The sequence below is a fragment of the Pinus tabuliformis genome, chromosome 5_2 (genome assembly GCF_031772625.1).
Source record: "Pinus tabuliformis cultivar Carrire ecotype Pingquan chromosome 5_2, CPIR1, whole genome shotgun sequence".
Taxonomy (NCBI): domain Eukaryota; kingdom Viridiplantae; phylum Streptophyta; class Pinopsida; order Pinales; family Pinaceae; genus Pinus; species Pinus tabuliformis.
The window spans coordinates 432,178,982-432,251,070 of record NC_142306.1 but is presented as its reverse complement, the minus strand read 5'-3'; the positions used below and the strand labels follow the sequence as shown (position 1 = coordinate 432,251,070).

The 72,089-nt window shown below is 35.8% G+C and overlaps 2 protein-coding genes and 1 pseudogene across 2 annotated transcripts; all 3 read right to left on the bottom strand.

The window, feature by feature from the left end:
- Positions 1-19,368: 19,368 nt before the first annotated feature.
- Positions 19,369-23,828, bottom strand: LOC149159491 (uncharacterized). The gene is made up of 4 exons (XM_089434330.1): positions 23,073-23,828; positions 22,259-22,949; positions 21,397-22,028; positions 19,369-21,279 (listed from the first exon to the last, which is right to left on the bottom strand). The coding sequence occupies exons 1-4, from the start codon at positions 23,826-23,828 to the stop codon at positions 19,369-19,371; spliced, it is 3,990 nt and encodes a 1,329-aa protein (XP_089290456.1).
- A 6,290-nt stretch (positions 23,829-30,118) lies between these two features.
- On the bottom strand, positions 30,119-31,171 carry LOC149159490 (putative pectate lyase 18 pseudogene; annotated as a pseudogene).
- A 9,848-nt stretch (positions 31,172-41,019) lies between these two features.
- On the bottom strand, positions 41,020-42,585 carry LOC149159489 (putative pectate lyase 18). The gene is made up of 4 exons (XM_089434329.1): positions 42,383-42,585; positions 41,681-42,296; positions 41,471-41,574; positions 41,020-41,377 (listed from the first exon to the last, which is right to left on the bottom strand). The coding sequence occupies exons 1-4, from the start codon at positions 42,583-42,585 to the stop codon at positions 41,020-41,022; spliced, it is 1,281 nt and encodes a 426-aa protein (XP_089290455.1).
- Between the last annotated feature and the right edge of the window lie 29,504 nt (positions 42,586-72,089).

Below are 72,089 nucleotides of genomic sequence, written 5' to 3'. Positions count from 1 at the left end.
ACTAGGTATTCCTTTATGTTTTCGAATGATTATACATATCTCTTGTTTGTTGAAATGGAATAAGGATTTAGCCTTTATCATCTTTGTTTGTATTTAAGAGGAGGCTTCAAACCTTTGTTCTAATATTCAAATGGTATCTAAGTTTACACTAGCAACCCTGGAAAACTCGTGGGAAGGCTCGAATCCTTCTTTGTGATGCTTCCATGTGTACTGATGCCTTTTGGACTTGTCATGTTTACAACATAGTAATGGCATGATTTTTGATGATTGGGTATATAATGTTTTTAGCTATGACTAAAATCTATCTTTAGTTTTATTTGGTGTCTTCGATGAATAACCCTCTGTTCCGGCATCTCTCCAGTTTTGGAGCATGATGCATGCGAACTACTGGGCAATGACTCGAACTCTATTATTTCTACATATGTGAAATTTGGGGTTTTTAAAACATTTTCTTGACTTATAAGCACAGTTCTTGTTCTGAGATGCACATCTACTTTCGATGATTATTAACATCTTTCTATGGTTAAGCTATTAATATATTTATATGGCTATTTTTGTCATGCTTATTCTGTCTATTTTCCCTAAATGACTTTGGGATACTACTGGTCAGTGCTACCATATAAGTTTTCAGATTTTATTGCGAGTATTAGAAAATGTAGAGAAAAGAAAAGGGTTATCGTGATTTTTCAAATTTAATAATTTATATAGGTTTCACCCGTTATTTTTATCTATAAATATTTTTCTTCTTGGTTTTAGCAAGTAAATTGTTCGTACATTCTTCTCGTGGGTAATTGAACTTAGTTCTTTTCTATTAATACTATGCATGCACAATTCAAACAATAATCATAATATCTAGATTTGTTTTACTGCAATAAAATAAAATATTTACAGTCTTCTGGGGACATTACATATCCCCCCTGAAATCAAACAACGTCCCGATGTTTTTCTACCACAAATAGTGTTGGAAAAGTTTCTCTCATGAGTTGTTCATCCTCTCATGTGGCCTCATCTGGCCCAAAGTGCTGCCATTACACTTTAACCTAAGTTATAGCTCGTCTCCACAACATTACTTCTCTCCGATCGAGTATAACGAGAGGCTTGACCAAGAATTCTCCTTCTAGTTCGACTTGTAAAAGCAATAAATTGAATCAGTTCCTACTATCATTAATGTATTATTTGGATTACTTAAATAAACTCTCTTAACTGTATATCTTTCGAACTGATTATGTGTTTAGGATCATAAACATATCTTTTTAGTATAGACACATGGAAAACATTGTGGACTCGAATATGGCTGAGTAAGGCGAGTTGGAATGCCACTAGCCCGACCCTTTCCAGAATTTGAAATGGGCCCCAAAACATGGGTGCTAACTTAGCACACCCACTCAATTGTAAAGTACTCTTCTTGGCGTGTACGCTTACATATACATGATCTCCTACTTGGAATTCTCCGAAATTCCTTTTTCAATCGACGAATTTCTTTTGTCGATCTTAGGCAGCCCTTAAGTTAGAACGTACCTTCTTAACCATTTCTTCCATTTCCTTTAACATCTCGAGTCCCAACATCAACTTTTCCTTCAGTCCTCCCTAACTAGATGGTGTGCGGCACTTACATCCGTAAAAAACTTCAAATGGACTCATTTGTAAGGAGGTATGATAGCCGTTGTTGTAAGGAAATTGGACCAAATGTAAGTAATACTCCCATTTGGAAGGTTTCTGCATGACATACATTCTTAACATATCTTCCAGCACCTGAGTCACCCATTATGTCTATCCATCTGTCTGAGGGTGATAAGCAGTACTGAAGTTTAACTGAGTACCTAACCCTATTCTCCTTTCCCTTCAGATGTTTGATCTCGAAATCAAATCCACTTAAAAAGTCTACCCACTGGGCTTTCCTAGTATTCAAAGTGGGGTGCTTAAAATAATTAGTCAATTTGTGATGGTCAGTCATTAAAAGAAACTTCTTACCCATCAAATAGTGCTCCAACATTTTTTATGCATGAATAACGAATGTCAATTCTAAGTCATAGGTAGAGTATTTCTACTCATATTCCTTCATCTTTCTAGACTCATAGGTAATTACTCTTCCATATTGCATTAAAACACTACCTACCCCTTCCTTATTGGCATCTGTACACACCACATAGTCCTTACCTAGATCTGCTATGCTTAAGATTGGTGCAGTGGTGAGCAAATGCTTGAGTTGTTCAAAGCCCTGTTGACACTCAGTTGTCCATTTAAAAGTTTTTCCCTTTTTCTATAGGGAGGTAATGGGATAGGCCACCACGGAGAATCCTTCAACAAATCATCTATAATATCCTGCCAGTCCCATAAAAGATCTTATATCTGCTACGTCTTTTGGTACTAGCCATTCCATTATGGTCTTTATCTTTTCTAGGTCTACAGTGATTCCATCCTTGGTAATAATGTGGCCCAAATAATGAATCTGTTCGTTAAAAAAGCCACACTTGCTGAATTTTGCATACAATTGATGTTCTCAGAGAGTCTACAACACTATCCTGAGGTGCTCCTTATGTTCTTCAAAATATCAGGAATAAATCAGTATATCATCAATAAATATTAATACAAATTTATCTCAATACTGATGAAATATACTATTCATTAGACACATAAATATCGTGGGGGCATTGGTTAGCCCTAAGTTTAACACCACAAACACATAGTGTCCACAGCGGGTCCTAAAGGTTGTTTTAGCTATGTTTTCCTCCTTGATTTTGATCTAGTGGTATCCTGACCGCAAGTCAATCTTTGAAAACACCACCACACCTTTCACTCGATCAAATAGTTCATCTATGCGAGGTAAAGGGTACTTATTCAATCGACGATAATCCATACACATACATAGGGTCCCATCCTTCCTTTTGGCGAATAGTACAGGGGCTCCCCAAGGTGACACACTTGGGTGGATATAATTTCTATCCAACGGCTCTTGTAATTGCATTTTTAGTTCCGTCAGCTCTAGTATGTGTTATACTCCTATACCAATAGGTGTCATATTCATGATTGACTGGTTGAGCTCTGTAATATGTTCATCTCTTTTCTTGTTGTAAAGGTTTCCATATTATCAAAAAACCAAAAAATGTAAAAAATGTAAAGAGGGTATACCCTAAAAGAAAAATCAAAGAGTAAAAAGAGTAAAATAGTCAAAAGAGTGAAAGAAATGAACCCCAAACAAAGAAAGACCAGGAAAGTGTGCAAATCCAAAATGCCAATACTTTTTCATTTTCTGTAATAGGCATTGTGTGTAGCTTGTTGAACTTTATGCCACAATTGATGAATGGCCAAACAACTTAATCTTGGCCAGTTCATGTTTGAATTTCATGTTTTAGAGATAGAGAATAAAATCTGACCAAACTGTTTAATCTTGACAGATAAGTAGATAGGTAGAGAAGCAAAGGAGCTCAATTGTTTAATCTGAGCCCTTGGATGTAATAAGGGCAGAATTAGGTAGGCTTCCCATGTAAAAGAAAAGAAAAGTTGATAGTTTGCTAATCTAAGTGCACCCAAGTAAAGAGAAGAAAAAATGCTAGGAAAAGGAGGCAGGGTAGGTAGATTGGTGTTGTAGAATGATACTTGTGAAGGATTATGTTTCTAAAAATGTGTTAGCTTTCACTTCATCACAGGTGCAGGGAAAATATTTTTGATGCAGCTCAAGCGAGACAGCTTACATAACTAAATCCCCTTCATACTTTTCCCTAATCATTCACTAATTTTCCCCGTAAAATATTAAGAATCTATTCTTAATATCACTAAAAGCCACTCCATCTCATTTCATAAAGTGCCTAAGTAAAACCCTATTTTACTTAGGAAAAATGGCAAAAAAGTCCTCATGAAAATCCTTGTTCATCCTGAGCCTAAGTTTAAATTACAAAAGCGAATTGTTTTATACTTAGCGTGCATTCATTCTATTTTCTATATTAACTCTAATTTTTATTATATAAATCCCATGTAAAATGTTACGCTTCCCGTAATATGCATATATAATAAAAATCCCGATATCATTACATATGCCCGCCTGTGGTCGAAATATAACCATAAACGTTTTGTCCGGGATTAATAGATTTATTTGAAATTTATTAATAACCTAAACCTCCTCACCACACAACAACAAGATTAATTAATCCCTGATTAATTAATAACCAAACCTCCCATGAACCAATTAAACTACACCAGATATGATTTATTAATGTTAATTATATTGGGCCGCATAGTGAACTCCCTGCCAAGTTCATGTTTCGTCCACCATCCGATCAGTGCCCTCACATCCAACAGTCTATGATCAATATCACAACCGCCTTTCCATCGAACGTTAACGGGCGATCGGCCAGCGGTTTTCCACTCGTACTCTACCACACGTCACGTTCCCGGTATGCTCTCTCGCCCTCCACCCAAAACCACTTGACCCCAAAAGCGGTGTGGGCAAAACCGCTTACCACCTGCTCGCGTCATCTGCTGACATCCTCCATCCTGTGCTAACATCACCCACCATGTCACCTGCCCCATACTTCTGCTGATGTCATCCATCCTTCAAATCATAAAATCCCACCAAAACTTCATTTTGTCGAATAAAAAGGGAAAAAGGGTAATTTTTGCTATATTTCTCTACGTATCACGCTCCAGAAATAAAATCAATTGAGGTCGCATTTCGGTTTCCGACCAGAAAGGCTCCATTGATGAGCTCGCAGCTATTCAAGTTGCAGCATGCGGTTTTCCTATGTAAAAACAGGTACCTATTTTAGCTATCTCCAACAATCGGCTATCAGCACATCAATTGCCAAGATTTCTCTGCAATCTCTGCGGGAAATTTGTGTACCAGCCACAGAAATTCTAAAGGAAAGGAATTGGAAGGTGTGGAACAACCTCCAGCGTCCCAACAACAGGTGTTTATTCATAGTTGCGCTGTTACCATTGGGAAAAGGGAAATTTTGGGCTAAATACCAGAAAACGGTGAGAAGGGGTCAGTCTAGCATTAAAGAGTATCAGTCCATCATTAAAGTGTATCAGATCAACGATAAAGATGTCAATGCAGAATTAAAAGCAGCAGAAAATAAGTAAAGAGGGGTTAGATCAGAAGTAGAGAGCACAGTTAAGATAGGAATTCGGCGCAGAGTTATTGCAAAGGATAGCTTCAAGTCGAACATTAAAGAGCCTGCCTCTAGCACAACACCAGTTTACCGTTTTCCTATCATAGAGACTAGCTATTTCTATTTTTGTAAACTCTTATTAGTTAAACCTAGATGTTATCTCACAACTGTTATGAGATATTTGTTGTACATATTTGTTGTATAAATACCCCCTCCATTTGAGTATGGGGGTGGGGTGTGGATTCCTAGACTTTGCTGTAAATTTGAACTGTTTGGAACCAACTATTGTCTGGCCTACTGGATGAAGAATTGAAGTAGAGGACTTGTTACAGAATTCTTGAAACAAACTTCAGATCAATAAGTCCTCTATATCTTGTGTTTTATAGTTTTCCTAGTTTATTATATCATCTGTGTTTCATAATCTGAATGGTAAAGAAAAGGTTAATTTCATAATTTGCTTGACTGCACTCTGTTTCTAGTCTTTATTGTTCTCTGTGCTTTTCTTCAGAATTAGAATAAGCAGTGAAATCTTAATTGCTCCTGTTTCCTGATTCTTTAATGTTGATTATTTGCTAAAGAATTATTAACTGCTCCTTATCAGTAATCATCCATTTTCCATATTTCAATGGGTTGAAGGATTCTTAACTGCCCTTCACCCATTTGAGCCCATTCCATCTGTTTTCAGTCTCTATTTGTCCCCTATTTGACTACCTTGCTCTGTGAAGCCATCCTCTGTCAAGAAATCAAATCCAGAAAGCCTTTTCTTAAACTCCATCATGCCCAATGGATTGAATTATTCTATCTTACTTCTCTGTTTTATGGAATCTCACCACCCAAACTCAAAACAAAACCCTTGAGCTTCATAACTAGCCTAACACCTTTAAAAAACAAGCTAAGTCATAAAGAGAGAGCCCTCTCTGGATACAGATTGGCTAGATTCTGTATCTAAAAGATTGGTCTATGGTTACCTCGGCATGCTTCCCTTTATTACAACTTTGGGGAAAACCTGAGTGACAACATCATTGGTGACTCCACTGGGGACCTGAATAATTGTTTATTATTACTATTTTTTGTATAAGCTACAGATGGAGCGTGAAGTTAGCCAGGTAGCCTTTGAAATTATTTTTCTTTGCAATTGCAGAAGTAAATAAATGCTACTTCAGTCTATCTCTGGTTTAACTTATAGATTGAACATCTAGCTTCAAATACTTGATCAGTTCCTCTTTTCAAAAAAGTCTCTGGGAAAGTTCAAAACTCCCACATCTAAAACCTCCTAGAAGAGACTGCTAAAGTTGTATTGTCAAATCTATTTCAAGAAAAAACCAAAAACATACCTAGAAACTGGCTTCAGAAAGGACTCATTACACCAGATCAGATCCTGATCCTAATCCCCCACCTGTGTTTGAAAATCCTAATCTCATTCCTAGAATTCTTAGAAGACAAGAGAGCCCAGAAAATTCTGCTAATTCTCGGCCTCTATACAGATCAACATCCTATCCTGTGAAGTGGACCTACCCTGAGGATGAACCTTTTGATAAATGTTTTGAAAACCCTTTATTTGAGACCTTTTCAGAATCTGGGTTAGCCCACACAGTTCAAAATCCAATATTCATTGAAAATTTGCAGACTGAAGTTGTTACTTCACACCTTGACAAAAATCTGCAAAACTCCATTCAATCTGAGCTTACCTCTGAGAGAACACCAAACCTTTCTGTGATTACTACAGCTTCTCCAAGTTCACCATCATCACCTCTAACTACCCTTTCCACTCCTCCATCTACAACACACATTCCCATTGTTATCGCTACTCTTCCAGTTGTCACATCTATTTCTGCAACCATGGTAAACCAATATACTCCACTAAACTTACCTGCCAATCCAAGGGCTCTGCCCCAAGACTATCAAAGTAAAATCCCTTCTTTTGAAGGTATTGGCACTTACACAGCTCAAAAACATACCAATAAAATGACTGACTATTTTGAAAGTTATGAGATTGATGCTGATGATGTTAGAATTAAAGTATTTGTTCAAAGTTTAACTGGAGATGTTAGAACCTGGTTTAGAGCCCTCCCTGCAAACAATATCAATAACCCACAAGCTCTTTATCAGACCTTCTTGAATAGATGGGAAAAGAAGAAAGTTCCTCTCCACATTTTATCAGAGTATGAAAACCTAAGAAGAGGCACACAACAAACTATCCAAGATTACTGTACCAGATTCAATAATGTCTACAATGCTATTCCTAAAAATCTCAGACCTCCTCCAGATTTGGCTTTGATCAAATTCCCTAATGCATTTGATTCTGATATGGCATACCAACTTAGGGAAAGAGCTCCTCGAAACTTAGAAGAGATGCAGAGTATAGCTGTCAGCGTTGAGGCCAACCTGATATCTAAACGATCTAGAGCCAGAGTTGAAAGAAGGACACCTTTCAAAGAAGAACCTTCTGCCTTTGAACAGAAATTAGATGTTATTATTAAAGGAATGGACAGACTTGGAGATAGAGTAGAAACAATTGAGGGAAAATCCCCTTGGGATGGTCAACCAAGCAATACTGGGAGAAATCCAAAGTTCAAGAAGAACCAAAATCCTAACATTCGAAAGACAGGGCCTGTCCAAAATATTAGGCCCCCATTGCAAGAAAATTATGCTGAAGCCTCAAATTCTGATGACCCAATAGAAGACATTCAAATTAATTTTATGGGATTCAACAATGAACAACAAGTTTTCTTGACCCAAGAGGATCAAGAAGCTCACATCCTTAAACAATTCCAAACTCAGTCAGGTGAAACATTTGACTTCAGGGAGGGATATGACACAGCGATTTATGAAGTCCATAAACAATAAAATCTGAGGTGTAGAAGAATAGATGTCCGTAAAACTAGTAAACAGACAGATACCAAGCAGCCTGACAAAGGTAAGATCAGTACCCTCCTGTACATATTCTTTCTAAAACAAATCCTAACTCTAATAACCCAATTGTTGAAGATGTATCAGATAATCAACCACCTAACAGACAACCTTCCACTTCTATTCCTTCTAAAGGAAAAGTAGGGGAGCCTCTAATACTTGACTTGGAAGCAATTTCAGCCTATAATCCCACTCCTGAAGAGGAGAAAAACGTAGAAAAACCAACTGTCTGAAATACCAAAACTTAGACCAAAAAACGTTTTAATCTTGAGACAAAAGTAGCCAAACTAAAGGTAGCTATTCCATTGTCAAAATTAGCTAAACATGATGTCTACAAAAGTGAAATCAGTAGATCACTCAAAATTTCTATGAACAAAGATTCAGTAAATGTTTTTGATGACCAGCCTGAATTGATATTTGGCCCTGGAGTAAATGGAAAAACAATAGAGGGAGAAGTTCCTCCTTTCTATGTAGGTTTAAACATACATAATAAAATACTTCATAATGCCATGTTTGATTCAAGTGCTTCTCATAACTTGATGCCTAAATCTGTAATGGAGAGGTTAGAGCTTGACATCACCAGGCCATATAAAGACCTTTTCTCTTTTGATTCAAGTTAGGTCAAATGTTTGGGTTTAATCAGAGACTTATGTGTGTCACTAGTGCAATATCCTACCCAAACCATCTTAATGGACATAGTAGTAGCTGATATTCCACCAAAGTATGGCATGTTATTATCTATATATTGGGGTGCAAAGCTTCAAGGATCTCTACAGTTAGACATGTATTATGCTACTATTTCAGTGTTTGGTCAACCCAAGAGACTATACAGAGAAATTTTAATGAAGTATGTACTAAGTAGTCAAGAGAAACCTCAAAATTTCCCTATCTACTCAGTACATTCAGACCTGGATTCTTTTATCCTTTACAATGTTGAAATTGATCCCCCACATGCAATAAAAGTTTTAACAGATGAAATAGAAAAAATTGTGAATGAAAGGTCTGATGTCCAAATCTAAGAAATTTTTGAAAATCGTGAAAGATTAGATAAACTAGAAGAAACTAAAAAACCAGATCTCCCTATTAAACAGATCCCAGAAACTCCAGATACTAATTATGAAAATGAAATCCTTTGGTACTTAGAATTTGATCGTTCTGTGAACAAATTAGGAGCAGGAGCAAGAGTCTAGGTGCACAATCTTGAAAACAATCATGTTGAAGGTCATGCCTACAGTTTAAAATTTAGATGCACTAATAATATGGCTGAATATGAAGCTCTATTGCTAGGTCTTAAACAGGTCAAGAAATTAGGAGCAACTATGGTGTTAGTCCTAGGAAATTCTGATTTAATCATCCAACAGATCAAAAGGGAAGTTATCAACAAATGATCCTAGATTAAGAGAGTGTAGAGGAACAACTGTAGAGATCCTCAATACATTTCTAGAAACTCAAGTTGCCAAAATCCTGAGAAAACATAACTTGCAAGCTCATAGCTTGGCCATGTTTGGTAGCACCTGTAAATTACCATTTTAACCAAATCATCAATTCATAGCTGAAATTAGGCACAGGCCAACCATACCTTATAATGTAAATAACTAGCAATTGTTTGAAAGTGATAACCAGATCAACAATTTTTTAACCCTAGAAGAAGAATTTTCTAGTACTAACATAGATGGAGATATAGTTAGTAAGTTTGATCCAACAAATCAGATAGAAATAGACATTTCAGTAGAAAATGCAACTCAAATGCTTCATCCGACGAAATTTACCAAAGAGGAAATACAAGATCTTAAAGAAACAGATGTTGATGAGATTATTGAAGGAGAATCTAAAATTATCAATTTGAAAGACAATCATTTGCCCGAAGGATTAACTCCTTTGGAAGATCTCTTTCATTTCAACGATATTCCAAAGAAACTCTAGATGGAACCTCTAAAAGCAGACATTGAAGACTACAACATAGGAACTGAAGAGGATCCAAAAATGGTAAAATTGTCCAAATCTTTGCCCCTAGATCAAAAAATTAATTATGTAGAACTGATCAAAGAATTCTAGGATGTTTTTCTGTGGAGCTATGAAGACCTGGAGTCTTATGAAACCTCTATAATTCAACATACGATACCCCTCAAGGAAAATCAAAAACCATTTAAACAATTGCTCAGAAGAATCAACCCTGTACTACTTCCTTTAATAGAAAAAGAAATCAAACAAATGCATGATGCAAGGATAATTGCTCCAATCAGATTTCCAGAGCGGGTATCTAATTTAGTGCCTACCAGGAAGAAAATAGGAGAAATCAGATTAATTGTTGACTTAAGAAATCTAAACAAGGTTTCTTTAAAGGACAATTACCCTTTACCTAAGATGGATCATATTTTACAAAGAGTAGTAGGTGCTTCCAGGATTTCACTTTTGGATGGGTTTTCAAGTTTTAGTCAGATTTTGGTTCATCCTGATGACCAAGAAAAGACTGCATTTACAACACCATGGGGTACATTCAAATATGTTAAAATGCCATTTAGACTTAAGAATGCAAGGGCAACCTTTCAACGAGCAATGGACATAGCTTTTGCAAAAGAAATTCATGATTTTCTGGTTATATATCTAGATGACCTCACTATGTTTTCTAGATCAGATCAACAACATTTAGATCATTTAAGACAAGTGTTTTTAAAATGCAGAAAGTATGGTATTTCATTGAATCCTAAAAAGTCTTTGTTTGGCCTAGAAGAAGGCAAACTGTTAAGCCATATCATCTACAAATATGGCATCATAATTGATCTTGCTAGAATAGAAGCTATTCTGCGAATACCCCACCCCAGAAATATCAAAGAACTTCAAGCTTTCTTAGGAAACATTAACTTTTTGAGAATATTCATATCTAATTTGGATGAATTAATTAGATTGCTGAACAATATGTTAAAAAAGGATTCAAAGGTTAAATGGACAATAGAAGCCAAACAAGCATTTAAGGAAATTAAAATGGCTTTGACCAAAACACCAGTCCTTACAAGTCCTAAGTTCGATAGAGACTTCATAATTTTCTCATTTGCATCAAAACACACTATAGCAGTTGTTTTACTATAAAAAGATGATCAAAGATGTGAAAAACCCATAGCCTTTTTCAGTAAAGCACTCAGAGATGCACCTCTGAATTACAAAATCATGGAAAAACAGGCTTTTTCACTTGTGAAATCTATTCAAGATTTCTTGTACTCCCATGTAATAGCTTATATACCAAATGTTGTTGTCATAGACATCCTGACTCAAGATGGAATTGAGGGCAAACAAGGTAAACGGATAGCTAATATATTGGAGTATGATATTGAGATAAAACCTACAAAGCTTATAAAAGGATAGGGATTGGCTAAACTCATGACTGAAACAAAATTTCAAGCCCTTGATATTAATGAACTGGATAACGAACAGGAGATGGCGACTCCACAAATCAGCCATGTCTTCTTAGAATCACCTTGGCATGCTGATATAAGTCATGTATTATTAAACCTGCAGGCTCCTCTAGGGCTATCCAGAAAAAAGAAAAGGTTTTTAAAGATGAAAGCTTCAAAATTTTGTATTTTAGATAATGCTATTTTTTGGAAAAATCATGAATGTATTCTATTGAATTGTTTAATAAAAGAAGAAGCTGACAAAGTTCTCAAAGAATTTCATGTAGGGGACTGTGGTGGACACCTTTACTGGAAATCAACTGCAAACAAAATCTTAAGGGCGGGATTTCACTGGCCAACCTTGTTCGCTGATGTAAATAAGTTTGTCACTGCTTGCCACAAATGCTAAATTTTTTAAGGAAAAAATAAACTGTCACCCTTACCCTTGAGACCAATTTCCACTGAAAAACCCTTTCAACAATCGGTTTTGGACTTCATTGGAGAAATGCACCCTCCCTCTTCTGGCCAACATAAATGGATACTTACTGCCACAGACTATTTCACCAAATGGATAGAAGCCATTCCTTCTAGACAAGCCAATAATACGGTAATTATAGGATTCTTAGAAACCAACATCTTGTCTAGATTTGGCTGTCCTGAAAATATCATAATCGATAATGCTGCTGCCTTCAAATCCAAGAAAATGATAAATTTCTGTAACCATATCACTTTAGGCCATTCCATAGCCTATTACCCTCAAGGTAATGGTCTAGCTGAGTCCTCCAATAAAATCGTGATTAATATTATTAAGTAATTGTCGGAAGAGAGTAAGAAAAACTGGCACAAGAAACTTATAAATGCACTGTGGGTAGACAGACTTACTACAAAGAGATCTATTGGAACTAGCCCTTATGAGTTAGTCTATGGCATGGAGGTTGTGTTCCCTTCATCTCTAGGAGTTCCTGTAATGAAATTGCTACAAGAAGCTCGGGTGGAACAAAGTGACATTCAAAGGAGAATAAATTAGACCATCCATTTGTAGCAGACCAGAGAAGAAGTGCACTAAATATCCCAAGTGTTACAAGAAAAACTTGGGAAAATATTTGACAAAAGGACCAAAGCAGAAGACTTCTACATTGGAGGCAAATTTCTAAGGTGGGATTCCAGGAGAGAAGATAAAGGAAAGAATGGGAAGTTTGACTTCCTGTGGAAAGGGCCATTTATCATCCAGGCATTGCAAGGGAACAATACTTACTTTCTGAAGAGCCTAGATGGTACATAGACAGAAGAAGCACCAGTGAATGGTCGAATGCTGAAACATTACTTTGTTCCAGTTTTCTAATGTATTCTAACTCTAACATGTACATACTATATCCTTGATAGTGTCACAGTTTGGATTGGATAGTAACTTACTGCAATTGAAGCCCAAAGAGAAAGCCCTAAGCTTCACAAAATGTGTTGTCATATATACAGATAAAGCAGCCAATGAAGGGAGATTTCATAGCACAATAAAAGTTATTCAGAAGGCCATCTGACCTGCTATTCTTGACTCTTTGCCAGGGAAAGCCATCGCCAAGTGGAGCCACTGTTATACTCATATACCAATAGGTGTCATATTTCATGATTGACTAGTTGAGCTATGTAATATGTTCATCCCTTTCCTTGCTATAAAGGTTTCCATATTATCAAAAAACCAAAAAATGTAAAAAATTTAAAGAGGGTGTACCCTAAAAGAAAAATCAAAGGGTAAAAAGAATAATCTTGGCCAGTTCATGTTTGAATTTCATGTAATTAACCCCGTACTTCCACTGATGTCATCTATCCTTCAAATCAGAAAATCCCACCAAAACTTCATTTTGTCGAATAAAAAGGGAAAAAGGGTCATTTTTGCTATATTTCTCTGTGTATCGCGCTCCAAAAATAAAATCGAATGAGGTTGCATTTCAGTTTCTGACCAGAAAGGCTCCATCGACGAGCTCGCGGCTATTCAAGCAGCAGCATGTGGTTTTCCTATGTAAAAACAGGTACCTATTTTAGCTATCTCCAACAATCAACTATTAGCGCATCAATTGCTAGGATTCTCAGCAATCTCCGTGGGAAATTTGCGTACCAGCCACAGAAAGTCTAAAGGAAAGGATTTGGAAGGCGCAGAACAACCTATAGCATCCCACCAATAGGTGTTTATTCATAGTTGCGCTGTTACCATTGGGAAAAGGGAAATTTTGGGCTAAATACTAGACAACAATGAGCAAGGGTCAGTCTAGCATTAAAGAGTATCAGTCCAGCATTAAAGTGTATTGAATCAGCGATAAAGATGTCAGAACAGAATTAAAAGCAGCAGAAAAGAAGTAAAGAGGGGTTAGATCAAAAGTAAAGAGCACAGCTAAGACAGGCAGTCGACGGAGAGTTATTGCAGAGGATAGCTGCAAGCTGAATATTAAAGAGCCTGCCTCCAGCACAACACCATTTTACCCTTTTCTTATCATAGACACTAGATGTTTCTATTTTTGTAAACTATTATTAGTTAAACCTAGATGTTATCTCACAACTATTATGAGATATTTGTTGTACATATTTTTTGTATAAATACCCGCTCCATTTGAGTATGGGGGTGGGGTGTGGATTCCTAGACTCTGCTATAAATTTGAACTGTTGGAATAAAGAGCTGTTTGGAACCAACTGTTGTCTGGCCTACTGGATGAAGAATTGAAGCAGAGGACTTGTCATAGAATTCTTGAAATGAACTTTAGATCAATAAGTCCTCTATGTCCTGTGTTTTATAGTTTTCCTATTTTATTATATCATCTGTGTTTCATAATCTGAATAGTAAGGAAAAGGTTAATTTCAGAATTTGCTTGACTGCACTCTGTTTCCAGTCCTTTATTGTTCTCTGTGTTTTTCTTCAGAATTAGAATAAGCAGTGAAATCTTAATTTCTCTTGTTTCCTAATCCTTTCATATTGATTATTTGCTAAATAATTATTAACTGCTCCTTATCAGTAATCATCCATTTTCCCTCTTTCAATAGGTTGAAGGATTCTTAACTACCCTTCACCCATTTGAGCCCATTCCATCTGTTTTCAATCTCTATTTGTCCCCTGTTTGAATACCTTGCTCTGTGAAGCCATCCTCTGTCAAGAAACCAAATCTAGAAAGCCTTTTCTTTGAATCCATCACGCCCAATGGACTGAACTATTTTGTCTTACCTCTCTATTCTATGGAATCTCACCACCAAAACTCAAAACAAAACCCTTGAGCTTCATAACTAGCCCAACACCTTTAAAAAACAAAGCTAAATCATAAAGAGAGAGCCCTCTCTGGATACAGATTGGCTATATTCTGTATCTAAAATATTGGTCAGTGGTTAACTCGGCATCCTTCCCTTTCTTACAACTTTGGGGAAAACCTGAGTGATAACAGTATGCTCATACGATAAGGAGCTCGGGACACCGGGGCTACTCTTGGCATTAGTTCAATGGTAAAATCTATGTCTCTTTTCGGAGGTAGCCTTGGAATTTCTTCAGGGAATACATTTGTAAAATTTTGTATCACAAGGATACTTTCCGGGGAAACAGACTTGTCCTTTGAGTTTGCATAACCAACCTGAATACTATAAATCTAGCGTCCTTTCTTGATGCACTTTTCTAGTTGAGAGGCAATTATTGGTCATAATTTTAGTGGTCTCAAAATTCCTTGTATTTCTTGTTTGCTTCCTTGCTCATCCATATAACAGATAGCTTTCATTTTATAGTTTATAAGGGACCGATGCTTCTCTAGCTAGTCCATGCTTATCAGGACATTATAAGATCCTAGGGGTAGGGAAAATTTTAAGAACCCCCCCAAATTTACATGTATAATAAATGGGCGAATCTCCATGGTATATAGGAAAAATGGAAGGTGATTTTATCAAAAATATCATATGTATATATAATTTTTTGGCAAATCTCTCACCAGCCATGGCGAATATTTTACTCAATTATAAAATATTATGTTTATTGAATACAAAAATGAAATCATTGCATTTCTTTAAAATATCTTTTGAAATCAAAATTACCGAAATTACATATCGATAACCTAGTGGGTGTAGGATAAAATTCACCCGTGCCATTCACAGAAAGCATGAGAAAAATCCTAATACTATATATAAAACCAAGAAAAATTCAAATTCATCACTTCTAGGGACCTCGTAACCACCCTGCCAATACACAAGTATGTTCCTGTTTGCAATTAGAAAAAATTACCCAAATTAAAATCTGTTTACTCCAACATATGTTGGAAAGTTATAGAAGGATGACTAGTGCAATCAATCCATTCCTTTTAGCCCTGGATTTGTTTCAGATTAAAACAAAAGTATACAAATATACTTGTCCAATTTCTATGCTTTAACCATTCACCTTAAGATATTTTTACAATATAATTTCCTAAGTCTATTTAATATCTTCATTATCATAAAAACCAACCTATATCCATCTTAACTCCACATCTACCACTGTTAGGGGGATGAAATCTATTTATCCCTCTGAGCACTTGGTAGACCCAGAATTAAGATGGATCTAAGATGATAGAATTTCCCCTTTAGATAGTCTATGCTCACATGAATACCATGGTATTACCATGGGTCAATACCATGGGTTATCATAAACCTGGAGCTTAAAGTTATTATTAGTAATTTATAAAAATTAATAAAATTAATAGTTGATTTTTATTTTCTTTCTTATTTTAACCAAGCTAAAATGTTTAACATACATTAAATTACAACATCCATTTTTACTCTTGATCGATCAACTATTTTTTCACTCTATGCTAGTTTGCATATCACGATATTTGATACCTCTCTGGGGTTAGTAGATCCAAAGTAAAGATGGATGTATGCTAGTTTAATTCCCCCATTTGAGTAGGCTACATTCCAGGTGAATACCATGGGTCAATACCATGTGACATTTTTTTTATTAATACTAATATTAGGGTTAATAATGTTTTTTTGCATGGTATTAATAACAATCTAGTCCATGGTATTTGTCCCATAGTATTTTGCCGATAGGTTTCACACATTTTTTGAGTGTTCATAAATATAAGGTGAATTATGGAGTAAATATAAAAAAATGTTTTATTTTTTTACCATACCTCTCGTTTATTTATATTTTTATTAATTTACCATACCTCTTTTACAAATATGGTCTTTGGCCCACAGGATTCACTTAAATAAAACCTCTTTCTTGAGCCTTCATAAATAGAACGAGGGTTATGGACTAAATATTTAAAGAGGTTTTATTTATTTACCATGCGTCTAGTTTATTTATATTTTTATTTATATTTTTTTTTCTGAATCAGGCTATTCTATTATATTACAAAAAGTCAAAAATTACATCAGTATTACAATAGGGCCTTAGCCCTGTAACTCCTGCCGAGAGATTGACAGTTTGCCCAAGTTTAGACATATCCGAAATTGAACAGGTACAAAAATTGGATGCTATGACAGACTAACATTACGACACATGACATTGCTTATGGCCGACACATAGAACATATGGATAGCCAACACATAGATTTTGAAATCTAGACTGAAACCGAACACATACAGATAACGATGAGCGAAAACAGAGAAAAGCTTTCCCTTCCCGGCTACTGAGAGCGAACTGTTGGTTGAATTATTCATCGTCGGTGGTATACGGCTCGTCCTCCACCTTGCCCCTGAATTGCTGGGGGTCATCCGAGTCGGAGAGCTGGATCCTCTGAGCCGGTTCGCTGGGGCCCGCAAGGGCAGCCTGAGAGTCTGGGGAAGAGCTTTCCTTGATAGGGCGTTGCAGATCAATAGTAGGCACCTGCATATCAATTGTGGGTACAATCCCTTGAACCGGAGGAGGGTTTCCCTGCGGTGCTTCCACTTGACCTCTAGAATTACCGCAATGCTCAACAGAAACTGATACGATGAATGTGGAATTTGCCAGAGTGCAAGGTATTCTATACCTGACAGTGGGATGCGTTGTGTGTCCGCATTCCATGATTTCTCCATACCCGGGTGCCCTGCCACGGCCTGCTGCTCGACCCTGGGAGCAGTGATGGTCAGAAGTTACCTCAACTGAGGAAGAGGGAGAAATTGCGGACCTCTGAGCTGAAGCTCGACCCCTTGAGCTTCCTCGACGACTGCTCATTCTCAGACGCTCGTGCTACATTGCCAAGTTTACCAAAGAGCAGGAATGTCCCTGCGCAATCCCCCACAGAACCAGAGGATGTTCCAACGCTGCCGCCAAGTGCCCATACGCTACGAAAGAATGCGGGAATGTGACAGAGGTTCCGGGCATTTGTAGCGCCATCTCACCAATTCGCAGGAGGACAATAAAGACTGAAAGGACTGGTATTAACTCTCGCAGAGGATCAACTTCAGGCACCCTTATGAAACCATCTGTCAGGTACTGGGTGGCTTGTCCCGGCTGACACATGCCCATGTGACAAGCCTCTGGGCTGCTACGCGTGTAAGGCACCCGCATCCAGGAGGGAGAGGTATTTTTGCACCAAACAGATGCAGTCCTTTTTGAGTTGGTCATCATCTACCATGCCCAATGAGCCTGAGAAGTATGGTAATAGTTGAGATACACCTTGGTTAGCCATTCTATCTGCTACCTGGTTTGCTGTTCTTCTTACATGCTGGAAGGTTATGCTTTGGGGATTTTTTAGCTTTTCCTCCAGGGATTCCAATCTACTGAGCAGTCTCCAACTTGTTGCGATCTTGACTGCAGTAGCCCCAGCCTGTATTCTTTTAGCCGCGGCTATAAGGATGAGAGAATCTCCTTCGACCTCAAGAGGGAAGAAGTGCTTTTGTTCTGCTAGACAGATCCCTTCCCAGAGTCCTTCCAGTTTTGCTGCATTGTTAGTGTCTTTGCCTATTGATCCATAGTAAATGTGCAATAATGCTCCTGTCTGGCTTCTGAAGATTCCTTCAAATCCGGTAGGTCCAGGATTTCATTTAGTCGCCCCATCGAAGTTCAGCTTGTATGAGTTTGTTACTGGTGGGGACCAGGATGACGGGGAGGTGGAGTTGATTGGGGGACGGGTGATGACCTTGGCTAAGGCGGAAAGGTCTAGATTCCATTCTTTCAATATATTACGCTCCTGCTGAGATTCTGGCATGTTTGTATCATACCAGGTTCTTATGGCTAAGGTTTCTTGTATGTTTTTTTTGAAGATGAGCCACAGAGCGTCTATTGACGGGTATGTGTTCTTAAAGATTCTGTAGTTTCACTCCTTCTATAGAATCCAATACAAAAAGCCTGGTATAAGACTCCATAGAGATTTGAGAAGCTGGCTTTTGAACGGGTTCTTGGTCCAATTCCTGATATTTTCCGTTACATCCTCCATCCTTGGTTCCGTTCTCATGTTGCATTTCTCAACTTTCTCCCAAAGTTGCTTAGCTAGCGGACATGTTTCCATTAAATGACTAATGGTTTCAGAGTTGAGATTGCAATTTGGGCATCTTGATGGCCCAATGAATCCCCGTTTTATCAAATTGTCCCATGTGAGAATATGTCTTTTACTTAGCAGCCATAAGAAAGTTGAGATCTTGGGCCATAGCCCTGGTAGCCAAACTTGTCCCCATATTTGATCTTTGTCCGCTTGGAGGTCTGAATAGCGCAGTTGATGGGCTTCTTTAGTGGTAAATGTGCCTTTGGGTGTGTGACCCAATCTGAGTTTTTCCTGTTGGTTGGAGTAACGAATTCTTCGGTATGTGAGTTCCTGATCGATATCAGAATACGTTTCTCCCTGCCAATCCCTCTGCCAGATGCTCGCTATTTTCCATGTTTGGAAGTCATGATGCGTGGATTGTTGCCAGAATTGGTGAACATGGGTGAGGTTCGCTTGCTACATATGAGTTTGCCAGAGAGGCTTTTGAAATAAATTTGCGAGTTTAGGGAGTTGCTGCCACGAATCCTCCCAAAACCTTGCTGTCGTGCCTGAGTGAATTTCCTAGAAGCTGTGTTCTTGAATGAAGTTGCTGTGAATCTTTGCAGTGTTCCAGATGGGTGATCCTTGGGTAGTGGAGTTGATTCTTATGAGATTGCTCCATTGACTTCCCGGGGTATATTTTGCTTGCCATAATCTAGCCCATGGTGAATGAGGTTTGGAGATCCAGTTCCACCACATTCGTGCTCCCATTGTATTGTTGCTTTGAAGCGGATCCCGTAATCCTAGTCCTCCTTCTGATTTGATTTTGCAAACTTCTTTCCAATTAACAAGAGCCCATTTGTGATTCAGTCCAGTGGAGCCCCATAGGAAGTTGCGCTGAAGGTTGCGTATGGCTTTAAGGACCCATTTTGGAGCTGCCATGATGGAAAAGAGATACAATGGCATTGCTTGTAAGACCGATTTGATTAAGACGAGTCTGCCTGCCATATTTAGAGCACGGAAAGTCCAAGATGAAAGCTTTGATTCTAATTTATCAAGGAGAGACCTCCAAGAAGCATGTTTGATGGCCGAATCAGAAAGGGGAGCCCCAAGGTATTTGGACGGCAAATGGGATATGGTGAACCCCAAAATTCTGGCAATATTCCTTTGCGTAGTGGGGGGGGTATTGAAGAAGAAGAGCTGAGATTTCGTGGCGTTAATGGTAGTGCCAGAGGCATCGGAGAAGAGGGAAAGTAAAGATTTGAATACAGAGGCTTCTCTCGAGGAAGGATGACCGAATAACATGGTGTCATCAACGAATTGCTGATGGGACTGAGGATTGAGGCCATGGATGGAGATACCTTTGAGAGCTTGGGAGGAAACAGCGGATTTGAGAAGCCTGCTGAGTCCTTCTGCCATTAAAACAAAGAGAAAAGGTGAAAGTGGATCCCCCTGCCTGATGCCACAAGAGGGACGAAAGGGAGATGAGGGAGAACCATTCAGCAAGACAGAGAAGCTGGGAGAGGTGATAAGGTTCATGATCCATCTGGTCCAAGTTGCACTAAAGCCAAAAGCCAAAAGCATTTTGTGAATGAAATTCCAACTGAGCTTATCGAAAGCTTTAGAAAGGTCTAGTTTTAGAATCATACCTGGTTTTTTGAGAATCTTTAATGAGTGAATTACCTCATTTGATAGGATTATTCCATCCATGATCTGCCGGCCTTCTACATATCCCATCTGTTCTGGAGAGATGAGTAGGGGAAGGAGTGGTTTGAGCCTGTTCGCGATGACCTTTGAGATAAGCTTGTAGATCACATTGCATAACGCTATTGGTCTGTATTTTTCCGGCCTGTTTGGCTCTTCTCCCTTGGGTACCAATGCTATGAAGGTGGTATTAAGGGCCGGGAGGATCCAGTGCATGATTCTGGATTCCTCAACGAGTTCCCAAACCTCAACTTTGATGAGCTCCCAAAATTCATGAAAGAAATTGGCTGTAAAGCCATCAGGCCCAGGAGCCTTTCCATCTTTGAGCTGAGCCATGGCTTCTTCAACTTCCTGTAGTGACGTGGGCTGAAGCAGTTTATTATTGTGATCCTCAGTTATGATGCGAGGAATGTGTTGCGTGATGGCTCTGATTGCTTCATCCCTGTTGTCTATGGGTTCCTTAAGAATATCCTTAAAATATCCTGTGAATTCCTTCTCCATGTCTTCATGTGCTTCGATTATTTCACCTTGTTGATTAGTGATGAAGGTAACGTTATTGTGCATTCGCCTTTGGATTGTGGTTTTATGGAAGAATTTTGTATTCTTCTCCCCCTCTTTTAGCCAACTGATTCGGGACTTTTTCTGCCAGAGAATTTCCTCTTGTTTTCGACGCTCTTCAATTTGGTTCCAGAGTATCTGCTCCTGTTGTGTTTGTTCATCTATTCTGCCTTCTAGAATGAAAGTTTGTTGAAGTACTTTCATTTGCTGCTCCAGTTTTTGGCGATTTGCCTGTATATTACCAAAATGTGTGCGATTCCATATTTTGAGAACTTGTTTCAAGTTTTTCAACTTTTGTTGGAATTGATACATCTTGGCTCCCTCTGGCAGAATATAAGATGTCCATGCCTCATTGACCACTGCCTTAAAATTGGTATTTGTGAGCCAGAAGGCTTCGAATCGAAAAGGTCTATTGCAACAGTTACCTGGCCTGGACCATTGTAGCAAAATTGGCCAGTGATCTGATCCTCCTTGGGGAATAATGGAAGCATTGAAGTCCCCTCCCAGGTGGATTGCATTATCCGAGATGAAGAATCTATCGAGCCTGGAGGCAATATGGTGAATACCTCGACGCTTATTAGTCCAAGTGAAAATTCCATTGGAGGTTGGAATATCCATAAGTTGATTGGTCTGTATGAATTGTCTGAGGCCATCGCTGTCACTGTCGAGCCTGATTCTGCCTCCTTGTTTCTCTTCCATGGATGTTATTATGTTGAAGTCGTCGCCGCCGATCCAGAGGGGAAATTGCCTATTTTCATTGAGGATGGAGATCGTTTCCAGAAGATCCAGTTTTTGTTGTATTGTCTGCGGAAAATAAACATTTGTGAGATGCCCATGGATACTGGTGCCTATAAGGTGGAAGGAAGCTTGGATAAGATGAAGGGTGGCATGGAAGTCATATAATGAAATAATCTGCGGGTTCCACAGAATGGCCAGACCGCCTGAGGCTCCAGAGGCGTCTACTGAAATAGAGCTGCTTCCTGCCCAGATCTTGTTTCGAATTCTTTCAATAGCTGCGTTGCTGCTTTTTGTTTCTTGAAGAAAAACTATGGATGGTTTTTCTTGTTGAATCAGGTTTTTGATCATTCTATGTTTTGAGGGACTGTTGAGTCCTCTCACATTCCAGGAGATGAGCTTCATGTAAACTGAGGTTTAGGTTTATAGAACTTTGTCAACTTAGGGAATCGCCCCGATTCCATAAGTATTTCACCTACTATTATGGTCCTCTGAAGGTCTGTCTTTCTTCCCCTTTTCTTGGTTTCTTTGAGCACCTTTTTTCCGTCCCAGGGGCTGCCTCCTTGTATGCCAAGACTTTTATTGTGCTGCACCTTGGTCAGGACTCCTTCAAGTCTGTCTATTTGCCAGGGGGGAATTGAATTGTATTCCTTTTGCTTGCATGCCGTTTCAAGTTTGAAGATGTCAAGACCATCTAAGCTGACATCCACCTGATCTTCCTCCATGACAATAGGAGAGCTCTGTTCTTCCTCATCTGCTTCTTCATGTAGACTGAGAGCTAGAGCTGCATCTAGCTCCATGGCTGAGTCTTGCTGTTTATTATCCAACATAGATTTCCCCTGGGAGGAGGTGAAGGGACTAAGATCTGAAACCAATTTTGCATTCTCCAAAGAAGGGTTAGGAGTGAGGTGAGAAGAGGCGGGATCTGAGGACTGCATGGGGGCTGAGGGGTTGTGGGAGGATGAAGGCATAAAGGGCTTCTTCAGGGGGTCAGAGCTGGGTTGGTCTTGCATATCTTGCGAAGCGAGAACAGAAAATTTGTTCTGGGAGTCGGCTTTGAAGGCATTGTCCGAGACTACCTGGCTTTTCTTGGCATGCCTGCGGCGGTTGGGAATTTTGGTGTAACCTTCCGAGTCTTTATCAGAGACATTAGATGTGGCTTTGGACTGCGAATTTAATGGACAGTCTCGGAAGAGGTGGCCATGCTCATGACATTTGCGACAGCGGAAGGGGATATGCTCATAATCTAAAGGCTGTATCCATTCAAAGTCATCGTGAAAGAGACTTACCGAATCAGCTAAAGCTTTGGTTAGGTGCATCTGGACGCAGATCCTGGCATACGAGGTGTATTTGCGGGTTTTTGTTTCAGCCGCAACTTTGATGAAGGTCCCAAGTTTGTTGCCAATATCTGCCAGCGTTTCTTCTTTCCAATATTCCACTGGGAGGGAATACATTCTTATCCAGACCGGAGCCCAGCTGAAATCTTCTTTATCAGGGTTAAATCTTGGTTTCCATTCCGTGAGATAGAGACCTGAAGAGTTGAAGAAGTATGGGCCGCCTTCGAATATCCACGCTTTATCCTCCACACAATGAAAGATGGCTGTGAAGAAGCCTTTCGGTCTAAGCTGCAGGGTAACTTGTCCTTTGGGCTTCCATTTTGAGGCTATCCAGCCTTGTAAGGCCTTTTCAGTAGGCCAGAATCCCAGAAACTTTCGTATTAGTGCGTGATCCTGCATGTATTGGATCTCACCGTTGATGCAGTGGCTTGGCAAATCGACCTTGATACGCTCTGCAGCCTTCGGGATACAGGTGGCCGAGGTCGCCTTTGGCTGTGACGACGAAGCGTTGTTGTGCGCCTCTTTTTCTGTGTTTTCCTCTTCAGTCTGGGCTGTGGGTATCTCTTCTTCATTCGTCCTTTGTCCTTCCTGCCCAGCTTCAGGGACTGCGCCAGAGGGGTTCAGAGGCTTTGCATGCTGTTCCTTGTCAGAGATTGGAGTATCCAATGGAGGGGAGGCGGAGCTCTCCCCTCCTGCAGTCTTTGCCATTGCAGGCTTCCAGCAGGAGTCCGGCGGCGGCGAGAGCGTAAGCCGTCAGAGGCGGCTAGTGGTTAGGGTTCTGAAGCGATTTGCAGTCGGGGTGCATGTATCGAGAGCCGAAGCGCTCAGTTCATCCATTCGAAACCAAGGTCGCATCCATATTTTTATTTATTTACCATACCTTTTGAGTAAGTATATAAAGTCGTTTTATTTATTTACCATAACTCCACTTTACTTATATTTTTATTTGTTTACACCCTTGCATGTATATAAGGTGACTTATGGATTAAATATAAAAAATGTTTTATTTATTTACCACACCTCTCATTTATTTATATTTTTATTAATTTACCATACCTCTTTTATAAGTATGGTATTTGGGCCTTTGGCCCATAGGATTCACTTAAATAAAACCTATTCTTGAAAATGGGCGAATGGAAGGTTGTAACTCCTAATTTCAAGGGCTAAATTTACCTTTTTTACCCTCTCCCTTAAAATAAGGTGGGCTATTTGAGGTGATTTGTAAAAATGTACTATGATACAAAATAATCACCCACTAAAAATTTAAAACCCCTTAATTTTGCCAAAGGGTGAACACTCACCCCTAAAATTTTCTATGCCTAGGCATAATATGTTTAGATCTGCAACCAAAGGATAACCTGATATTTCTAAGGGACAGTTACTGACCTTGGCCAACACACACCTCTTTGTCCCTATTGTTAGCTGTACTAACTAGGGGTTCTTAAACTTGACAGCTTGTAAACCACATTGATCAACTATTTTAGGACTAACATAACTTAATGTAACTCCTCGGTCAATTAAAAAAGATATAGCATGATCAAAGATTTTACCTTCGAATTCCGCCATAGTTGGCTGGTATTCTGCTCGATGATCTTCAAGGGAGGCTACATCTCCTACTGTAGATGCCTCTTGAATCTGCGAAATATTCTCAGTGTCGTTGTGGATAGGACAATTCATAATTTAATGTAGCCTTCATCCCCAACAGTGTACTGGGGGTCTTGTCATTTCTTCGACTTCAGTTCTGCCTGATTGCTCACTAGGTTTGGGTTCATTGGAAGGTCTAAACCTGGACTGATTCTTATGTAGATTTTTATTAATATGATGCCTGGGGCGTCCTTTATTGATATTGCCCTTCTTTCCCTTATTGCCAACAGAAAAATTATTGCCCTTCTTGTTAGTCCATTTCTTTCCCATAACTTCTCTTTTCTATTTACTTTGTCGATAACATATCCTAGCCTTCCGTATGGCCTCGTCCATTGTTTTTGGGTTTTCGAACTCAATTCGCTCTTTCATGAACAATGGTTAACTACTGATAAATCGATGCACTTTTGCCTTCTCTTCCCATATCTAAGGAACATACTGAAGTGAGGAGGTAAATTTGGTAATAAACTCATCCATTATTTGTTGACCAAGCCATAAGTCATGAAACTCTTTTACTTTCTCGTCATAGAATCGTTCAGTTAAATATTTTTCTTTAAAATATCTTTGAAGCCTTTCCTAGGTTATATTTTGTTAATTCACCCCCTGTACATGTTGGAAATAATACTGAGAGGGGGGGTGAATCAGTATTATCAAGTCAAATAATCCCTTTTTCAAATTCAGATAATATACGCTACTTCAGTTAATTAAACCCGCGTATATACACAACTATGTAGAAGGAAACCCATGTATACAATGCAATATTATAATTTACTTTATCTTTCAGATGTTGATTGTTAATCTGTGTATCAGAATTAAATAACCAGTAACCAGAAACAATAAAACAGAGCAGAAGACAATCACACACAAGAACACAAGATATAAGGTGGAAACCCAATGTGGTTGAAAACCACCTATTGCAATTCGTCTCTATCTTCTTTTAATTAGAAACTTCTTTTTACAATGTATTGGTGCAGTCCTTTACCAGTACGTAGGCTGCAACCTGCAGAGAGCTACAACCCTCTCTCGTTCTCCAGCTTCTCCTGGAAGGGAGCTACAACCCCCTTAGATCTTTCACTAGCCAAGATACTAGTACGTAGGTGCTGGCCTACGGAAGGCTACAACCTTCTCTTTCTTCCAGGGACCACGTTTCATAAATTTTCAGACTGTATCCATGAACATAAATCAAGAATTTATGCTTCAATCAATCACCTTTTCACCAATCAAAACTGAATAAAAAATAAACACTTCTCTGACAGATGTACCCAGAACTCAGTAACTATAACCATACACAAATTCTGAACCCAAAACACTGTAGCAATAAACAGAAGCAGCTAGATCACAACTCAAAAGATATACGCTACTTCAATAACCTGAAACCTGCATGCATACACTTCTGTGTGTGGACCAACCTACGTATACGCTATTTGTATTCACTGAACCAATGTGTATATGCAGCTTCGCTTCACTGAACCTACGTACAGATCTATAAAGGATAATTCATTTTTTCAAATATTTAGACAATAATTAACACAGATTATCAGATTTATAGATCAAGCATGCACCACATATAATAGATAAAATTCATACAAAGATACTATCATTCAAGCCTTAAGATTATGACCCATCAATAGAACTTATCCTTCTCTTTGCACTAAGGTTCCTCCTTCATTCAAATCCAGATCTGCACCACAACCCCCAGTCACCAATATTTCAGATCTAACACTTATTAGATACAATTAATTTAGATGATCATTTGCCAAATGATCTCCTTCCTCTTTTATAGTCTTAGGCCTTTCACAATACCACGGTCCAAAACCATAATAAAACAATACCTTGGACCCAATACTTGGGGTTAACACTTCTGACAAGATGCCATGGTCCAAAACCATAGGTTCAAATACCAAGGACTAACTACCACGGACCAAAAGTAAGTTCTCCAATATATACGTGCTTTTCCTTGCATGAAAGTGCGTGTATACGCATACGCGCCTTTGTAGCGTCTAACCCGCGTGTATACGCTTCTTTGTCTAGGTGAACCTACGTATATATCTTTTTCTTCATTCTGAAAGTTGAACTGAGATCTGGACCTGAGATCTGTCACCAAAGAGAGTTGCCATCAAGGACAACCCATGTGCCATAGCTCCAAACTTGTTCCATATTGCCAACAGTATGGTCTTTACCTCTTCCCACCATAAGGTGGCCTTTCCTTGCAGTTGGAAAATGGCCAAACGAGCCTTTAAGTTGTGGTCATACTCATATAGCTGAAAGTATTTATTCATATTAATAAGCCAGGCTTCAACTGCCTCTTCTTGTTCTCCATCAAAGAGGGGCGGCTTTATTTTCCAGAACTCCCCTTGTAGTTCTGTCCTTTGCCTCTTTTGTGTTTTATGCTCTGAGGCATTATCTGACTTTTCCTCTTGATTTTCTTCCCCTCCTTCTGTTTCCACATACTCTGTCTGATACTCTTGTTCTCCTGACATGTGCCCATGTTCTGGGCTGGGAATCAGCTGACGCTGATTTTTCTTATCTGACAGGCTTTTCATAATATTTTCTTGTTCCAACATTAACCATTCATTGTCTACCCGTAATCGGGCCATTTCGTTCTTTAATTCGTGCATAGTCTCCAGTATTGTAGGATTGGTACTGCGAGGTTCTTCTCCTAACTGTACCCATACTTTAGGGTTGGTTTCAGGGAAGGTTGTAGGTCCTAAGCCTATCATGTTTCTGTGAGGAGCACTATCTGTCCTTCTCATGTTCTTCTTTTGTTGTACATGTACAAGACTATCAATCATTAGTTTTTTTTTTGTATATCTGTTCTCTCTAGAGGCCTTAGTTTGGTAACCTGGCTCTAAAACCACTTGTCATATCTCCATATATACTATAATAATAATAATAAATTACCTTATACCATAGCTCTTTTACCTACTTACCATAGTCATATAAATGATTACTATCTATCTAGGTTTATTGTAATTTCCATAAGTCAAATAACAACTTTCGCGCATGGTTATGATGGTACAATCTTATTTAGAATGATATTTTATTACTTATATGCATATTTTACATGTAATGTTTACAATTCAAATCACACTTGGGCTTTAGTGTTGTACATAGTTCTCTGTATGTAATTTAAAGCTTATTAATGTTCTGCTCAACCACAGAGTTGTGACGAGTGCAGGCTTCGTTGATTACGTCGGTTGCCCTTGAGATGTGCTCCTTGCTTTGTTCTCTTTGCTTCATCGATGGTGCACAAGCGTGGGTGCCGATCCTATGGTTGTTATACTTTTGGAAAGCTTCAATGTGCAATATGCTGGTGGTGTGGTTCATTATTCACTTCTGCTCTCGGCTCTCACGCTATGCTACCATAGTTTCGCTTCAGGAGGGTTTGTGCAGTGTCGAGGATGTCATGGCATCCATAATGGCTCTTGAGGAAAATGATTTCTCTACCCAGGTGTGGCATATGTCAGGTAAGTCCATAAATTTCATTATCTTTTTCCTGGCTTTCATCGAAGTTCATCTCAGCTGGTATCTTCTAACAACTTTCTGACAATGGGATGTAGGTTTTGCAGATATCGGCTTGGCATTCCTAAGGACCCCCATAGTAGTTTATGCTAATCCTACCACCATTCTCTTGCTCCAATCATTAAAGGGTTTATGGGTATGCTTTATTCTAGCCACGGTCTGTGTAATGGCCGAGTAAAGAGGTTAGTTTTTCCTATAGATATTTCTTTCGGTTGTTTAGAGTAATTGTCTAGGTTTTCTAGATTTACACTTGAAAGAAAATGTAATTATTCTAATTTGAACAAAAAGGGGCTTGGCCCAAGGAAAACTTCACTGCTCCAAATGTATATTTAAGTGGGTATTGATTTCTATTTTCGAAAGACTACATATCTCATGTTTGTTGAAATGGAATCAAGGTTTAGCCTTTATCATCTTTGTTTGTATTTAAGAGGCTTGAAAACTTCCTTATGATACTCAAATGGTATCTGGCTTTACAATGCCAAACCAGGAAAACTCATGGGAAGGCCTAGATCCTTCTCCACGGTGCTTCCAGGTGCATTGATGCCTTTTGGGCTTGTCATCTTTACAACATAGGCATAGCATGATTTTTGATGACTGGGCATATAATGTTTTTAGCTACGCCTAAACTCTATCTTTAGTTTTATTTGATGTATTCACTGGATAACTCTCTATTACGACATCTCTTTGGTTCCGTAGCATGATGCATGTGAACTATTGGGCAATGACCCGAACTCTGTTATTTCGACATATGCGAAATTTGGGGTTTTTAAAACGTTTTCTTGAATTATAAGCATAGTTCTTGTTCTAAGATGCACATCTGTTTTTTATGGTTATTAAAAGCTTTCTATGGTTAAGCTATTCATATATTTATATGGCTATTTGCGTCATGCTTAGACTTTCTATTCACCCTAAATGACTTTGGGATTCTACTGGTCAGTGCTGCCATATAAGTTTTCAGATTCTATTGCTAGTATTAGAAAATGTAGAGAAAAGAAAGGGGCTATTGTGATTTTTTAAATTTAATAATTTACACAGTTTTCACTCATTATTTTTATCTATAAATATTTTGCTTCTCAGTTTTAGCAAGTAATTTGTTATTACATTCTTCTCGTGGCTCGTTGAACTTCTTTTCTATTAATACTATGCATGCATAGTTTTTCTTTTTCTCTATCAAAAACTAATTTCGTGAGTCTGTATTTAATTGTTCAAATCTCCATTTAAGTAAAAATATCTTATCTCTAATTTTCATATATCATTGTATAGTGACCATTTTAGGTGTTATTTATAGCATTTACCAGAACTGAACATTTTATCCTAACAGCTCATAAAAAAATAAGTTGGTCTAGGTTATTTAGTTACATGTACAACTGTAATCATGAAAGAAAATTAAACTGTTGAAGTCATGTGTGTAATTTACAGATTCAATCCTCCCATCCATGAGACTTCTGTCAAGTCCAAGTCTCCCCGAGAGAGATTGCTCAAAATACCAATGTCTTCTTGGAAGACTTCGCACACAGTGTCTTCACTATCTAGTCACCACTAGACATAGCTTCTCTTACCGTCTTACCCCTCAGCACGGTTCCTCTCCCTTTCTCCCTAGTAACTCACAGGTTTTTCTCCCCTTTTTGAGTTCTTTGTTTGGAGAATTCATAATCAGGGAGGTAGTTATGGTTTTTGGCAACTGCCTACCTTAACTTTCTTGATATGAAAAGTTACAAGATTTGTTAACACTAAAAAAAAAGCTTTCTCTCTTTAATAATTAACAAAATTAAATACTTAATTCAAACAATAATCATAATATCCAGTTTTGTTTTTATTGCAGTAAAATAAAATATTTACAGTTTTCTGGGGACATTACAGCAGGCAGTTCCTTTCTTACATGAGAGCACGCTTGTGTTCCTGGTGAGATTTTCCACAAGGGCTGAACTCTTTGGTCTACCACTGTATGCAGTTGCATAGGTCGAAAGCACCTACAATCCTAATGGCATGAAATGTGCACCATTTAGTAGTGCATCAACTTCTGATATCCAGTTCCACTTTTTCCATTCAATTTCTGTGGTGTTTTTCCTCCTGGTTATTTCTTTAGCTAAGGGATTTGTAGATGCCATGAATCTATTGCCCTGACTCAGTATGGTGGGGTTTGAACTTCCACCGATGGCATACATTCCCCACTTAGTGTAATCATTTTTAAACACATGGAAGTATCCAAATAGGCACCTACATCTAGTTAATTCATAATATAATTTCTAAATAATATAATAGTTGTTTCATACTTTTCCTTCACAACAAAATGAAAAATAAGAGGGGAAATGAATGAAATAACAATTAAATTATTCACCTTGGCATTCGTTGCACAAGACGTTCGCCAAAATGGTTGAGTGCAAATTTTGCATGCATAACTTTGTCATGATGGTGGTCATCACTGTGACCCAATAGCATTACCTACCATTGGAGAACAGCAGACCATTGTCAAGGTAGAAGAGAAGGAATAAAATAGAGTGAATTGTAATTAATGAAGGAATGAGTATGTGAAGTCACCTTGTTGTGGCGATGGAAATAATCATTGGAAATGGTGATATAGGTGTATGAATTAACTGAGTCAATGAGGCCATTTTTGTAGTTAGACATAGAGCAATGGTCCACCCATATGTGCGTCGTTGTCGAGATGGAAATCCCATCTTCATGATTTATTTTTCTCGACACACTCTTCAGAGGATACATATTTACCATAGCGGTTCCTAGACTTTTACGATCATGAATGTGGATGCCATGAATGATGATGTTTGTCGCATATTTTATGGTGACTTACCAATGTGGACTTTGGCGCCTCATCCATCGATTGTTTTGAAGTTGTTAATAAACAACTCTTCCTTGAGCTGGATGAGCATGTCATTGTGGAAGATGATCTAGAGCGGCTCCGTCTGAATCACAGCATGACGTACTGTGCCAAGGGATGGATTCACGGCATCATCACTGGAATTCGTAACCACATAAAACTTATTGTCTTTGCCTCCGATCGCATTTATATTATGTAACCACATAATAAATTATAGTCATTGTTCATTTATATTTCGTAAGTTTTCTTTAGATAAATGTTTATACCCAAATACACATTAATTCTTTAAGCCTTAGGAAGTTATCTTAATTTTTTTATGCAAAATGTTTCCTCTTTTATATAGATAAATAACTTATGACAAAGCATCCTAAACTCATATATTTGTAAATATTTCATCATTTATATAACATACAATATTCTAGCACTACAATTAACAAAATTTTGAGGTAGTTTCTCTTGCACAAAGATAAAGATAACTGCAATAATAATTGTAGTTATTGTAGCTATTTAAACAATATTTAAGTAATATTGAAACCAATTGTACTATCATTTTAACAATAATGCGAATTTGAACTTTTATCTTCATAACTTATTTTTAAGTTGTATTTAATTGTAGCTATAAAAAAGTTATTGCACTTTTCTTTATTCTTGTTGGGATAAAATATGTGATTTTATAATAGTTGTTAAATATTTTGATTTAATGACATCGTCTTTACTTTATGTTTCATATATGCACCTTTTAGATATATGTTATAGGTTAACATTTAATGTAACCTTTCTATATCATGTGCATATTATAATTGATCCCATGTTCATTATTCATATTTATATTGTTATTGTTATCCCAAAATTTATTATTTTTATTAAATTTGAAATCATTTCAAATTTATTAAAAATAGCTAATATATATGGTTTAATAATGTCATGTTATTTTTTTTATAAAAGAATCATATTATGACCATGTCAATATTTTATGTTGATAAAGTTAATATCTTTTTAAGTATTGTAGTGCCTTTGGTTTCATTGTAATTTACACTAATAATTGAGTGCATTCTAGATTTGTTAATAACTTAACTTTCTTGATTCAAGTGATTTGACTTGATTGATGTTTGGTACTCTTTTGGATTATACAAGCATTTAATAATTCTTTCTGTCATGAATATATATGAGTTATGAACATAATAAGAGTTACTCAATGTTGTTGGAAAATTTGATTGGGTGTATGAACAAGTGACTTGATTTGATGGTGAATATATATGATGGTATAAAAATGATTTGTACTATTGAATTAATCTATTTATACAAATATATTCATAATATTTCAAGTGGATATGAAGAAACACATGAATATGCAATGAAATCTGAGTAAAGTTACAAACCCAAGTTGTGCATAGGACATTATCTATCAATTTGAATATGGTGTTGTGAGCATGCTAATATGATTTAAACTTGTTGGAAAAAATATCTATTTGATGTGTATATGTAAATTTCCATGAATATATAAATAAATATTGCTAATTATTTCTACACGTGTAAATGTTGTAAAAAAATACAAAAATTACACATTTCCATGATGGAGGGGCTTGTTATACCTACATTAAATCCTCACACCTGGATGACCATGAGTCTCCCACCATGAGTAAATGGAATGTAGATAACATAGAAATTTTGGATGTTATATTAATTTCCTTCCTACCATAAAAATTTCTAATTAAACTATATGAGTAAGTGGAACGTAGATAACATAGAAATTTTTGATGTTATATTAATTTCCTTCCTACAATAAAAATGTCTAATTGAATAGATGATCATAACCTCGCCATTGGTACTGATTATATTGGAATCAATCAATGTTGATATACTGATTGTATTGGAATCAATGGTAATGTTGATATAGATTAAATATTTTAAGAAATATATCCGTTATGTGAATCCAATACAAAATTACATTATGAATAAGTAAATTCGTGAAAGTAATATTTATACAAGGATAATTACATGTATTTCATAAGAGTAAGCATTTGAGGTAAAAATAGTTTTTTTTCTATGTGGAATTTGAAATGGAAGTAAGGCATTAACAATATGTATTAGTATAAATTTGATATAATATCTTACTTTTTTTTTTAATGAAATAACACATGAAAAAATAAAGAAAGTTAGAAAAGATAATAAAATACATTGAAAATTGGAACAATTGTTGAGAGAGGAAATAATAATATACATTTTTAGAAATTAAAATTATTTATGGAAGAGACATGTGGAGGGATGATCATATATATATTGGTGAATACACAATTAAAAATTTTGGGTGAGTGAGCATGTCTTATTTTGTAAAAGTAATATAAGAAGAGCATAAAGAAGGCTATATAAGACATCTAGATTTCTTTTTTTAGAAAAATCAAAATAAAATCTTAAACATTTTTCTAATAATGATATTAAATTTTAATTAAGTTTTATTTTAAAATAAATATTTCATATCTCTTTTATAATTATATAATTGATTACTGAAAAAGTAAATTTTTTTAGTTATTGTTAATTTATCCATTTTTATATAAACTTTGTAACTTCAAAAAGCTCCAGCTCCACTCCCTCTTCCATTCACAAAGCTGAACAATAAGAGAACACTAAACAACTAGTATAGAAACCCCATCTTCCATTTAAAATAGAATTCTCCAACAAAAAATTACAACTTATATTCATAAAATAGGTAAATTAAAAATAATACATATAAATTTAATAGGCATAAACTCATTTTAATATTTTTGAAATTTTATGTTAACTTATTCGATTTTCGTAAAATAGCTAAATTAAAAATAATATAGCCATTAAAAATAACACATACAAATTTAATAAGTATAAACTCATTTTAATATTTTTGAAGTTTTATGTTAACTTATTATATATTCGTAAAATAGCTAAATTAAAAATAATACCTATAATCTTAATATACATAAACTCATTTTAATATCTTTTACTCACTTATTTTCAACGTGTACACACAGCCCTCACACCCTGTGATTTTATCTGGATGCTAACTTTAAGCAATACATGAGAAAGCGATGAAAGCGAACGAACCCTAAAAGTTTGCAATATTCAATTATGTTTTGAAAAAATTGGGAAATGTTGGAGGCTTAAAAGTCAAAAGATCGAAGTTTGTTGTACTCATATGGAAATTTAAGTGACATGTATACATATCCTCATCGCTTGCCGTCAAATCTACAACAGTATTTTCACATGACACGTTTAATTTGAATTTAAGATAAGTTTAACACGCAAATCATAGGTAAATATCTAATCGTTAAAGAGATTAAGTTTAACATGTAAATGGCAAGAAAATGTCAATAAAAATTGAGCTTAAACTATAAATTTAAATTCAACCAAAATAATAAAAATGAAATATTTATTAATTTAATCAAAATAAGTCTGAAATTAATTAAAATAAAAGCATAAACTATATATAAGTTTTATATAAATATCATAATATATTAATACTACTTTTCACAATTATTTACCATAACGCTCCATCATCACGTTATTTGTTAGCCACTGCTCATTAGACAAGATTTATGATGGTAAACTTATAACTTTTGATCTTATTTGTGAGTGTGGAATTATTATGTTATATTTTTAAAAATTTTGTAAAATTTATATTATTATTTTTTATATTTTTAATATTATAATAATTTTTAATAATATATTTTTACAATTAAATAAATATAATTAATTTTATATAAATATATTTATTTAGTTTTAATTAATTTCTTACTATTTTAATATACCCTAACACAAAAGCTATTTTAGCCCAACACAAGCACACATATAAATGGGCAAAAACAAGCGCTCGTGTATACAAGTGAACCAAACTTTTCTTGAAAACATTTAATCAATTTTTATTGGAATATAAAGATGCATATGTGAATATAAAGATATATTTTTAGTAATGAAGGTTTAAGTATATATATATATAAATCAGAGTAATTTTTGTCATTATGATTGTAATACTTGTGTTTTGATATTTTAAATTATATATAAATTTATATAGTTAATAGATTTATCTGAAATTTTATTTGAAATAGAGTTAGTTAAACGTTATAGTTGAGGGTTTTATAGTTTGTAACGGTGTAATTAAGTGGCCAAACTACAATTAAATGATTTATATTCATACACTTCAACTTAGTGTTGTAGATTATGTAATATTAGATAACCATATTTCTAGCCAAATTGTAAATCTTGACCTATTAAATGACCATGATTGATTTGCATTCATACACTTGAACTTAGTGTTGTAGATTATGTAATATTAGATAACCATATTTCGAGCTAGATTGTAAATCTTGACCTATTAAATGACCATGATCTTGACTCGAGCATGATATTGACTCTCATAATAGACCTTTAACCTTAACTCTAAACTTTTCCATGAAAAACAAGCACATACATGACAATTGAGAGAGTCAAAGGCACCTACTTTTGGACAAGAGAACAAATTTTTAGCTTCTTAATGTATTTAAATAGGGATCTACACCTCTTAACTTATTACATTGAAAACCTCTATGATAATTTCACAACGACCATTAAAAAGTTCTCTAGCAAGGTGTCATATAAAAAGAATAGTAGAAATACCAATCTTTGGTATGATAATGATTGAAAAATTGATAGAAAAACTATTAGAGATGCTACTAACGAAACCTTAAAGCTTGATAACATAAATACCTAGAAATTGGGTATTAAAAGAAAGAAAAATATATTTTACAAGTAAAAAGAAAGATAAGCTACTACACCTCTTTGAATTTGATCCTAAAAAGTTTTAGAGGAAATTTTTCATTCCTAAGTGTAAAGAAAATCTTTTGATTCCTTTGAAGAACTAGAATATTTACCTTAAAAAATTCTATGAATCCCCTAACACCATGTTCATGATTTTGAATGCCTTATAGAGAATGATATCATTTGTTTGGAGGATATCGAGTTTGCGGTCAAGAAACTTGCTAGTGAGAAATCTAAGAACATTGAAGGATACCGAGTTGAAATTTTTAAAATGGGAGAATATATCCTCATCTTGCACATACATGGCCACTTTAATTTAGTAGTGAAACAATGCTTCTGTATCACTTGGATATAGAGCCTTATTGCTTCTATATTTAAGAGTGAGGATAATAGAATTCCCTCTAATTACAAGACCATTATGTTTAGCCATATTTTAGCCAAAGTATATGGGCTTATTTTTGGAAAAGAAGATTAGCCTTTGGCTTGAAAACCATGGTAAAAGACCTAAAGGCCAAGTTTGGTGTAAGAGATATAATTCAACCATGGACCATGTCATTACCCTTAGGATAATTGTAGGGGAATGCTTCAATAACAAAATTGATCTCTTTTGTGGTTTTGTTGACTTTAGAAAATCTTTTAGCTCTATTCCTAGAAAATAGTCATGGAAGAGGCTAAAAGAGACAATGGTTCCTATCGAGTTCAAATATTCTATGGCAAGGCTATATGAAAATCTTATTGTAAATTTTATGGCTACTCAGGGTTGTTCAGACAAAATTATACGCAATATTAGATTCAAGTATGTTTGTCCCATATCCCTTACCATTTTTGGCATATACATGTATAAAATATAAGGTTTTTTGGAAGATGTAGGTTGGGTTGGACCCACATTCACTTGTATGATCATAAAACTTCTCCTTTACATTGATTATATTGTTATTTTTCTAAGGAACTATTATGATCATGGTTAGAAACTCAAAAGCCTCCAACATTTCTACTTCAAGTAAATATGACTACAAATACCAACAAAACTAAAGTCATAATATCCAAAAATATCACCTATGATATTTTCATTCATGAAAACAACTCCTTGCAATAAGTCCATTCATACAAATATTTGGGAAATGACATCCATCATAAGCACAATTGGAATTATAACATTGAGAAAATGATAAATGGAGGCTGGAAAGTTTATTATGGGTTGAAAATGATTATAAGTTGGTAGAGTTTTAGATTTCGAATAAAAAATATCCTCTTTGACACTCTTGTCGCTCCTGCTCTTTTACGAATGTGTGAGGTTTGGGGTTGCAATATATCTAGAGATTTATGGAAGAATATTGAAACAATTGAAAAGTAGTTTATTACCTAAAACCTTAAGAATAAAGGACTCTCTATCCCGTCCTCTTAATTCAAAAAAGACACTCCTACATAAAAACTTGGTTATGACTAGTTTTCATATGGATAAGAATTCATATAACACGGAGGGAAAGAGATTTCCCAATATTCCTTCCAACTCTAGTAAAAATTCTCTCCTTCAACTCAAGAAAGGGTGGCATAAGGATCACGAGTATTGGCTAGATCATTGGGGAATAAATGAGGAGATCATGTTTCACAATTTGGATACTACTAAAAATATTATTACTTCCAAATTTAAGGAGAAATTAAATAAGGAAATCATCTTTGACAATTTGGATAATAATAAAATTATTATTACTTCGAAATTCAACGAGAAATTTTGGGAAAATAAATAGGTGGAGGGAAAAAGAAAAATATGATATTAGAAGGAGGTGATTAACCCCAATCTCAAAAACCAAAAGTATCTCTATGCCTTGACTAGTGCTAAGAAGAAAATGAACATTGCCAATATTAGAACTAATTATGAGGAGCTTTAGAGTGAAACTAGGTATTGATTGATTTCCAAAATTCCATAAGATGAAAGAGTTTGTCACCTCTATTATCCTCAAAGGGTTGAAGGGGGAAATCACTTTTTATTAGACTTTGCATCTTATACTAATACTAGATCTAATTTTCAAAATATTTGTAATTATATAAACCTTTTTAACCTTTTAACTCAGCAAAATGATGGTGATCTAGGAGTGCTCCTAGAATTATATTTTATTTTGTGGAAATCAATTTTAGGTCAATTATGCATTTTATGGAGACATGCTTTGCTTTGGCATGCTTGAAATTATTTTTGGTTTGTTGGTGCAAAGAGGAAATTTGTTTCTTTTTTTTGAACTTCATGGTCTCTCCTCAACTATGAAAACAAAGTAGAGAAGTACTTATAGACTTGGTCTCATTTTCTCTTGTTTGTATCCACAGTGGAAATTATAACTATGCTAGATGTAATGGAGTGAACATTCTTCTCTATGGCTTTGTTGTACTTGGTTTTTTGTGTTGTCATGTTTCACTGGATGGACCTAAATGTCAAGATCTATAATCACTTTCTTCCAGATGAAATATAAGTAATTCAACTTACAAAAAAAAGAGTGGAAATGAGAGCTAAAAGGAGAGGGATACTATTTTGAAAATAATAACAATATTTGAGGGTGCTTCAATTCAATCATGATAGTGGATAAGAAGTTGTAGTTAACTTTGAGTCTTTTTATTTGATGAGAGACTGCTTGTATTCCTAGTGATTCATTTCATAAGGGCCAACATCTTTGGTGTTAAACTATATGCAATTACATATCCCAAAATCTCATGTGATATGCATAGCTAAGAACCACATAAATTTTTGGTTTCTAGTTTAAATTCTATTTAATTTCATTATTGCTTTAAATTGGCTTAAATGAAAATAGTGGGGTTTGAACTTCCATGCATGGAATACACTTGCCACGAATTCTAGTTATTTTTAATGACATATATGTGTCCAAACCAACACCTACATTCATGTAATTCACAATTTAATCTACAAATAATAATATTAACAATGTTGTTCTTTCACAAAGAAGTTGCAAAATGATATAGGAAGTGGTAGAACAAAACAATAATTAATATTCACCTCATCTTTTGATGCTCAGTACCTTCACCAAAATGGTTTCTTATACCCACATAATTCTATCATCATGGCAATTGTGAGTCTGACCCAACATTAACACCTACAATAGGAAAAAAAACATACCAACCTAAATATCTTATCATTGTGAATCTAGAAGAGAATGAATAAAATAGTGTGAATTGCAATGAATTAATTAGTTAACACGTTGTCTTTGATTGAATATTGAAGTTAACCTTGTTGTAGTGAGTGAAATAATCGTTAAAAATCGGAATATACATGGATTAATTAATTATGTCAATGAGACCATCTTCATAGTTATACATGGAGCAATGGTCCACCCATAGTTGCCTCCCTGTGAAGATTGAAATCCCATATCCATGACTTAGTTTCCTCAAACCACTATGAAGAAGATATATGTTTACTATATGTCTCTTACATTCTTATAGATTTGAATGCACATGGAAAGAATGATTATGTCTATAGCATTTCTTTATCATGATACAAAAGCTCTTAGAAATACAGATGTTTGTTTCTCATTCATAGATTGTTTTGAAACTATAAGTTATCAACTCTTACTTTAGTTATATAACCATGTCATTATAGAATATGGCCTAGAGTGGCTCCATTTGAATCACACCTTCTGTCACCCCACTATCACCTAGCTAAGGGACATTAGGAATCAACTTTTCCTTTATTACCACAATTGTCTAAGAAGTCAACTTAACTCAACAATACATGAATGTGGCTTGAAAATGGACTAAAATAAGAGGGTAAACCAATTATATAGGTTGATGGTATAGAAGGGTTGATTGTGTAGTTGAGTAAATCAACTAATAGATCTAGTAGACTAGAGTAACACATATGCCAACCCATGGGTGTAAACTCTTGTCCACTTCAATCTTTTATTAGTCTAAGTTTATAATTACTATAAATTCAATTTTTTGTTTGTAACATGACTCACAAAACTTTGGATTCCAATGCTAATCATGCCACTAGTCTCTAATTCCTATTAGCATCATTTTAATATATATGTTTTAATAATTTCAGGTTATTTTTTTATAAATGATCATATTATGAGATTATATTATGTTGATAAAACTAATATCATTCTTTTAATATTGTAATGTCTTTTTTTTCACTATAACTTACAATAATAATTCACTGCATTTTAGATTTGTTAATTACATGACTTTATTGATTGATGTGCTTTGGCTAGATTGATGTTTGGTACTTTTGGGATTATACTGTCATCTAAATTTCATCATGCCATGAATATATATGAATCCTGACCATATCAAGAGTTATATAAGGTTGTTGGATATTTTTAGTGGGTGCTTGAAGGAATGAGTTGATTTGACAGTCTATATATATGATTTGTACTATTAAGATAATCTACTTCTACAAATCTATTAATAACCTCAAGTAAATATGAAGAACCACATGGATATGTAATGAAAATGAGGTAAGTTAGACTTATATTGTGGATAGGGCATTATCCATCAATTTACATATGAAATTGTGAACATGCTAGCATGATTTAACGCTGGTTGGAAAATGAGATATATATATATATAAAAGCAAACTCTCCTTTTTTTATATAAAAGATGTTTTCATTTATATAGGTTTCGTCCAGATTTGTCCCCCAAAATGGATATTAATTTATGCCAACCCAACACATAAAATGCCTTAGTCTAACTAGATTGATTTTTTCCCTGAAATTTCAAGGTTTTGGATGCCCAAAAGTTTTTGATGGGGCTAAATCGATTTCCTGCATCAAAACCATGATTCAAACACGACACATAATTCTTTTGAATAAATCCTTGCCGATAAAATTTAAAATGACTATTTTTAAAATTTACATTTTCATATAAACATGAATCTTTTCATATATGTACTGAATAACTTATTATTATTATTATTATTTTAATCTAGCATAATCGGTAATATGCTGGATAACTTATTATTATAAAGGATAATGTGAAGGATAAGAAGGGCGACATTTGGGATAACTTATTATTATAAAAGATAATGTGAAGGATAAGAAGGGCGACATTGAAGAAGACACAGTTTACAAAAGTAAAAGCAATGTTTGCGGCTACTCAAGTTCAGGTGTGATAATTGTGGGTAAGAAGTTGCAGTTAGCAGCGAGTTCCTTTCTTGCACGAGAGCACGCCTGCGTTCCTGGTGATCTCTTCCACAACGGCCGAACTCTTTGGCCTGCCACTGTATGCGGTTGCATAGGTCGAAAGCACCTGAGATCCTGACGGCGTGAAATATGCACCATTTAGTAGCATATCATCCTCTGATATCCAGTTCCACTTTTTCCATTCACTTTCTGTGGCGTTTTGCCTCTTGGTTACTTCTTTAGCAAAGGGGTTTGATGCCATAAATCTATTGCCTTGACTTAGTATGGTGGGGTTTGAACTTCCACCGATGGCATACATTTCCCACCCAGTGTAATCATTGTTAAACACATGGAAGTATCCAAACCGACACCTACATCCATTTAATAGCTATTTCATACTTTTCCTTCACAAAAAAATAAAAAAATAAGACGGGAAATGAATGAAATAACAATTAATTACTCACCTGGGCATTCGTTGCACGAGACCTTCGCCGAAATGGTTGAGTGCAACCGTTGCCCGCATAACTTTGTCATGATGGTGGTCGTCACTGTGACCCAATAGCATCACCTACCATTGGAGAAGGGCAGAGCATTGTGAAGGTAGAAGGTAAGGAATGAAATAGAGTAAATTGCAATGAATTAATGAAATAGAGTGAATATGTGAGATTGCTTACCTTGTCGTGGCGAGTGAAGTAATTGTTGGAAATGGTGATATAGGTGGACGACTTGATAGCGTCAATGAGGCCATCTTCGCAGTTAGACATAGAGCAATGGTCCACCCATATGTACCTCGCTGTCGAGATAGAAATCCCATCTCCGTGATTTACCGCAGCGTTTCCTACACTTGTACAGTCATGAATGTGGATGCCATGAATGATGATGTTTGTCGCATCGTTTATGGTGATACACGGGCCCTTACCAATGTGAACGTTGGCGCCTCGTCCATCGATTGTTTTGAAGCTGTTAATAACCAGCGCTTCCTTGAGCTGGATGAGCATGTCATTCTGGAAGATGATCCACAGCGGCTCCGTCTGAATCACAGCATGACGCAGTGTGCCATGGGATGGATTCACGGCATCATCACCCGCATCCTTAACGACATAAAACTTGCCGTTCTTTCCTCCGATGGCATCCTTGCCAAATCCAATGCTGCAATCCGCTAGCAGTTTTCTGTTGCGCTCCCAGTTGGGGTCGCACCGCCAACAGTCATCGATGGGATTACCCGTTGCACATGACAACACGCTCTGATCCTCTTCTTCTCTTGTACTGTTAATAATGCTTCTTCTTCCTCTGTCAATTCAACCTCCAACATCAAATAATTAAAAAAAACAACAGAGAGATTAACAATGTAATGTCGCAGTGAGCGATTTACTTACTGTTGAACTATTTTCGCTCCGTTCCTCTGATCTTTCTCCACAGGGAACGTGGATCTAGTTATATCGCCCGGTGCCTCGACTATCTTCCGTCCCATAAACTTCTCCCCATATTTTGATTCAAATGGCTTTGGCGCCCCGCCATGGACGCAACGGAGTATTCCAATCAACAGCATGCAGCTTAAAATACTAATTTGATTCCTCATTTTGACCGCCACGACTCACGTTTGTCTTCTCAAAGAAACAACAACACTAAGAACACTGGTGGTGGTTGCTTCTGCTCTGATCCACTCTTGCAAATGCCGGGGCCTTCTTATAGCTTCCACCGTTTTGTCGTTACCGACACTGCAGTACCGCTCTTTCAGTGATACACATGGTGAGGGAAACTCCAGACAAAATACGGAATATTGTGAACTTCTGAATATTGGCTTTCCCAACCCTAATTGTTACCCGTCAAATCTCTACCATAGTATTTTCACATGTCATAACTTGCAATCCACGTTTCATCTGAATTTCAGATAAGTTTAACATGTAACTCTCAGGTAAATATGTAATCGCTACGTTTAATATGAATTTAAGATCAAGTCTAACATTTAAATCTTAGTTAAACATCTAATCGTTCAAGAGATTAAGTTTAGCATGTAAATGTTAGGTAGATGTCAAATCGTTAATTATCAAGTTTAATATATGGATTTAAATTCAGCCAAACTCATATGAAAAATTATGTATTAATTTGATCAATTCAGTAGATACATGTTTTTTGAGTAATCACAACATGATGTGATTATTCCGAAAGAAATATATCTACAAGATAGATCACAAAAGTCTAAGATTTAACATTGATCAATTTAATCAATATGAAGACGGAATTAATTAATTTGAAAGTATTGTTTTTATATATAAATAAAATAAATTAATATTACTTTTCACAATCATTTACTTGAATTAATATTACTTTTCACAATCATTTACTTGAATTTTTAGGCACCCCTGTTTAGACACGATTTATGATTGAAAATTTATACCTTTTAAATTTATCTATAAAGTTAAGACTATCATGTTATATTTTTATATTTTATTTGAAATTTATAAAATTTACATTATTAATTTTTATACTTCAAACATTATCATAATTATTATATTTTTTTATAATAAATAAATAAATTAGATTAAATACAATTGATTTATATATATATATATATATATATATATATATATATATATAGTTTTAAGGGATAGTTTAGTTGGTCGAGTTCTTGTTGCTAAGTATCTTGTCAATTGGGATGTTACGGGGTCAAATCTCCTTGAGGTATTTGGGGTTACGCCGACCAAATAAGTCGGCGGGTGGTAGTTCCCTTCGAGTGGATCTCCCTAGATTATTACCTTTGGATGTAACAACCACTGAGTGACCATGAAACACAATTGAAAAACATATATACATTATTAATTTTTATACTTCAATCATTATAATAATAAAAAAATTCCCCCAAATATTATCCATATATATTTCTTTTGTATGATGTATTTTGTTTCCTTCATTGACTCAAAACATGGAGGAGTATACTATACTTATAGTCATTCTACATTCCTACTCATTAAGTTCTCTTTACATAAATCTTTATAGCTAAGCATGTGTTATATTCTTTAATCTGTAAGAAGCTGTCTTAATTCTTTATGCAAAAAATTGCCCCCTTTACATAGAGAAATAACAAATTATAAATCATCTTAAACTGTTAGATTATATCAAGCGAAAAAACTTATATTTAATTAAATTGAATCTCCACCCAACGCCATTATAATGCCCTCATCTAAATTATGGAAATTTTAATACACAAAGAGACGAGCGGCAAATTGTTAATTTGTACGAGGTTTAAGATTTTATTAAAAGGAAAAATTGAAGCACATGTACATAAAGAAATCACCAAGACTTGAACACCAAATATGTCCACCATCTAACAGTCAAAGAATGTGCTATGAAGTGACTTCAGGATAATGTGTATAATTTATGGGAAATTAAGCGACCTATCCCACATGGTGAAGACCCACGATCACCCTGTCGAACAATTTCTTGGCATTCACAGTAGTACTACATAGCTCCTATCAAAACAATTCTTCAACGATATCTCTCAGATTGACATGATGGTTGTGCGACCTTTCAGGGTACGCTCCCTGTACAGTTGATACTGCGAAGATTTAGGGTGTATTTGTGGCAACTGCATGTTGGCTTCTTTCCATGATAACGCAGTCATAGTTGGGTCAACGATGGCCCCTTCTTTTCACCCAAAGTGTTATCAATCCTCACTGCTATGTTACTGTTGCATTAACTGACATTGTATATAACTTGACACAACTTCCACAAATGTTGTAAATTCCTTTGCAATTCTCTCTTGCTGCTGAGTTATTGCCTCTTCAAATCAGTGGTTTCTCAATCCTGTAGTCATGGGACACTGTCAACCAAATCATGACTCAGCAATGGGATTCAAACTGTAATGAATGTTGAGACCTTGTGAACTGAAGGGTCGATCTTGAGATTAGGCGCCACCTTTTCCTTTGTGGTCCCTCAATCCAGCCTCTGCACCATGGAAGAATCAAGGGCCAAATTTTACTTATAAGGAATGAAACCAGTGCTCAGAAAAATAATAAATGTGAATAACCTCCCCTTTCAATAAGAAGAAATTGAGCCAACTAGGGTGATTTAAGGAACCACCGAAGTTGGGTTCCCAACTAGGGTGATTTTAGGAACCACCGTAGCTGGGTTCCCAACTAGGGTGAGATTAAATCCCACCGATGTTAGGCTGAGGTTTTCACCTGAAACCCTTGCTTGAAAACTCCCTCAAGCTCTCAAAATGAAAATGAAGAAGATCTCAAATTCCATATCTTCCCTTCCTTATTCCTTTTCCCTTTATACTTTTCTAATATGTTTCCTCCAGGATTTTAGAATTGACATAATACCATCGATGAATACCACCGGAAAATACTATCAACAAACATCTTGGGAAAATACCAAATCCTTAAAAATTCCATTCTTTTCCCCTTTTATTATAAATAGAGAGTCCTCAAAACTGTCCTTGTTGCTAACCTAAGGGAAATAAAATTCCATCTTCCAACAGTAGGTTGGGGATATTAAAATCCTACTTTCCCAAAATTTCTTGTCCTCAATCAATTAAGAATCTATACATCAACGCTAGGGTCCCAAAGGCTCCTGTAATTTTTTTTTCATAAGTATGGTATTATCTTGGTTGTACTAAATTGTGCCCCATAGCTATTTTCTCCTATGCTGCAAAAAAATTATCATAGTGTAGATCTTCCTCCAAATTCATAGGATAACATGCTAAGATCACATTATCAGATGGAATAGATGTTGTCGAGAAGAAGAAATAGTCTCTTGATAATATTTCAACCTATAATTGTGCATACTCGCTATTGTTTATTATTAAAATTACTTTAAGGTTACATGTAGTGAGTGGAACAACAAAAAAATCAATGAATATATTTATAACATCTATTTCCAATTCCTCATCCCTGCCAAAAGATCTTATCGTCCATATAATGCATTGGAATTTACTCCAAGGCATGCTAGTATGTCTTATAAACTATGTGGGATTAATATCCCATAAGATCTCAACGTATAACTTGTCCATGTTCATGTTATCAGATCCTGACCTTATGTAATTGGTTTTGAGTTCATTACAGTTATGATAATTTTACTTGGATCATAATGTGAGGTAGGATTTAGAGAGAAATGGAAGTTGGACTCTCTAAAGAAAACAACACATTCTATATTATGTTCTTTAACATCAGCCAAAATATTTATGAGTGGTGTTGATGGAGTTATTTTATCTTGAACATAATTCCTATATTCTAAAACCTTTGAAGCTTGAATATTAGGAGAGAACACGCATTCCCTTCCATATTGGCATCCTTCGAACATCTAAAAGGATTTACACAACTCTTGTTCAACCTTATTGGTATGTGATAAAAGATGGTTATTCCTTCTATTGCACATTTCCTTGGAAAATATCTTGCAGATAGGTGAAGTAGTTGTTGGTCGGTGATGGAAATAGTGTTCTTTTGAATATGAAATATTTTGTTGTGAACACCGTGTTCTTATCTTTCCGATAATCCATGTAGGATCATTTCCTACACTTGAAGTATGCAAGGACACTGAATCAATACATGAATTCTGAATACAAATTTCATTTTATAGCTCAATGCTAACTGTAAAACTCAAGTTTGCTTCAATTTTTCCTAGAGAGGGAAAGTATGTGTGATTGAACTCACACTCACTATGATATGATGGGGGACCTTCCCAAGGGCAGCGAAACATATGCTTGAAGCAAGGCCTTATTACCATCATGACCCCATTTTCCTTTGTAGTGGCATGAAGTGATGGAAACATCGAATTGACAAAAGAAGACCCCTCCTACTCAAGCTTAGAAGAAATTGAAGAAAATTCTTTTGTCTTAGTTGTGAAGATCACATTTCTAGCCACTTGATGAGTCATTGCAATTGGTGCTTGTCCTGTAATAGGTCAACAACCCATTTTCTTGTATAAGCAAATAAGATGTCGAACAACCCATAATTCCACAATATTAACGTTGGCTTCTTCTAGCACCGAATGAGGTTCTTGAAGTTCCATCGAGACTATTGACTGATTTCTATTAGGAAGATTAATGGTGTGATGTCCAGACCCATGAAAAAATTCACGGCAAGGAATATGTGTGAAGATGGATTCAAAATCCACATATTTTTCTTTGTTTGCAGCACAGTCCTCAGAGTCCATAACATTAACTATGTTCTGATTTGTTGATTGAGAATTTTTAATCTGAGAGCTTCTCTAAATGTATGAATAGAGATCAAACTTTCCTAGAGAAAAAATCATAATCACTTGGGATCTTAATATCTCACAACGATCCATGCAGATGGAAGCCTAAATACTTAGTTCTCTGATCATATTTGAAGTACATTCCAGAGGAAAATAAGATAGAATTTCACTTGGAGGGGCTTGAAGGATGTTTCCCTCTAATGGATGTTTCAAATTTTTCTCCACAAGGAAATTTATCACAAGAACTCTAGCCAAAATTGATGCAAAATTGTACTGCAGAGACACCTGATACTAGAAAAATACTAAAGGTTGGGGGTCGTGCCATATCCATGTCTAGTTTCTGTGTATCCTAATTATGATCTTCTTGTCTAATAGTTCCTTCGAATGTGAAGTCTTTGTCCATAGGCCCCATCATTGGGTGAAGAAAAGTATCCCCCTCTCTTAGTGTTGGTTGTTGTCCATCTTGTTGTTAATTATTTCGAGAATGAAACGCAGCATCCACACCTTGTCCCTTTGGACTGTCCTCTATTTTAGGTAACTGAGTATATTTTTCATTTGAACTCTCCGTGTTTGCCAAATTTGGAAGAACATTTAATGTTGTAGACCTCATTTGAAAAATTGTAGGAGATAAAATGGTATGGGCCACCATTTGAGAGTGGTCAAAAACATGTTTCGAATTTGTTTGAACAGGACTAAAACTCGTCCTTTTAACTAAATCCTCCTTCAAAGAATTTTTGTACAATTGAACTGGATTGCTTGATTGCATTGAATTCTATGTCACAACATTGTTGATATCTTGAGGTTCTGAATTATTTTGTGTTTGAATTGGATTACCCCACTAATGTGATTTTTATTTCATGACATTATGGATATCTTCAAATTTTGAAGTTTTTATGTGCAGAATAGAAGCCCTGGGACATTGAATTTCTTCAAGATTACAAAGTTTTGGTGCATGTCGTTCATCCTCATCTTGATCCATAAATGGTTATCTTTCTGTTCCATTCACAAGTGTAAGCTTGCTTAAAGACTTTGATAACATTTCCTTTTTAGACCTCTAAGCCTTCTTCAAGCGAAAGTGCCTTTTCACTATTCTCCTTGCCTCCTCCAGATACTTTGTTGATGCTGAAGCTTGATATGAAAAATCCAAGTGTGGAGTTTTTCTCTTAATTTTTATAGATTCTAAATTTGGTTTTTCTTGAATTATAGAACTATATTTTAAATTCCCTTTGAATTTTCTGAATCAGTATGCTACAGCTTGGTATAACTCCCATGTTCATATTACATCCTTCTCTGGCCTGCCACTTCTCGCTCTTCTTCACATATTCTTACAATTCCAGGCTTTCCTTCTTTCATTCAAATTCTTCAAGTTGGGTGACAACAGTAATATTTGATATCAAGTGCTTCTTCAATGTATTTCCTTTACCCTTCTGTCTTCTAGCCCTATGATTATCTACTTTGCTCTGGATCCCATTGTTTCCCCCCATAGTTGATACTCGGGTGATACCATCATTTAGAATGGAGGATGCCAATGTATTATTCCCATAATTCTCATTTTCCTTCTTTGCAGTAACCTGACAATCTTCAATTAAACATTTGTATTTATCACCCCCATACATTGTTGCCTTTCTCACTTTTTTTCTCATCATAAAATAAAAATATTTTATTGTTAAGGTGGCAATTACTTCAGGAGGTAATGTTTAATATTCTATAATCCAAGATGTGACTGTTCTTGCCATGGGTAAGAGAGATTCACACTCACTGTAGGAATCAACCATAAATGTTGGCATAGCTGGCTTGCTTCCATAAATGTGTGGTCTATTCTAGGGATTGGTATGAGTACGTATATGAATTATCTTACTGAAATGTGAGACACCATCTCCATTATTTCTCTGATGGTTAGAATTTCCAATCCGAGTGTGGGAAATTTTGGTGAGAAGCTGCATGATTTCTCCTTAGGTTGAGGTGATCCTATCAAGAGCTTTTTCTAGTTTAGAATCCCCTATGTCATTCATTATTTCCCCTCACTCTTTTGGAATGTCCTTAAGATATGATTTAGTGGTACATATCCTTCCTGTGCCTTGGCTTCACATCCCACAACTGGAAAAGACTGTGGCTTTGATACCACTATCATATTCTGCTAAGTGAAAAAACTTATATTTAATTAAATTGAATCTCCAACCAGCGCCATTATAATTCCCTCATCCAAATTATGGGAAATTTTAATACACAAAGAGACAAGCGAAAAATTGTTAATTTGTAAGAGGCTAAAGATTTTATTAAAAAAACAGTTGGAGCACATGTAGATAAAGAAATCACCAAGACTTGAACTCCAGATTTGTCCACTCTCTAACAGTCGGTGAATGTGCTATGAAATGACTTCATGATAATGTGTATAATCTGTGGGAAATTAAATGACTTGTCTGAGATGGTGAAGGCCCACAATCACCCAGTTGAATAGTTTCTCGACGTTCAAAATAGTACTCCACCGCTTATATCAAAATGATTCTTCAACAATCTCTCTGAGCTCAGCGTGATGGTCCTTGCAGCCTTTTAGGGTGCGCTCTCTATACAAGTGATACAATAGAGATCTGTGCTAGATTTGTGGTGGCCTCCCGTCGACTTCTTTCAATGATAACCCTATCGTAGCTTGGTCAACGGTGGCCCCTTCTTCGCACCCAAAGTGTCATTCATCCTCATTTCTACGTTACCCTTGTATTAACTAGCATTGTAGACAACTTTACACAACTTCCATGAACCTTGTAAATTCCTTTGCTATTCTCTCTTGTCACTCTAGATCAGTGGTTACTCGATCCTGCTATCATTAGACACTGCCACCAAAATTGTGACTCACAATGGGATTCAAACTGTAATGAATGTTGAGACCCTATATGAATGAACTGAAGGGTCGATCATGAGATTGGGCGCCTCCTTCCCCTTCGTGGTCCCTTGGCCAGCCTTTGCACTATGGAAGAATCAAGGGTCGACTTGTAATTATAACGAATGAAACTAGTTCTTAGTAAAACAATAAATTTGAATAAATTCCCCTTTCAATAAGAAGAAATTGAGCCAATGAGGGTGATTTTAGGAACCAAGGAAGTTCGGTTTCCAGCTATGGTGAGAATAAATCCCACCAAAGTTAGGTTGAGGGTTTCACCTGAAACCCTTGCTTGAAAAATCCCTTGAGCTCTCAAAATGACAATGAAGAAGACCACAAATTACATATCTTCCCTCCCTCATTCCTTTTTCCTTTATAGCTTTCTAATATGTTTTCTCTACGCTTTTAGAATTGACATAATACCATTTGAAAATACCACTTGAAAATACCATCAACAAACACCTTGGGAAAATACAACGTCCTTAAAATAACGTTCTTTGGCCTTTTTATTATAAATAGAGAGTCCTCAAAACTCTCCTTGTGGCTAGCTTAAGGGAAAGAAAATGTCATATTCCAACAATAGGTTGGGGATATTATATAAACTCACATATTTATAAATCTGTCATCATTTATATAGAATACAATATTTTCAACATTCAATATATACACATTTTATTAAATACCAACATTACTTCACAAGTTTCTAGAATTTGAACATGCACTACAAATTATAACATTTTATGGAGATAGTTTCTCTTGCACAAGGATAAATATAACTAGCAATATATAATTGTAGTTATCGTTCAAAGACTTGATTTGAACAGTATTTAAGAATTGTTGAAACCAATTGTATTATCATTTTAAGAATATATACTTTAACAATAATGTAAATTTGTACTTTGATCTTCTGTAACTTCTTTTTAAGTTGTATTGAATTGTAGCTATAAAAAAGTTATAACACTTTTCTTTTGTCTAGCTATGATAAAATATGTGATTTTATAATAAGTACCAAATATTTTGATTTAATGACATTATCTTTACTTTATGTTTTATATATTCATCATTTAGATAGACATTTTAGACGTTTTAGGTTAACATTTAATGTAGCCTTTGTATATCATGTGCATATTATAATTGATCCCATGTTCATTATTCATATTTATATTCATATTTTTATCCTCAAAGTTATTATTTTTTTACTAGATTTGAAATAATTTAAGATGGTTAAAAATAGCTAATATATATGTTTTAATAATGCCATGTTATTTTTGATAAATTAATCATATTATGAGAGTGTTAATATTGTATGTTGATAAAGTTCATGTCTTTTTTTAGTATTGTAATGCCTTAAGGTTCATTGTAATTTACTCTAATAATGGAGTGCATTCTAGATTTGTTAATTACTTAACTTTCTTGATTGATGTGCTTTGACTAGATTAATGTTTCGTATTCTTTTGGATTATACAATCATTTAATAATTTTTCCCACTTTTTCCAGAGGAAAAGAGAACTTATATCATTATCAATTTGTCTGTCAGGCTAGAATTAATGGAAAGAAAGAGATGGTCTAGGCTCTGGAAAAGGAAATGGATAAAAGGTATCAGGGCAGGGCCCTAAAGGAATGGTTCAAGGGCTATAGCTTCATGTCATCAATATATATAAATCATGAACATATTAAGAGTTACTTAATGTTGATGGTAAATTTGACTGGGTGTATGAACAAGTGGCTTGATTTGATAATGAATATATATGATTGGATATATATGTTTTGTACTATTGAAATAATCTACTTATACAAATATATTCATAATATTTCAAATGAATATGAAAAACCACATGGATATGTAATGAAATCTCACTTAAGTTACACACCTAAGTTATATATAAGAAATTATCTATCAATTTGAATATGATGTTGTGAACATGCTAATATGATTTAAACTTGTTGGAAAAATGAGCTATTTGATGTGTATGTGTAAATTCTAGTGAATATATAGATAAGCATTGCTAATGATTTCTAGACATGTCTAAATGTTTTAAAGACATGATGATACATGATAGAGAAGTTAGACATTTCCATGAGGGTAGGACATATGATGAAACTGAGAAGATATTATGGAGGGGCATGTTATAGCTACATGAAATCCTCACACCCCAATGACCATGAGCCTCTCACCATGAGTAAATGGAATGTAGTTAATATAGAAATTTTAGATGTTACATTAATTTCCTTCCTACCATGAAAATGTCTAATTGAACAGATAATCATAACCTCACCATTGGTGCTGATTATATTGGTCTCAATAGTAATGTTGATATAGATTCAATATTTTAAGAAAAGTATCCTTTATGTAAATCCAATTCAAAATTACATTATGAAAACTTTAATTCATGAAAGTAATATTTATGCAAGGCTAATTACATGCATTTCATAAGAGCAGGCATCCTGGGTAAACTAAATTTTATTTCTATGTGGAATTTCAACTGGAAGTTAGAAATTAACAATATGTATTAGTATACATTTAATATACTATCTTACAACTTTTTAAAATGAAATAACACATGAAAAAATCAAGAAAGTTAAAAAAGATATAGGAAACATTGAAAAATATCAAGAAAGCTAGAAAATATAATATAAACTTTGAAAATTGGAACAATTGTTGAGAGAGGAAACAATAAAATAGATTTCTAGAAATTAGAATTATTTATGAAAGAGAGTTGTGCATGGATGAATAACAAATATATTTATGAATACATAATTAGAACTTTTGCATGAGTGGACATGTCTTATTTTGTACAAATAATAAAAGAAGGGTGATAAAGAATCACTATACAAGACATAAAATAATTTTTTTATTGTAAGCGTAGGTAGATCCTCCTTTTCTATTTATATATAAACAAACTGGAACCACATATAGTTAATAGGTGGCCTCAACTTTCCATGTGGGAAACCAAGTCTGTAGGCCACTGATGCATATTGTAAGCCATCCAAAAACGATAAGTTATCAGTCCTTCTACCCAAGCAATATATACATAACTATTTAAGAACTAGTCTATAGTCTTAGATACCATAAGCATGCATGTAAAAGAAAGCTAACCGCTAAAAAAAAAAAAACATGAGCTATCATTATGCTTAGCTATTATTTGAGGTCTTTCGGTTCTGACTCAACTGTTGCTGGATCTTCAGCTAAATCTACAGGTGCTGGTGTCATTTTGATAAAGCATGGAATGTGCTGCTGGATACGATCCAGTCTAATGTCCTATTTGTAGAGCTAGAAATCGATAGTTTGTAGGTCCTTTTTGTAGTCTAGCATGTCTCTAATGATCAGAGCCATCCCCATGGACACATGTTCCGTTTCTTTTCCTACCAATATTTTCATGAGCCAATACAGATGCAAGGTCTCTTTGAATTGGGATTGTCTCCCTCTGGTGTTCCAAGGATCTGGAATGTGTTCTTTCCATTCCTCCATTTTGTCCTCGGAGTCCTCTGTAGAATTTTGTAGAATTTTTCTACAAATCAGCCAACGCTGATACCATGTAGAAATTTTTCTACAAATTAGCTAGCTCTGATACCATGTAGAAATTTCCCACCTGTAGATCACCTGGTAATGCAATATACTAAAGCAAAACACTTGAGCTACTTCTACAAACAATTTAGCAGAAGCTTAATCAACCATGAGCAACATCAATAAGAACACATATAACTGATAAGAAGGAATCAATCACACATAACACAGAAGAATTTACCTCAGGAAAGAACCTGCCTAAAACCCATCTCTGTATTATCGTACAAGTGGAAATATGTCCAGATTACACAAAGCCTTAGCTCAAAAGCTATCCAGCTCTCAGTACAATCCCTATGTTGCTCATAGATAGTCAAAGGCTTCTCACAAACCTTCTCCTCTACCCTCCAAGCCTCCTATTTCTATGCACAATTTTTCCTGGGTCCTCTAGCTGCAACCTGTGTGATTCTCACCTCACACACAACACTAGCCTCTGAAATAACCACACAAACTTGAAGGAGAAAAATCCTCATGATGGATGATCTTCCTTTATAGGAAAAATATTCATCCAACTGATAGTACACTATCCCACATCTGATCTCAACTAGGTCTCTGACAGAACTGACATGCATCAGTTATCCATGAGTGAATACATAGTTATCTAAAAATTCTAGTTGTCACATGCATGCAAGCATCAACAAACTATATCTCATTAATTTAACAACTTGTTAAATTAATCTAACTGAAATTAACTAAGTTAAACTAAGTCAACTGATCCTCTCAATATAAAACTCATCCTTAATTCCTCATTCAGTGGAGCAAATCAAGGACACATTCCCCAATTAGTGGAGAAATAATTGCTTGTTCTCACAGAGACTTCAAGTTTGCTTTTCCTTTACTAATTAACTAATGGATAATTAATTAATTAATATTTCAAACTGCTGGTAAGACCAAATTTGAATTTACTTCCTATAGATAGACTAGGGACTATTATAAATAGGAAGGGACCCAGAAATGCTATTTTTAGAAGATTCTATTTTAAGCAGCTTCACCTCTCACCCAAGGTGGCCAAAATGCTCGTTGGCCAAACTGCTATTTTTAGCACTTTCTAAATTTAGCATTTCTTGTTGAACATTTTTCAACACTCCCTCTCAACAAGAAAGGCTTCCTCTCGAACCCGATCCTGTAACTCTGGACTGTTATGCATACAACACAACTAACAAGTGCAGTTGCTCCAGCAACACTCGGAACAAAAAAACTCCCAATTGACCACTCTGTTGTGCTAGAAACATACTCTGATGCTGAAGATCTACTTGTTTCTGACAAATGCTCCCTCTCTGGCCTCTGCACTACTGCAACATCTCCATGCATCTCACACCATCGCACCCTTCTCTATGCTACCCTACACTGTGCAACAAACTTGTGCCTCTCGCATTGCTGCAGCCTGCATGCTCTGCCCTATCCTGGGATTCTCTGCACTAAAGCTCTCTCTGCCGCTCCATCTGCATCTGTCTCTACCTAATCATTAAGTTCCTGCTACTCCACATCGGGGCTTCTATAGCAAGGTCTCGTCCAAGAGGTTGGGTACCTCAAGGATCCTACCGCTCCTCCTTGGGACAATCACTCTATATCACCCCACCTCCTACGTGGAGGTATGGATGCATGTGATCCCTCTGCCCACATACCTTAAAGTTTCCCCCTACTAGAGGTCTTTGCATTAGTAGATGTCTCTACTTGATCTCCACTCAGCTTGCCCTGTTGTGGCTGCTCCACAACCTCCTGAAGTTGTTGCACCAATCGTGGCTCCTCCTCAATTGTCAGAGACTTCTTTTGGCTCTACATGTTGAGAGGTAATTTACTCTCCCTCTCAACCACCAAGTATCTAACCTTTGCCTTGCTCCTCAAGGTTTTGTATGCATCTTGTACCTCAATTTCAAACAGGCTCTTGGCTAGCACACCAATCTATTTCCATTTTCCCACCGTCACGAAATTCTCTAGAAAAAGAGCTGATTTTAGATCAACGATATCTACCTCATCCGAACTCCGATTCAGCCGATTTTTTTATTTATTTTTGGTATTTTTCTGCAAGGAATCCAAATTTGCTATTTCTTTCTAAAAATTTTGTACAAAATTTTTTAGATCTGCTCTACAAACTCTTGGCCCAAAACTCAAAACTTTGAAATCTCCTCTCAGTATATTGTTCTCTCCTTGATCACCTGTGCTCTAATACCATGTAGAATTTTGTTGTTTTTTTCTACAAATCAGCTAGCTCTAATACCGTGTAGAAATTTCCCACTTGTAGATCACCTGGTAATGCAATGTACTAAAGCAAAACACTTGATCTACTTCTACAAACAATTTAGCAGAAGCTTAATCAACCATGAGCAACATCAATAAGAACACATATAACTAATAAGAAGGAATCAATCACACATAACACAGAAGAATTTACCCGGGGAAAACACCTGCCTAAAACCCCATCTCTGTATTATCATACAAGTGGAAATATGTCTGGATTACACAAAGCCTTAGCTCGAAAGCTATCCAGCTCTGAGTACAATCCCTCTGGTACTCATAGACAGTCAAAGGCTTCTCACAAACCTTCTCCTCTGCCCTCCAAGCCTCCTATTTCTATGAAAAGTTTTTCCTGGGTCCTCCAGCTGCAACCTATGTGATTCTCACCTCACACATAACACTGACCTCTGAAATAACTGCACAAACCTGAAGGAGATAAATCCTCATCATGGATGAGCTTCCTTTATAGGAAAAATATTCATCCAACTGATAGTACACTGTCCCACATCTGATCTCAACTGCGTCTGACAGAACTGACATGCATTAGTTATCCACGAGTGAATACAAAGTTATCTAAAAATAATGGTTGTCACATGCATGCAAGCATCAACAAACTATATCTCATTAATTTAACAACTTATCAGAAGAAAATTTCAGCGTAAATCACATTCAAAAAATCATTCTCGACGCATTTCGGACCAACCAGTGTGGTTCATCATCAGGACGAGTTGAAGAAACAGATCCAACTTTGCATGTTAAACAGTTTGTGCAGAGCCTCCAACGGCTAACTTCACCAACGGATAATTTTGACTTAGGGATCAAAGTCAACAAACCATTTTTATAATTTTAAAGGAAGTTAGTTAATTCGGTGACCATACCTTTGAAATAAAATTTGGAAATGTATTTATTTATTTCGATAGTTTTATTTATAAAAATATATTCTTTCTAATTTCTTGTTATTTGATTTTAATATTCGTTACAAATTTTGATTTTAATATTTATTGTAATTTTAATATATTTTTATTTATAAAAAGAAATTCTGATTTTGAACTTTAAATATACATATTCTTTTAAATATATTATTTCTATATAATTTAGTTTAAATATTTATGTTTTGAATTTTTAAATATGTTTTGAATTTTTAAATATTTTAATTTATATTTTAATCTGTGTTTAAGTTAATAGTTAGTTAAAAAGGCATCATTTAATAATTAAAAATCATAAGTTATTTGTAACTTAAATGGGATTTAGTTAAATGGAAGAAATTTAAGATAATAGTTAGTTAGAATAAATATATAGAGGAACAAGAAAATAATAAAAATTAAATTAAATAAATAAACACAAAAATAAATAAATAAAATAAAATAAATAAAAAATAATTAATAGGGTAGCTGGTAAAGGTTAAAGTTAAAAAAAAATAGAAATAAATAAATAAATAAAAGATAAATATAATATATATATATATATATATATATATATATATATATAAATAAAAATAAAAATAAAGTAATAATAATAATAATAATAAATAAAAAATAATAGTAATGAATAAATAGATAAAAATAATACATAAATAAATATACTATAATAAAATAAAAATAAAATAAAATAAAATAAATAAATAAAAATAACATAAAAATAAAATAAATAATGATAATAATACAAATATATAAATATGTATAAAAAAAATGAGAGGCACAAAATAAAAAGGAGAAGGACAAGAAAAAGACCATTAGAAGACCAGAGAGCAAGAACGATAAATCCTAGAAGGAAGGAAAAGACAGGGCTCCAGGGGGAACAACGAAAGCTCGAAAGGATAAAAAGGGGGGGGCGGGGAGGGGAGAAAGACTAGGAAGAAAGGGCAGGGATCCAACAACTACTGATTTTCCAGCCGTCATCTCTATTGAGATTGTTAGGCCTTCTTTCAATCTCAATAGCTTCCCTGAATTTACGATGATGGAAATGAGCAACTTTGGCAATAACCTTGGCCTCCTTTATACAAACCTCATGCTTGGTCTTTTCCACATGCTCTGCTAACATGGAAGATTTGGTTCTCCCATGTCTTAGGTCAGCTGTATGTTTGCTAATCCTTTGATGGATGGAGCGCCTTGTTTCCCCGATATAGGGGGTCCCACAAGAACAAGGGATCAAGTAGACACCCTTCATTTCCTTCGGGTCAACGGGATCTTTCACCGATCGGAGGGATTTACGAATGGTGTTGAGGGGCCTAAAGGTTGAAGGAATATCATACCTCCTAAGGATCTGAGCAATCTTGTCTGTGGTTCCTTGGACATAGAGAAGATGGACACCTAGTCGGCGCTCCTTCGGTTCCTTTTTAATTAACGCATTTTTAGAGGCTTTAAGGAAAGCATTCTGACCTAGGTGCCTACTATAGCCATTCTCTACAAAGACATTAAGGAGATGGGATCTCTCCTTATCAAGGCTCTCATTATCAGAAATCCTAAGGGCCCGAGTAGCGAGGGTGTTAAGAACACCCATCTTTTGAGCAGGGAAATGATGGGAATGGGCATGAAGATATAGCTCAGTATGCGTTTTCTTCTGGAACACTGAGTGGGAGAGAGAGCCGTCCTTATTCTTAGATAAAAGAATATCCAGGAAAGGGAGGCAGCCATTGACCTCTTTTTCCATGGTGAACTTAATGGTAGAGGATTGATAGTTGAGGTGATTGAAGAAGAGATCCAGTTTCTCTTAGCCATGGGACGAGATGACATTAGTGTCATCTACATACCTCTTCCATAGCTTGGGAAGGAGACGAGCCGAGGCTAAAGCTTTGGCTTCGAAATCTTCCATAAAAAGATTCGCAACAATAGGGGAAAGGGGGGAGCCCATGGCAACACTGTAGGTTTGTTCAAAGAACTCACCCTCAAAACAAAAGAAAGTGGAAGTGAGACAGATCTCAACCAGATGCGCGGTATCAGGATCTGTTAGGCAATAGATCACTTCCAAGGCCTCCTTTATAGGGATGCAAGTATAAAGGGAGACCACATCAAAGCTAATGAGAATGTCCTCTGAGTCAAGCTTAATGTCCTTAAGCTCTTTAATGAAGGATGCAGAGTCTTTCACGAAGGACTCCGTACAACCAACCAAGGGCTTAAGCTTAAGGGCAAGGAACTTAGCAAGAAGGTAGGTTGGACCACCAATGGTGTTGACGATAGGTCTCAGAGGGACCCCTTCTTTGTGAATCTTCGGCAACCCATAGATCCTAGGAGTAATGGGACTGCTCCCAATGAGTTTATGGCACAGGGAACCCACCGAGCTACTGGACCTAATAGCAAGAGCCATTGTCCTAGAAACCTTCTTAAGAGGGTTCTTGTGCAGTTTTTTATAACTGCCACTATTGTGAAGATGATCTAACATCTTCATGCGATAATCTTCCCTGTTAAGGATGACCGCAGCCCCTCCTTTGTCAGCCTCCAGAACAACGATATCTTTGTTCTGGTTTAAGGACTTAAGGGCCCTAATTTTCTCATTGTTGAGGTTCTTCCAAGGGGGCTTAGCCTTTCTAAGGATGATGGCACAATCTTGCCTAATAGTGTCCTTGATATTATCTGGAAGATCTCTAATCCCGTACTTCACGTCGCAAATAATGTCATCCACCGGGATTTTCCTAGGGGTAAGGGAAAAGTTTAAACCATTGCCTAAAAGTCTAAAAATAGAAGGGGAAAAGGAAAAACTAGATAAATTAACAACTTTATTATTCCGGTGGGGAGGGGGAAGAATATTGTGGTCAAAAATGCTATTATTAATAAATTCCAATACCATATTTTGATTCTTAATAATACTAGTACCATCACGGCTAATAATATTATTGTATAGATTCTTATTGTTATTATTATTAATACTACATACATTGTTATTATTAAAATTATTATTATTATTATTATCATTATCATTAATATTATTATTATCACTAATATTATTAAAATTACATAAGTTTTCATTATTGATATTATTATTATCATTATTATAAATATTAGTAATATTATTAAAATAACATATATTAATAATTATTACTATTAATATTATATATTATTATTATTATTACTATTAATATTATAATATTATTATTATTATTATTATTATTATTAATATTAATAATATTATTAACCTTATATATGTTATTATTATTATTAAAATTCATATTATTGAAATCATTATTATAATTAAAATCCACAGAGTCATTAAACACGGAAAACAAATTGACAGACTTACCTGATGAAGACTGTTGAAAATCACCAGAGACAATGCCGCTCCTCAGGTCAGTCACCTCACCGCTGCGTGTAAAGGGAAGATTCGTGCTATAGCTACGAGAAGCCGAGGGAGTCGAAAACTCAGGAACAACGTAGCAACTCCGGTCCGCAGGCATCAAAACCTAATCAGATTGTGCAATCGACGGAGAAGCCACACGAGAGCAGCTAGGGTCATCAGATGGAGAATGCTGAAAAGCACGACCATGTAACAGAGGGACCTCGCCATCCCTCAGGTCCGCCATACCACCACTGCGTGTAATGGAAGGGATTGTGCCACAGCTCTGAGAAGCAGAGGGAGCTGACATCTCTGTAACCGCACAGAAACTCTGGTCAACGGGCAATGAAACAAGATCAGACGCAGGATGTGCACCCAACGGGCAGCTTGGCCATCTACTGCACTCACAGAGGAGCAGGCAGGTTGACACCTGAGAAATGCAGGAGAGCAACCCACTACGCTTGGAGTAGCCTGCCAAGAAGGGAGGGAGGCAGGATCCGAGGAGCGCTGCTCAGAGAACCATTGACCAGAACACGGGGGTGAAGAAAGGGAAGAAATCCAGCCACGGATACCTTTTTAACTAACTATTAACTTAAACACGGATTAAAATATAAATTAAAATATTTAAAAATTCAAAACATAAATATTTAAACTAAATTATATAGAAATAATATATTTAAAAGAATATATATATTTAAAGTTCAAAATCGGAATTTCTTTTTATAAATAAAAATATATCAAAATTACAATAAATATTAAAATCAAAATTTGTAACGAATATTAAAATCAAATAACAAGAAATTAGAAAGAATATATTTTTATAAATAAAACTATTGAAATAATAATTAAAAAAAAATACATTTCCAAAGTTTATTTTAAAGGTATGGTCACCGAATTAACTAACTTCCTTTAAAATTATAAAAATGGTTTGTTGACTTTGATCCCTAGGTCAAAAATAGGCGTTGGTGAAGTTAGCCATTGGAGGCTTTGCGCAGACTGTTTAACATGCAAAGCTGGATTTGTTTCTTCAACTCGTCCTGACGATGAACCACACTGGTTGGTTCGAAATGCGTCGACAATGATTTTCTGAATGTGATTTACGACGAAATTTTCTTCTGAAAATTGTTATGGATCACAGAAGCCTCAATTCAACCAATTCAACAACTTGTTAAATTAATCTAACTGAAATTAACTAAGTTAAACTAAGTCAACTGATCCTCTCAATATAGAACTCATCCTTAATTCCTCAATTAGTGGAGCAAATCAAGGACACATTCCCCAATTAGTGTAGAGATAATTGCATGTTCTCACAAAGACTTCAAGTTTGCTTTTCCTTAACTAATTAACTCATGGAGAATTAATTAATTAATATTTCAAACTGTTTGTGAGACCAAATTCGAATTTACTTCCTATAGATAGACCAGGGACTACTATAAATAGGAAGGGACCCAGAAATGCTATTTTTAGAAAATTCTATTTTTAGCAATGTCACCTCTCACCCAAGGTGGCCAAAATGCTCATTGGCCAAACTGCTATTTTTAGAAGTGCTATTTTTAGCAGTTCTATTTTTAGCACTTTCTAAATTTAGCATTTCTTGTTGCACATTTTTCAACATCCTCTTCCATAATTTAGTCCTCCATTTCTTATATAGTTTTGCGCATCCCTGCATCCATTCCTTCCTTATATGCTTTCGCTACCCCCCTGACAGTCTCGTATATGGATCTTCTCCCTTTCTTCTGTACCAAGGTTCCTAGCTCCTTTGAACGAGGACCAGATTTTCCTCGTCCTCTACGGCCTCTTCCTCTGGCTGGATGCGATGTGTCATAGTTGTCTACTACCTCTTCACAATGATCACAGTTTAATGTTAGGATAATAAAACCATTACCAGTCCAAATGTCGATTGCCTCATGGATTTTCTATTCTCCATCATTGACTCCCCTTTGCCTGCACTTTGTTGCTCCCAGGCATTCAGGTGAAATAGGGTTGGACTTCACCTTCTCCTTGCTCAACCCATCCTGCACCTCAATTAGACCCAGCATGGTCTTGGTCACTCCTCCGCTGTCCCTTCCTCCCGCATTGAGGTCCCTCAGGCTAACCCATTCCCTGTTCCATCCCGGTAAAGCGTGCAAAGGGAGCTTTGCGCTGAGACTCTCCTCCCTCCCCCTGCCTTGCATGCCATCGCCACTCCCTACCTTCACAATGCTACTACCTCTGCATGCCACCCATTCCTTGCTGAGCTTCCTGCCCAGTTGCCCCTCCCAGGCTTGCTCTTCTCTGCTGCCATATCTCCCCCTATCTACCCAGACATTTTGCCTGAAGAACTTCGTCAGACCCTCAATCCTCCATTCCATCTGGATAAAATCCTCTCTAGCCTCGCTAGCCTTTTGACTAAGCAAAATGTGCCACTCCCTATTAGCTTTTATGCCCTCAAGCCTGACCAGCAGTGACGCAGAGATAAAAGGTCACTCCTCCTCACTATTTATGCTCTTTCTACTCAACATAATCTCTCCCCGCGGTATTTCCTTCCCGACAGGGCACAATTCTCTTCCCCCACCCAGCATGCTGGACTTTCCTTTACTAATTACAAAGAGAAAACAATTAACATACCCGTGGTTGCTATGCCTTCTTGCTAAATGGGAGTATGGCTGGTCCTCCGCTCTCGTTCTCCTGTTGCCGTGCAATCTATCCATCCTTCCTTATCTATGCTCCCTCTCATACTTTGCCTTACCTACCTGCCATCCCATCCACCTTACACAGCTGTCCTTACCACCTCTTCTCTTACTTGCATACCAAATGCCACTTCTCCCTTTTAACGTCGCTGCAGACATGCGGGATGCCACCACGCTTTGTGATATAAGCGTGTGGGTAGTGGTAGGCAGTCCTCTCACTTTCTTGCTCCTGACATCCATTATTACAATGATTACCCACTTCGTCACCCCAATCGAGGTTTTTTTTTTTAATTTCAAAATAAAATGTTAAACAATTTTCTCCTAATTATATTAAATCTTGAATAGGCTTTATTTTGAAATAAATATTTTATATTTCTTTCATAACTATAGAACTAATTAGTAAAATATTGAAGTCATTTAATTATTGTTATTTTATACAAATTTATATAACCTTACAACTTCAAATAGATAGCTCCACTCCCTTTTCCATTCACAAAGTTGAACAAATCACTACCACAGAAATTCTGTCTTCCTTAAAAAAAACATTCCCCAACAACAAATTACAACTTATATTTATAAAATAGATAAATTAAAAATAATACATACAAATTTAAAAGGGATAAACTGATTTTTATATCTCTTCAAGCTTTATGCTAACTTATTGCTGACTTGTATCTATAACTTCAAGGTGAAGAATCCCCACTCTCTGATATATTATCCCGATGTTAACTTTAACTACTACATTAGAAAAGCGTCGAAAGCGAACGATACCTAAAAGTTTTCAATAATTGATAATGTTTTGAAAATTTTGAGAACCGTCAAAATTCAGAGGCTTACCAGTCAAAAGAGGCGAACAGTAAACGATCTAGCCGCTTGTTTTTAGTGTTTATTAGGGTTTGAAAAGGTTAACTTTCCATAATTAGAGCTTTTCGGGAGCTTACACAAAAATTTCTTAAATGATTTTAGATTTTTAGAAAAAGTTATATCGTTGAGTTACAATATCTTAATAACTAAAATAAGTTATGAGGTGGTATGAATATAAATGTTTGGTAATAGTTTCAATTTTTTAATATACAATTGATAATAATTTATATAAATTTGCTTTTTAAAATATCTAAATTACTTTGTAGATGATGCTATTTTCCTAGTTTACAAATAAATAAGTGTTATACAATAATTAGTAATTATGACTTAGTTTAAGTATACTTAAATTAATGTAAAAATACTAAATTCAAGTTAGAATTATGGTTTAGAATGTAGTTAAGTTAGGTTTTATTGATTGGTAGATTGAGACATTTTGTTAATTATAATTTTGCATTGTTGTGATGAAGAATTCAAACATATCCAACTACAAGTCTTATTATAATGATAATGTTTTTTATTGAGAAGTACATCTTAAAATGTTTTACATTTTCTGCATACAATATAGATAAATATACTTTAAAAGATAATTGTTCTTAAAAAATAATTTAATATGTTCCTTGAAAAAATATAAATGTAAAAGTGAATTTATTTTATTTACTTAATTATTTTATAATCATTTTAATTTTCTATTAATATTTTTTTTACTAATTTTTATTAATATTAAATAAAATTATATAATATTTTAATTTATTTGTTAAAAGTGAATTTAAACCAAATTTTTTTAATAAAAAGGTAATATAAATAAATAATTTGTATTTCTAAAATAGTTAACTATTTTCGATATATTTTAAATAAAATTTTAAAATTATGGTTTGAAACCATTTTCATAATCAATTTGTTATTTAAAATATATCGTTTGAAAAAATTTCACTCAATTATTAATTATTAATGAGTTTATCCAATTGCATTGGTTTATGTACTAATTTTGTCTACATTACTCAGAACTCTCTCCAGTGAAACTTGGATCTAGTTATATTAATCGGTGCCGCTATCCCATAAACATTTCTCCATACTTCGATCAAAATGCATTGGGCATATTGCAAAGGCGGATGAGACAAAGCATGAATTATAAACACATAAAACACGAGTTGTTGCTCTTTTATTGATCACACAAAACATGATGCTTACAATGAACCCGGTGAAGGGTATTTATCATTTTCCAACTAACTACCTACCTAGACATGCAACCACGCACTAAAAGTCGTTTATCACTTAACTCGACTTGACTCATCACTCAATCACTCAATTAACTAACTCTCTATGTTTAGCCATCTCCTCGTGTAGGAGTAATTATCTTATTTTAACACTCCCCATTGATTATGACTACTAAATTAAAGCATGACTCATGACAACTCAAACATGCCTATTGGTCTATGTCACAGCTAGGCTTACAACACCCAAGTTTCTTCTATGAAACTCAAACACATCTTTTGCTAATGACTTAGCAAATATATCAGCCAATTGATTACTAGATTTACAAGACTTCAAGTGAACTTCTCCATTGCTCACAGGTTCTCTAATAAACTGATATCTAGTATCAATATGCTTGCTCTTCTAGTGAAACACACTATTATTGGATAATTCAATCATTGAGGCATTGTCACAGTAAATTGTTGTTGATCTTTGTTGTTTCTGTTTGAGTCCATCAAATACTCTTCTTAACCAAACGACTTTACATGTTGTTGATGTTGTTGCTACATATTCTGCTTCCGCTGACGAAAGTGTCACAATGGGTTTCTTCTTAGATGCCCATGAAATCACACTTGAACCAAGGTGGAACACATAACTCGAAGTGCTCTTCCTATCATCCAAACTTCCTACAAAATCGTGATATGTGTATCCAATCAAATCCTTCTTTTCTGTTCTTGCATACATCATGCCACAATCTTTAGTTCCTTCTATGTATCTCAGAATTATTTTTCCTGCACTCCAATGTGTGTCTTTTGGAGTCTCCATAAATCTGGAAATCAAACTCACTTCTTGCATGATATCTGGTCTTGTAGCTATCCGATACATGAGGATGCCATCCAATTTTTTGAGTAGAGTTGGATTGACATCTGTTCCTTCATCATCCTTGCTTGACTTTGTACTTGTTGCAACTGGTGTAGGGACAAGTTTGCAATTTTCCATCCTGAATCTTTTCAACAAATCTTTGGCATATTTATTTTGACAAATAAAAATTCCTTATTCAGATTTCTCAACTTCTATGTTAAGAAAATATTTCATGAGACCAAAACTTGTCATCTCAAATTCTTTCATTATGGCTGCTTTAAATTCATCTATCTTAAAACCACTTGTAAAAATCATGTCATCAACATATACGAAAACAATTAAAAATTTTCGATGCTTATTTACTTTTGTGTACAAGGTAGGCTCAATGTTGCTTCTGCAAAATCCATTCTTGATCATGTAGTTGTCAATTTTTCTATACCAAGCTCTAGTCTCTTTCTTTAGTCCATAGAGCACTTTCTTCACCCTGTAAACTTTATCTTCATTACTTTCAACTTCATATCCTATAGGCTGCTACACATAAATTTCTTCTTCTAGAATTCCATTCAAGAAGTTTGATTTCACATCCATCTGATATACTTTCCACTTGTTCTGAGCTGTTGTGGATAGAACTGCTCTTATTGTATCCAATCTTGCTACCAGAGCAAACGTTTCTCGAAAGTATATTCTCGGTTGCTGCAAGAATCCTTTTGCTACAAGCCTTGCTTTAAATCTGTCAATTTCACCTTTCTCATTCAACTTTGTCTTGTACACCCACTTCACATCAATGAGATTTTTTTCCTCTAGTAAATCAACCAAATCTTATGTATCATTCTTTTCAATAGCTTCAGGTTCTTCATCCATTAATTGCACCCAATTTTCATCTCTAATTGCTTCTTCAAACAAAGAAGGTTGGAATGACAACAATGCAAATTTTGAACTAACATCTAAATCATCACAAATATCTTTCAGACTTCTCATCTTTCTCTTACCATTTCTTGATTCATCACTAGATTGATTGCTGGGAGAATCTTGATATTTTGATTTGCTCGAAGATCCATGTTGCTCTGAAAATATTGGATTCCTTGATGGTGTGTCTTTGTTTGGTGTCTTCACCTGTGATTCTTGTTGCTCCTTTTATGCTACATCATCTTCTTCCATCAATGTCACTTGTGCATTAACTGTTTTGTCTATAGTTCCATTCCATGACTCTTGTTCTTTGAACACAACATCCATGCTAATTATGGTCTTCTTTTTGACGAGGTTATACAACTCAGAAGCTTTTTATTGCTCAATATAACCAGTAAATATGCATTTTTCACTTTTATCATCCAATTTCCCTCTTCGCTCCTTAGTCATGCATGAATAAGCTACACATCCAAATACTCTGAGATGAGATACACTGCAATACATACCTGACCATGCTTGTTCTGGTACTCTACTCATCACACTCTTTTTAGGAGATTTGTTGATCACATAAATAGCACATGCAACTGCTTCTTCCCAATACTCATTTGACAAGTTTCTGCCTTTCGACATGCTTCTTACCATGTTCATAATTGTCTTGTTCTTTGTCTTTTCTACACCATTCTGTTGTGGTGTGTACTTGGTTGTAAAATGTCTTGTGATTCCATGTTGTTTGCAGTAATCATGGAAGGCCTTTGAGTCATATTCTCCACCATGATTAGACCTCAATACCTTTATCTGTGGATCACTTTGCTTCTCTGCTAAGGCTTTGAATTCCTTGAACTTTGCAAAAGTTTCAGACTTCTGCTTCAAGAAGTAAACCCAAGTCTTTCTGCTATATTCATCAATGAAAATGAGGAAGTAACAACTTCCACCAATTGACTGTGTCCTCACAGATCTACACAAGTCTGTATGCACTAGCTCAAGAGGTTTCTTTGATTTGTATGCAAATCCCTTTGGAAACCTTTCATGGTGTTGCTTTCCCAAGATTCAACACTCACAAGTACTAGTAGGTTCTTTGACGGGAGGTAATCCTCTGACCATCTGTTTCTACCACAATATTAAACCATAAAAGTGCAGGGATCCAAATCGAAAGTGCCATAACCAATAATCATCATAACATGAAACTGTAAAAGAACTCACCTGACCACTGTAATTCATAATTAGAGGAAAGAGTCTACTCCTCGTCATCTGCACCTTTTCTATCACCTACTTACTTAGGGGTTTGTCATATATAACACATTCTTGACCTTGAAATATAACTTTGTATCCTTTCTGTGTCAATTGACCGACAATTAACAAATTATGTTCGAAACTAGGAACATAATATACCTTTGAGATTGTCTTCGGCTCCCATCTACTTGGTTAGAATGTTAACCACTTCTTTGCCATCTACTTCCATAGTCTTGTCAGTCTCTAATTTTACTTATGTTTTCACAGATTGATCGAAATTTGCAACCAAATCCTTGTTGCATGTCATGTGATTACTGCAACCACTATCTAACAACCACACACTAGCAGAAGGTTCATTTATGGTATGCCAAGCTAAGAACATGGAATTAGTACTCTCTGTAGTGACATTAGCTCTTTGGTTCCCTGGATCAGCTATTTTCTTTGTACAATCATGAGCATAGTGACCAAATTTAGTGCAATAGTAACATCTCACCTTCGATTTCTCAACTCTTTGGTTATTGTTGAAGCTTCGGTAATTTCTTCCACTTTCATGTTCATGCTCTTCTTGACCATCTCTCTAAGAACCATATCTTACGCTTCATCCTCTGCCTCTCGATCTACTTCTACATCGACCTCTGTCTCTTGAAATAGAAACCTGACTTTTGAAAACGATCTCTAAAGTGGAATCTTTATTTTTGTTTATCCTTGCCTCATGTGATAGAAGTGATCCCATCAGCTCATCAATTGTCCATGATGCCAAATCCTTGGCTTCTTCTATGGCTACTACCACAACATCAAATTTGGTAGACAAAGATCCGAGGACCTTCTCAACCAGTATTTGATCTTTAATTTATTCACGATAAATATTTAACTGATTTATGGTAGTTATGGCCCGATTCATGAAAGAATCGATGTCCTCTATCTCCTTCATTTGCAGACTTTCAAAATCTCTCCTACTATTTTACAACTTAACAATATTGACTTTGGCCATACCTATATAGTTTTTTGCCAAAGTATCCCATGTTACTTTTGCTGAATATGTGATCATAATCTTCTAGAACACTGCTTGGTCCACTCGCTACTGAATAAGATGCAACACTTGTGCATTATTCTTCTTGGATTTCTTCCATTGTTCCTTCTTTGTATTACTGAGAGCTTGTTCTTCTGCTTCATCCTTAGGTTCTGAAACCCAAAGTGGACAAAATCTTAGACATCATGTGCCTGCAACGTGGTCACCATTTTAATGGCCCACACATCATAATCTTTCCTTGTAAACTGTGGGAACTGAGGCTGGAAATTTGAGAAAGCCATATTTCTCCAAAAACTTCTCTTTAAAAAAACCCTAAATTTTTTTTTTTTTTTATAAACTTTTAAAAAATAATACCCCTTTCCATAAAACCTATTTTTTTATTAAAAAAAAAAACTCTAAAAAAAAATCCCTTTTGAAAAATCTTTTATATATAAAAGAAATCTTAAATTAAATTCTTTATATATAAAAAACGAAACCTTTATAATCTGCCCTTCACGAAATAAAAAAATAGCTTTTACGTGCCTCGTTTGATATATTAAAAGGCCTTTAAAGGCACTCTCAAAAACTTAAATCAACGTGAATACCAAATTTCACTTTCGCGTTTTCACTTTGCTTGAATTTTTAAAAACATGTCATATAAACCACGTGTGTTTTCGTTGGTTTATTAACGCACCTCAACTAACGCATCTCACGATGGCCAGCGGTGCGACTAGTACCTCTCATGATGACTGTCTTCTGCGTTAGTTCGCTAAAGCTACAACAACCGAAGGGACCCCACGTGTACGTAAATTGTGGTGAGTTTTTTACGGTTAAAGCGCCCTGTGTATAACTGTAGGATGCGTTAATGCTCAAACTAGAGAAAAAAATAGATTTATCTTCTCACATGGATTGATTCTAATTCGTTCTCCCTTGCTCTATGTAATTCCACTCTAATATTAATTTGTTGGAAACACTGAGGAGACAAAGCATGAATTATTCACACATAAAACACAGGTTGTTGCTCTTTCATTGATCACATAAAACATGATACTTATCATGAACTCAACTAAGGCTATTTATCCTTTTCCAACTAGCTACTTGCCTTGACATGCAACCACATGCCACATGCAACTACCCACTAAAAATCATCTATCACTTAACTCCACTTGACTCATCACTCAAACACTTAGTTAGCTGACACTCTATGTTTCACCAACTCAGCTCACTCTCTATATTTCGCCAACTCCTCATGCAGGAGTAATTATCTTATTTTAAGAAGGTGCCCCGCCATGAACGTAGTGGAGTATTACAATACAAATTTGATTGCTCTCTTTTGACGTCCCGGACTAACGTTTGTCTTCTCAAGTAAACAAAAACACTTGTGTTGCTTACCTCCGCCCTTGCAAATGCCTAGGCATTCTTGTAGCATCCATTGTTTTGTTGTTACTGTCATTTCATCACACTTGGTAAATTACAGTATGAATTTCCTTTGCGTATATTTTTATCATGGTTCAAGAATGTAGGAAAGTACGTTGATTGGAGGGAGATGGCCAATGTCAACGTAAGCTGCTAATTTTAAACACCGAACAGAGTTGGAAGTTGAACTTGCATGCTAAAAACCACGGTCCGTGACATATTTTTATGTTCACGTTGACCTTAACCGTCAGAAATCCATAGCAACTTCCACTTGTGAAATATTGCAAAACATTAAACTAGTGGCTTTCTGCAGGCTTAAAGAAGAAGGTTAAGCCTCCCTCACATGCTAATATGTTATAGTTAAAACCAACATTGGTCAAAGTTTTGATGTGAGAAACTGAACTCCAAATAAAATTGTGAACCCTTACCAACTGAACCTGCACAAAGATATAAATGGTGAAGTGAAACTACAGAAAAAAATATGAAATATTGTGAACTTTTCACCATTGGCTTTCTGAATCCTCATTGCCCGCTATCAAATCTCTACCATAGTAATTTGACATGACATAGGTTGTGTCACGCCTCTAATTCTTTTTTCCTTAAATTGGCCGGGTGCGGCACCGCCTAAGTTACCAACTCTTTCCATAGTTAGATTAACTTTATGAACTACGCCTTCAACAATTCATAATAACCATGAATTAACATTATTAATGTGCGGAATCAATTAATAATACATGAACAACAATAATAACCCAACAATATGCAAGATGAGCTCTTCTTTTATTATATATGAAGAAATATTACAATGACCGGGAGCGGCGCTCCATCGGCATTCATAAACGAGGTTGGGCACCTACCCGTGTAAGAGCGCACGGCGGTCACACCACAATGCTCACCCAAATACAATACAACAACACACGAGTTTATGTCAAACGGACAGGCGCGCCCGTGCACGACCCGCGCCCGTGTACAACCGAACTTGTTCACCAAAACTCGGCGGGTGGGCGCCCTAGCGCACCCTCCACCATGCCTTAACCGATATATCACCAAGTGCCAAACCCGTGCAAGAGTTGCCCGGCGGGCGGGTGCATGTGCGCTGCCCTTTGCTGCGGCTTCGCTCTTCCCTTTTGCGCACTTCTTTACTTGACTTGCGATGAGCCAAGGTTGATGCTCCAAATGCCATCATCGTCCAAGAGTTTATACGCTCCCATGGTGGCAACTTCCCTCTCGGCCGACTCTCCAAATGTTATAATGTGCGCCCCAACCATTGTGTCTCCAAACGCTTTGCACCGTCGGCTTGCCCATCGTTTGATACACTTCTTGGTCGGCTTGTGTGGTGAGCTTCCCAACTCGCCCTATAAATATGTGAGCGCCCACTTGCCCGCGAGCTTCGTGGATGACAAAGAATCCAAGGGTTGAGGTGAAAAGGTTTGGGCTACCAGAGCTTGCATGTAAAGCCTATTAAAATGGCTCTCACACCATCAAATATTAGGGCTGGCTTAAGGAGGACAGGAATTTGGCTTCTGAATTATGATTGTCTTATGCTCGATAATGGTTGTAGCCATGATTTTCATGTTGGTGGTCAATAAGAAGGGCATGTCCAAGCACATGTTGAAGCACAAGAAGAAGTGGATGAACAAGAAGATGTAGTTGTGGCTGATAATATGATTTCTCTCCCTCAAGGACACTTCTATGTTGTTGATGATGAAAAATTAAGATAAACATGGTATAATCATGAACCAATTGACAATAACATGAAGGTTGTTCTACTAACTGAAGCACATGGAAGTTCTACATGTTA

Coding starts and splice junctions, on each gene's coding strand:
- LOC149159489 (XM_089434329.1), bottom strand. CDS start 42,585: ATGAGGAATCAAATTAGTATTTTAAGCTGCATGCTGTTGATTGGAATA. Junction 42,297..42,382: donor GGAGCGAAAATAGTTCAACA/GTAAGTAAATCG, acceptor TTGAATTGACAG/AGGAAGAAGAAGCATTATTA. Junction 41,378..41,470: donor CTCGTGCAACGAATGCCCAG/GTGAGTAATTAA, acceptor AAATGGATGTAG/GTGTCGGTTTGGATACTTCC.
- LOC149159491 (XM_089434330.1), bottom strand. CDS start 23,828: ATGGCAAAGACTGCAGGAGGGGAGAGCTCCGCCTCCCCTCCATTGGAT. Junction 22,950..23,072: donor CCAAAGCTTTAGCTGATTCG/GTAAGTCTCTTT, acceptor TTAAATTCGCAG/TCCAAAGCCACATCTAATGT. Junction 21,280..21,396: donor TTAAGGCAGTGGTCAATGAG/GCATGGACATCT, acceptor GGTAATATACAG/GCAAATCGCCAAAAACTGGA.